The 70553-nt window shown below is 39.8% G+C and overlaps 6 protein-coding genes across 7 annotated transcripts in view; 3 read left to right on the plus strand and 3 right to left on the minus strand.

Moving 5' to 3' along the window:
* Positions 1–5216: 5216 nt before the first annotated feature.
* LOC140924109 (WD repeat-containing protein 43-like) lies at positions 5217–17121 on the plus strand. 2 transcript variants are annotated; one of them, XM_073374125.1, is made up of 19 exons: positions 5217–5411; positions 7131–7265; positions 7595–7716; positions 8141–8261; positions 8687–8838; positions 9026–9128; positions 9542–9606; positions 9864–9924; positions 10800–10910; positions 11565–11813; positions 12219–12271; positions 12995–13082; positions 13610–13702; positions 13837–13868; positions 14235–14298; positions 14447–14560; positions 15461–15530; positions 16268–16320; positions 16895–17121. In XM_073374125.1, the coding sequence occupies exons 1-19, from the start codon at positions 5232–5234 to the stop codon at positions 17036–17038; spliced, it is 2010 nt and encodes a 669-aa protein (XP_073230226.1). In that variant the 5' UTR covers positions 5217–5231; the 3' UTR covers positions 17039–17121. The 2 variants fall into 2 exon arrangements, with proteins under 2 accessions (XP_073230226.1, XP_073230227.1); XM_073374126.1 differs by having other exon boundaries at positions 12998–13082.
* Positions 17122–21323: 4202 nt separating this feature from the next.
* Positions 21324–26190, plus strand: LOC140924204 (uncharacterized). Its single transcript, XM_073374240.1, has 7 exons — positions 21324–21627; positions 22792–23073; positions 23245–23371; positions 23618–24499; positions 24756–24843; positions 25148–25365; positions 25815–26190. Exons 1-7 carry the CDS (start codon positions 21570–21572, stop codon positions 25906–25908), a joined length of 1749 nt encoding a protein of 582 aa, XP_073230341.1. The 5' UTR covers positions 21324–21569; the 3' UTR covers positions 25909–26190.
* Positions 26191–26374: 184 nt separating this feature from the next.
* Positions 26375–28999, minus strand: LOC140924206 (signal recognition particle 14 kDa protein-like). The gene is made up of 5 exons (XM_073374242.1): positions 28841–28999; positions 28571–28643; positions 27927–28060; positions 27044–27076; positions 26375–26662 (listed from the first exon to the last, which is right to left on the minus strand). Exons 1-5 carry the CDS (start codon positions 28982–28984, stop codon positions 26564–26566), a joined length of 483 nt encoding a protein of 160 aa, XP_073230343.1. The 5' UTR covers positions 28985–28999; the 3' UTR covers positions 26375–26563.
* LOC140924205 (COMM domain-containing protein 7-like) lies at positions 28959–30571 on the plus strand. Its single transcript, XM_073374241.1, has 2 exons — positions 28959–29327; positions 29752–30571. Exons 1-2 carry the CDS (start codon positions 29030–29032, stop codon positions 30054–30056), a joined length of 603 nt encoding a protein of 200 aa, XP_073230342.1. The 5' UTR covers positions 28959–29029; the 3' UTR covers positions 30057–30571.
* Positions 30572–60777: 30206 nt separating this feature from the next.
* Positions 60778–66939, minus strand: LOC140925130 (retinal guanylyl cyclase 2-like). Its single transcript, XM_073375085.1, has 12 exons — positions 66909–66939; positions 66610–66681; positions 65941–66106; positions 65283–65435; positions 64939–65110; positions 64124–64264; positions 63349–63472; positions 63182–63250; positions 62588–62762; positions 62319–62417; positions 61397–61488; positions 60778–60903 (listed from the first exon to the last, which is right to left on the minus strand). The coding sequence occupies exons 2-12, from the start codon at positions 66628–66630 to the stop codon at positions 60778–60780; spliced, it is 1338 nt and encodes a 445-aa protein (XP_073231186.1). The 5' UTR covers positions 66631–66681; positions 66909–66939.
* Positions 66940–67915: 976 nt separating this feature from the next.
* LOC140924062 (atrial natriuretic peptide receptor 3-like) overlaps positions 67916–70553 on the minus strand; it is a 5690-nt gene continuing 3052 nt past the window's right edge. The window contains exons 5-8 of the mRNA XM_073374061.1: positions 70275–70373; positions 69399–69480; positions 68768–68927; positions 67916–68104 (exon numbers count right to left, since the gene is read on the minus strand). Of these exons, the coding sequence (XP_073230162.1) occupies positions 67916–68104; positions 68768–68927; positions 69399–69480; positions 70275–70373 (530 nt within the window). The remainder of the gene's footprint in view (positions 68105–68767; positions 68928–69398; positions 69481–70274; positions 70374–70553) is intronic.

A 70553-nucleotide genomic window follows, 5' to 3' on the forward strand; every position in this document is an offset into this window, starting at 1 on the left:
GGTAAATGTTGAGCTCGGCGAAACAAATGTGAAAATGAAATAATCAGCATGTCACGAGCGTGGGACAAAGAAAAAATCTGAGTCCCCGACAGGATTCGAACCTATGACCTTCCAAACACCGGGCGGGCTCTCTATCCACTTGAGCTACTGGATCACACATTCTTCATCTGTAACTGCACAACGCTGGCGTAGCTGCAGAATATTCTACACTTTAGTATTCCGAAGAGTAACACGGAAAAGAGCCAAAGGAAAAATAATATACATGTTTTCGCTGGGAACACTTACAAACCAAGGTGTGATGAGATATCGATGAGCTCCAACGCGGTGATCATAATTTGCACATTTTTTATGGAGCACGAAGGTTTTCATGTCACACATGTAAACGTACTCATGACACTTACAGTTGGGATGTTTAATTGGACGAACTATCAAACTGTTACTAAATATTTCATCGAACGGTCTTACCTGAAAAGCACTGTACACATCATTGTAAGGTCAAGAAGGGCACATGATTCATGGACTTTCTAAAACCAGTATCGCGTTGGGCGACAGTACAAAGCTCTCGCTGCTTCTGAATTCGAACAGGGTAGAACATAATCTTCCTCGTCATTTTCTTATTCTTGTGTCGACAACGAAGAAAGAAAATATACACTAACCAAACGGAAAGACATGAGAAGCAACTTGCACTAATTTTGAGAAACCACATTTTTCTCATTTGGCGCCCACCGCACGCATGGGATTGTGGTTAAAACAGCTGTCAAAACAGCTGTCTTCGCTGCGTAGCAGGCGCGAACGGGCGCACGAGAGAGACACGCGTATCTCCCTCGCGGGGCCCGTACTTTCTTGCGCCCTCTACTTCCATGCGCCTGCAACGCAGGCTAGCTGTCTACTGCTACAACCCGCTCTGTTTTGGGTTCTTTCGGTGTTGTGTTGATGTCTTGTAAAGCTTTAAAATTTTCCCTTAGTACTATTCTTTCCTGATAGGATGCATTTATAGACCACCTCAAGATTCCTTATTTTTCAATCATTTCAGGAACGTGCTAGAAAACATCTGGCTAAGAAGGAAAAATATTATTCTTTTGGGTGACTTCAATTCTGACATGTTAAAAGGATCAAGTAATACTGAATCTCAATATGGAAAAATGCTGGAAAGGATAATCTCCTCCTTTGGCCTTAAAAACATTATGTCCTGCCCGTCAAGAATCACACTTACTTCAAAGTCTCTCATTGACCTCATCATTACCAGCCAACCAGCCAAAGTGAAAACCTCTGGTGCAATTGATCTTGGTATTTCTGATCATCACTTAGTATTTGCTGTCTTTATGACTACTACAGCTAATCCTAAACCCAAGTATATAACAACCAAAGCTTACAAATCACTTGACATCAAACAATTCAGAAATGATATAGATCATGCGCCGTGGCAATTGGCTGGTATTTTTGACGACGTCGACGATAGCTTGTACCTGTGGGACTATTTATATAAGGATATAGTCAACCACCACCTCCCAACAAGGAAAGTTAAAATAAGATCCAAATCTTTACCCTGGATTTCTACTTACATAAGGAAGCAAATAAATCTTCGCTATAAGTTACTTAAGGAAGCCAAGTCATCTCAAGATCAAGTCAAATGGGATTTATATAAATCCAAGAGAAATGAAGTAAAAAAGTTGTTAAAACAATCGGAAGCTGCCTATGGAAACAGGAATTTATGAATTCTCAAGATCCTAAGCAATTTTGGAAACTAACCAACAAGGTTCTAAGGAAAAGTAAGGATAGTACTATTGGTCCCATAATAACTGACAGTAAAGATGTATTAACCAGTGATCTAGAAAAAGCTTCTTACTTTAATGAGTTCTTTGTTAATATCAGTGAAGAACTTACAAAGAATTTGGAACCTCTTGATCCAAACACCTTAACTTCTTATGTAACAAGAGTCACTCCTACAAGATGCGACATAGAGTTAAATTGGGAGCTAGTGAAGAAGAAAAGTGAAAAATCATCAAACCCGAATAAAGCTACTGGACCGGACCTAGTCTCACCCAAGGACCTTAAACTCCTTGGGGAATCTTCTATCCATAGCCTGCTGCCAGTTTTCAAGAAAAGTATAGATGATGCAGTTTTTCCAACAAACTGGAAACTCTCACGTGTTAAGCCAGTATTCAAAAAGGGAGCACCCACTGATATGAGCAACTTCAGGCCCATATCTCTCTTAAGTATCCCAGGAAAGATTCTTGAAGATATTATAAGCAACAGCATAGACAATCACATTGAAGCTCAGAACCTGCTTAGTGACAATCAATGGGGCTTTCGCAAGAATCATTCTACAGAGGGTCTCCTTCTTCATCTTACTGACACTTGGAAGTGGGCCCTAGATAATAATCTTAAAGTTGGTGTTCTGTTTATTGACTTCAGGAAGGCCTTTGACTCGGTGAACCATACCATCCTATTACAAAAGTTGAAAGCTGTTGGTATATCAGGAAATTTACTATCTTGGATGGGAAGCTACCTGTTAAATCGTAACCAATTTGTTCAAGTTAATGAAGTGAAATCAGACACTAGCTCTATCAAGTTTGGAGTACCACAAGGGTCAATCTTAGGACCCAGACTGTTCTCCCTTTATGTCAATGACTTTCCTGAATCTGTAACCTCGGGAGAACTTTATATGTTTGCTGATGATACTACCATATTTACCATAAGTGATAATATTGATACTATAATTAAGGCCATGCAAGTTATACTAGATCAAGTTCTTAGTTGGTGTGGTGCTAACAGATTGATTGCTCATGAAACTAAGTCAGAAGCCTTATTATTATCTAAACAAAGATTCATTGGTCCACTATTGCCTTTGAAGTATGGTGAAAAATTTATTGAATTAAAATCATCATGTAAATGTCTAGGAGTAACTATAGACAGTAATCTTTCTTGGCAAGAACACACTAAAAGTCTGTTAAAATCTTTTAATAAGAAAATAGCAGTCCTCAGAAGAATTAAATCCTTGCCATCATCCATTCTACAGATCATCCATTAGTGCAGGTGAGCAGGAACCCCATACTAGTATTCCGTATAAGACACTTGGAAGTACAGTCCTAAAATAAAATTTTAGGACTGTACTTCCAAGTGTCTTATACGGAATACTAGTATGGGGTTCCTGCTCACCTGCACTAATGGATGATCTTGAGCGTGCTCATATACGAGCTTCTAAACTTATTTTTAAACTTTCAAGGAATTCGAATGCTGATCAATTAAATAAATTGAAAGGCTGGAACAATTTATCATTTTACTATACTAAGAGACTGTTAGTAGAAGCGTATAAATCCTACTATAGACGCAATACCAATGTTTTAAATGATCTAGTAATGTTAAAACAATCATCTCACTGCCTGAGGAAATCAATGAATATTGAATTTCCAAGTCCTAAATCAGAAATTGGCAGGCTGACTTTTAAGCATAGAGCTGCCATTGCTTGGAACTCACTTCCTGACTCGATCAAAAAGTCTTCTAGCTTAGAATGTTTTAAAAAAAGACTTAGATCTAGCAAGGACTTAATTAATTCTATCAGCTATAATAAGGAATGTTCCATGATAAGAAATAGGAATGAGGAATTTCTTTATTAATCTTATTTATATTTGTATTGTTATTATTATTTATTATTTAAATTCTGTTGATTTTCTATTTATTCACATGTATATACTTTAGTTTTTAACAAGTAGATAGGCAGGTCCACATCAGGACTTCAGTCTTGCGTATTCTATAACCTGCGTTACCAAGTAAACTATGTATGTATGTATGTATGCATGTATCAGCTTTGCAGAATTCAATGCGTACTTTGTGGTCAAAGCCTTGGCACTCAATATTTGCAAAAATAAGAAGTAAAGAAGTTAAGGAAGACCACCGATGATTGAATGGAAAAAATCGTAGAAACCAAGCAAAACTCCGCGTGAAAATAAGCTCGACTGCAAGTGCATTGTACTGCCAAAATAAGATTAATTAAGTAGTTTGGTCAACTGAACAAGCCTTTCAAATGAAGAGTTTTATCAACTGTAAACGATAAGCGAACTGAAAACTAGTTCACGCGAGATACAAATTCAAGTTTGCTGTTTGCCGTAAACGTGACTATAAATCTCTCTAATAAGACAGACAACTTCCCTGAGACTAAGTTTGTACCTGGATTAAAATTTCGGAGAGCTCAGCTGATTCCTCTTGATTCATTGCACTTTTTGATTTCTTGTTTTCGGCAAATGGGCTCCTGTTTTCGGCTATTTTGAAAGTGCCGTTGGTCACTGCTATTTCCCGCCGAAAACGCGGGTCGCCTACATGATTTCCCGCCAAAATGCGGCAGTAAAGTGCAAGTGTACAGGGTCGTGTACCCTGGTCGTGTAACTTCGAGGGCTTCGAGGGTGTTTAATATTTCACATTGGACATGGATAGGGTCGACAGTGACACGCACGCTGTACCAAAATTTCTACGCGACAGGTTATCATGGTTTTTTATGGTACTCACGCGCTCCTCCAGAGCTCCGCTTTTTAATAGAAATTCTTCCCCAAGAGAGAGGTACTCCCCGGGTATATAAGATGCAAAAATATAAGATGTGAAGCGCCAGAGGCTATGCATAGCTTTTCACCCCTTTTCGCGATTTTGTGGCCTCCGAAAACCGGGTCTGGAATTAAGTACCTTTTAATGACTTTCTCTCTTGATGATATCAGCAGTCGGACATTGGTTGTAACGGAGTCTTGGCAACACTTAATTAATGACTATCAAAATATTACTAGGTGCGATATCCAATCACTTTTGAAATTTTTCTCGTTGAGAACTCCTTCAGGACTCCTGTCTCGAGAAAAAAAATGTAAAACTAAAAATGTCTGACAAACTATGGACAACCTCGACCACTTTGCGGCACGCTAAAGTGTCTAAATGACCCAAAATGCTTTGTCAGTTTCTTTTGGTATTCCAGTTTTTTTTTTTAACTGATCCAGGCAGGAGCCCATGATCCAGGTGATAAATTGGTATAATGTCAGTGTAATGTATTTGACCAGGAGCTATGACCCATGGGCATGGGCTCCTGATTCGACCGAACTGGCATTTCGCCTTTAATATTTCTGAAAATGATCCCCATGAACGATCCCCATGCCCAGTATCTCTTATCATTCCCATTCCTTTTCTCTGCCATTGTTTGCCAAGGGGAATGGGTTCTAGATTTGCTGATCCCACGTGCAAATGGAGTATGAAATATGGAAGGTAGTTGTTGTTCCTTTGATAAAAATGGTCGATTTTTAGCACTTTTAACCCCAGATGGACGCCTTAAGTTATGGGATTGTACTTTCGGATCATTAAAGCATGAATACACATCGCCATCACATCTTTCAACGACCTGTACATGCCTCCGTTGGAGCCGAACTTCAAGGTCGTCGGTGAGTATTTTAGTCTCTGGAGAAATAGATCATGTTTTCTCGAAATAGTCATTTCCTCTGCACAATTCACGCGTAGACAAAGCGTAAAATATAGTGCTCAACCTTTGTTAGAGTCAGGCATAACATTTCTTTCACCAATGTTTGGTTTAAATCCGTTAGTTTTGAAGAAATTCCCTAACCCGCCAACATCCAGTGAGATTGTTAAGCTGCATTTTGTAATTTCTGGTTTTGAAAGACTCCGTCTTTGTTTACGGCGTGACTTGATATTTTAGCGTTTGCTTCGACGCTCGCATGCATGGCAATGTGCTGTACAATTGAAGAATAAAGGTTCCATGCAACGTAATTTCTTATTTAAAAGATTTCTACGTTGTCTTCAGGTGTCCTGTATGCGTATGCATGCAAATTTCAGCAAATTTACAATCAAGTCACGCAGTGTTTATTACACGCTAAAAAAGCGCAATCCCTTTCTCTGTTTTTATCTGTACTGTTAATGCTAAAAAAAGGTTGCCGATGATAAGCATTTTATAAATCATCAGGAGTTTGTCATTTTATTAGTTAAGTTTAATGACCATCATTTTTACATCTAATCGTGAAAAGATGCGATATTAAGTTTATTGGAAATGCGTTAATGTAAATGTAACGTAACATTAAGAATATCTGCGAAAGAGAGAATTATCGTTTACAGAATTCTGCTGTAAGAGCTCTGTAAAGCCCTTGACCCTCTAGTTTTGATTGGTGACTTTTCATTGAAAGGATATTTCCTTGATACCAGCTCTTGGTGGCCCATGTCACAAAGAAACATGTAGGTGATGAAAATTATGTGAGATTTGTCTGAGAGAACAAAAATGGTGTTCAAACATTAGTCAGACTGTATGTATAGACAGCGGAATCTCAATAATGAACTTTTTCAAATAATGGTCAATAAAAAGATGCACTGTAAAGTTCCATAATAAAGACCCCCATGTGATGTGGCAATGTCATGGGACAATAATGACTTGGAACAAAGTGACCGTGGAATGAAATGACCAGATACTTGGTAGAATGTATGCAAGTGGTGGATCCAGGGAAAGAGCAACCCCCCCCCCCCCCCCCCCGCTCTTATTTTTAGACCAAACTGAGGCCTGATGGTCCTAGAATAAATCTTTTTGAGACCAGGCCCCCCTTATCTAAAGGTCTGGATCTGCCTCTGTATGCTTGTTATACAGTCAAATCCTGCTTTACAAAAACCCACATAATTCAAGCACCTCATTATTACGTACCGTTTGCTTTGTCCCTGGCGGAAGAAAGCCCTGCATTTTCTGTAAATTCAACCTGCTTAATACAGACACCCTGTTGATGTGGACACTGAGGAGGCCATAGGAAGTGTCCGTATTAACATGGTGTCCATATTAAGCAGGTTGAATGTAGAGAAAATGTAAGGGCTTTCTTTCCTCAGGGACATTGCAAACTGTCTATTATAATGAGGTGTCCATGTTATGCTGGTGTCTGTAAAGCGGGGTTTAACTGCATCAAAAAAACAATCCCAGTCACGAAGAACTTCACTGCGTGTGTACCTGCTAACACCCATGCCTTATTCATGAGACTAACACTTGTACCTGCAGATCCAAAAATTGGATCTCATAGGCCAATTTCTCACACCTGAAAAGAAGTGCGAATGTGTTACGAGGAGAGGTCTACTGCAGAAAGTTGCTAAAATAAAGCATTTTTGTTATTTGTTAGGTTGTTCAAAGAAGGAAGAAACAAAAGACTGCAAAAAATATGACAGATTCAGTTGTTGATTCCATAGCTCTTGGAACATCATCAGGGGATATTTTTGTATATAACATTGCTGCTGGAGAAGTGAACCAGAGACTAGTAAGAATCTCTTTTTTTTCTCGTGTCTAATCCATTTCTGCCCCAAAATTTGCAAAATCTTGTGGAGGCCAGACAGAATGTGACCAACAGATTGCACCCCTCTTAATTCCAGTGGCTGTGATATGTCATTTGTACCACTATGCTGGTTGATGATGAGGGTCGCACTAAAAGGGATGAAGAAAGGGGGCAATTAATAATAATAATAATAACTTTATTTCTATAGCACTCTTATCCTATGTTCAAGGAGGCGCTTTACAGTCTTGTAAAGCATGACATGTATGTAGATCTGTGTATACATTGTAAGTCAACATTTTTTTATTATCTTTCAGGAAGGTGGTCATGACAACAGAGTAAATGGTGTGTGTTGGAGTGAAGATGACAGCACATTATATTCTTGTTCAAATGATAAACATATAATAGAATGGAACACAGAAAATGGCCGGAGAAAATGGTAAGATTCCTATTATCATAATATTTTATTTTAAGGGTCTGAGCTCACTGTATTAATAATAATAAGTCCCTCTCTTGAGTTCATGTGTACCTTTGATGCCTTCCTTATTTATTTATGCTTCATTTTTTAGGTTGCTTTTCGTTTCAATATTACTAGCCACTGTTCAGGAATTGGGCCAGTTCTCATCCCCGAAATGATTTCTTGGGAAAAAAAACTGGACCTCTGTGAGCAGTGGCTGGTCATCAAATGTACCCCGGCTACAGTGTTAGTAAAGTCAAGTCTTGGAAAGAGTGTAGGAATTTTGCTCAGGGGAGCTGGCAGGGCCTCATTTTGTGTCTGCAAAATAAGAGGGCCTGGCTGGTGACGCCCCTTCTCTAAAGTTAATAACAAACTTGTTTATGAACTTGCGCTTTGTCTTCTGTAGTAAGTGGAAAGCTGACAAACATGGAGTGAGGTGCATTGAACTTGGTCCCAAGGGAGATACACTGCTCTCTGCTGGCAGAAGCATTAAATTATGGGATTTAGAGACAAAAGAAAATCTAAGGGTAAGAAATATAAAATGAATGGCAAGGATAAAGTGCAATATATATGAGATGATGGCAATGACTCTTGGGCAAAGAACGTGGTATTCACCAATAATTATTTTACCTACGTTGTCCACACCTGTAAAGGGGATTTTATGGCTGATACAATCAAATTGCATAATAGTGGATTACTTCATTTGAAGTCACAATGTTTTTTGCCAGATCTTAGGGGAGAATAAGTGGCACTCACTAGGGAAGAGAATTTAATAATGAGGTAAAGGCTGAACACTGTTAGAGGCCAGAAACTAATTTATCTGACTGTGGTCATAGTAACAAGAAACAAATCAGTCAACTGTATCCTTTAAATTTTGTGCCTAAAAGTTTTATTTTAACAAACTAAAATTAGGTGAGACTGTAAGTGTCTTTTATTTCTTTCCGGTCTGAAGAAATTTACAGGTCACGCAACGCCAGTGACATATCTCTCATTTATACCAAGTTCCTTGTCACATGACACAAACGCCAACCACATTCCTAGTAATGGAATCAGTGGTAATTATTTCATTTCCGGAGCAGAACAGGACAGACTTGTGAATGTCTGGTAAGTTTTTTCAAAGCAATTCATACTATTTGTACTCCATTTTGAACAGCTGAAGGTCAAATTAGTGGGAATGATCATGATAATAATTCAGTATTTTTTATTTGAATCTTGATAGTCTGGTATAAAATTCAGTAAAGTGTTATTATTTAAAGAATAATCATCAAGTAAAATTTGTATTTTCTTGCAGGTATGTTAACTTGGAAGCTCATAACAAAAATGCGTTAGTTTCGCTTTCTCTCACAGATGAACCCATTGTAGTTGATGTCATACGTCACAGCAATCAAGACAAGGTAAAAAAAAGTATCTACTAATGTTGGTGCGATTGATCTCCATAAGGGGCAAGGGGAACTGCAATATATGGGCTATAAAGGTACATGTATGTGCCGTTGTGAAGGGGAGTGAATTTTAAGCAGGCTAGTTTGGGAAAGGGTGAAGAAATCAGAGAGTTTTGATATAGCATGAGATATCATTTATGTCACATTGATCAGCATTATAAAAAGTTGACTGAGAAAAACTGTACAGTGTATGGCGCCTCAAGCTCTAAATCCATAATTTCTTGGTGCCTACCATATAAGTTCCGTGCAAAAGATAAGATTCCCTCGTTGCCTAATGCCAACAGTAAGACACCATTGGCCTCTGGGTAATACCAGGACATGTCTGTGGATAACAAACATAAAATACAGTGTTGATTTTTTTCTTTCAGCCTGTTCACATTGCTGTACTCTCAAAAGATGGACAAATACATGTTTTCGAATATTCACTAAATGGGTGAGTTGCTTATATATCCTTCCTATGAATCAGTTTTTCATGACCATGGCTGGTAGAGCCACACTCCTGACAAAATGCTTCATTGCATTTTGGTGTGAAAAGAACTAAACCTTTGCTCAGTAATTCACTGGTACTTAGAGAAGTCTGATCTGTGAACTGTTTTTTAATTTCTTTTTTCTTCATAAATTCAGCTCCTCCTTAACCTGTCTTATCATTTAGTAGACCTTTTAATATATGTCTTTCTCTTTTAATTTCAGGGGTGTTAAAAAGCCCCTAAGACCAACGAGAACTATTCAGCTAACCAGTTCTGAGAAAGAGGTATTTAAAAAAAGTAATTCATTTCTTGATTTTATTTATTTTCGTTGAACCCATGCTCTGCATCTTCAGTTCTTACACATGGTTGATGAGACAGGGTTCCATAAAGGTTTGTTTATAGTGGAAAGTGCACTTAGCTTATCCAGCTTAGATAACACTGAGGCACTCCATTTAAATACTTCGAAACAAAAAATACAAATACAAGGTAACAGGATTAAAAACCCCAACTGGCAGGAGTCAACCAGTTGGCAGTTTACAAGCAAGGCAGAGGATTTGAACTTGGGACAACCAAGAACAAATCCAGCGAGTGGCCAGAGCGGGACTCAAACCCAGGAGTACCTGATTGCGAGTCCAGCTCACTGACCACTCCACCACTCTGCAAATACACATTCTCCAGACTGAGCTCCATACATTTCCTTAAAGAACTGGTTAAGAGAATTTGTTTGTAGATCAAAGCCTTTCCCATCAGGTGATCATTTCATTAATTCTCATAGCATTTTCTCTTGATTATGTATTTACACTGTTGGGAGAAAATTTACTTTAGTCACTCTTGGGACTAAGGAGACCAGGGATTTTCTCCCACTACTATGAGCATGACCCCCAACTACTTTCATAGGAAATGAAGGGGTAATAGAACCAAATGAAGTTCCTAGCTGTTCACTTGCCCCCTCCCCCCCTTTCCCCCCCTACCACTTATTGTAATGGCATTTACCCAGCAACTTGAAATCATAACTGACTGCGCTGATACTCAAATTACCTGAGCCTTTTTAATACCTGTTAACAGTTGCAACCAAAAGGTTCGAACTGAAAAGGATTTTCAGTCACATTAGATTTTTATATTATATTATGCTTATCGTTATGTTGTTTTTGTTTGGTAGGATGGAACACCATCACCTATACCCGTGATGTGTATCCGATTGTTAGTGGAAGCAGAGCCTTCAGTGCAAGTTGCATTTGGTTCGACTGTAAAACCCCAGTTTGAAACTTTGGTAAGAAGTGAACATACTAATCCAACTAAACCAAACAGGGCTCAAAAGAAGTCCTTTCTGGTAAAATGGGAGTAGTAAATTTTCCTCTCTGGGCAAGGAACTTTTAAAGCTCAATTCCCCAATGGGCGTCCAGGCAAGTCATTCTTGAACAAAATCATTAACTAAGATAAGCAAGAAGTTGCCTGGCCAAAGGAATAGCTGGGGTTGTCAAAAAGAGCTGGCAGCCTTCAAAAATCAACACCTACTGCATGTCTTTGCTTGGCTTCTCTCTGATTCTTTCATAAAAGATGGCTAAATTAGCCACCTGCTTTAAGAAAGGGGCATACTTCAGCACTTGCTGACAACCTTGCCAACAAGAGTTAACTGAGAAATGACTCCAGCAAGAATTATATGAACATTAATGATAGTCCTCTAACCATCAACTTGTGTCATTGCTTATTGATAATTGACCATTAGAAGCAATAGCTATTAGCATTGTCATGAAATGTGTTCTGATGGTCTCCAGAAGTATTTAGCACTTTGATTTTAAAATTTTCAGACTCAAAAAGTAGCAGCTTTATGTGTAAAAATATAAAGAGCAATTATTGCATAATAGCTTTAACTGGTATACTAATCAGATAATAGTTTAGTATTAATAACATTTTTTCCTTGTAGGCCTATTCAACAATGGAAGAGCACACATGTCTCATGCGTGAAAACTCGTCAAACCTACTTCTCAATAATGGAACTCAGGAATCACTTCAAGTGACCAAAGGTCAGAATTCACGGCAAGCAACGACAACTCTTGGTGCAGGTAATATGGCATTAGCGACACCTTCTGTTGCTGCTGAAGAGGGACAAACAAAAGGAACAAAAGGAAAGGGTAAAAAAAGAAGTGAAGAAAGAGTGAGACCAGAAGAACAGGCAAGTTTAGTGGATTAAAATTACCACTTATAACTTTTAACTCAGGCTTTATTTATCCTTTGTGGTTATTATTGTCAGTAGCAATATTGGTAGCAATAGTTGTTTTCATCCTTATCTGTTTTCTTTTGTAGTGAGAAACTAGTTTATCTCCCATGCACGCCACTTCATCATTTTTCAGACCAGACCAGTTTCCATACATTTCCTTTTATTCAATTCTTATAACCTTTTCTCTAAACGATTTGTGGATATTGTTAGGAGAAATTTGATTTTGGTCACTATTCGAGGGCCACTAGTTCATCAGTTTTTACTGTCATGTGCTATCCTCATTAAATAAAGTTGTTACTTACTTACTTATTGGGAAGTAAAGGATTTAAGTAACAAAATCATTGTTGTTATTATCTACAGAGCATAGAGGAGAGGTTAAAAGCAATAAACACAGCATCTGCTGACACACAAAGGTACTGCATGGAGACTACAATGTCATAATGATGTTATAGGCATTATTATTTTATTCTTCACCAGTTGGACTACATGGATTGTATTTCTATGGGATTTTTTGTTTGTAATGTTTACACCAGAACTTAGTTATAGCAGTTTCTTAGACAACTGAAGAGAAACTGAGTAAAATTAAAAAATTGCCCTAGTCTTAAAATATTAAACCAGTTCATAATACAACCTATGCCAGATTAGCTCAGTTGGATAAGTGCTGGTCTGCCAAGCGAGAGGCCACCAGTTGAAACCCCCGGCTTAGGGTCTAAGTTGTGGGTCTTCAAATAACTGAGGAGAAAGTGCTGCCTTTGTAATGACATTTGCTGATAAAGCATAGGCCCTGTGTCACAACCCTTGCACCTATAAATTCTGTGGGACGTTAAGGAACCCATGTACACTGTTTGTAAAGAGTAGGGGATTTAGTCCCTGGTGTGGTAGTCTATCTCTCATGGGGGGAGGGACTATTACAGGCCCACAGTAATATTGGTGCCATGTACTGTTGCAGTGACCCTGCCAAGAATTGTCGAACCTAAGTGGATATCATGGTTCAAAAACAAATTTTACCAGCTTGAAAGTACATGGACAGGGTCTGTAAGCTTTTAAACTCTGTTCATCCAACCTAGTAATGGTCCCAATAGTCTTTAAAAACTCCTTCAGTTGAGTATCCAAACAATGTATCCTATTCTTTTTAGAAGAAAAGCAAGTGGTCCCCCGACAGCTGATTCATTAGTGCAGATGTTAATACAGGCTCTTCATAGTCAAGATAACAATCTACTGGAGGTAAGTATGATAATACACTGCAAGAATACTAATCTCCTTCAGTAAGGGCCACCCATACTGTAATAAGTGCGCTTCCCAAACAAAACACCCTTCCTGCTTGGCCAAACTAGCACATAAGCACCCCTCTCCCTCCTTGCTTTCTTAAACAGTAAATTAAGATACCACAAGAAAATTTCTCTTTTTTCTCACTGCTATAATTGTTTGAAAGTGAAAATTGGCCAGCAATATTACTGGAGCAGTTTTTTTTCCATCAAGTCAGCTCCAGTTCAATCATCTGCATGTGCTGGCAGAGTTCTATTATAAAGATCTAGCCAAAAGAAAGTTTCACGTTATTAAAGAGAGAACGTGGAGATTGCTCCTCTCCTGATCAAGAGCCCTTTATTAAATAAGTGCCCTCTCCCCTCCCCCCCCCCCCCCCCACCCCTTTTGACCAGACACTGGATGCTTATTCGAGGTAAATGAATCATTGACTATTCTAGAAGGCCTCTTATAATGTATGCCTGGTCAACTGTTCTTTGTTATTACAGGATGTTTTATGGCAAGGGGGAAAAAAGGAAACCGTTATGAAAAATACAATTAAAGGACTTCCAGTCACACTCACTGTTCCATTCTTGACAGAGGTTTGTTGGACATTTTTTATTATTCACTGTTTTGTCAGATCCCCTATGTTCTGTTGTAGGGAAATGTGACAAGATTGTAGCAGTGCAGAGTTGATGGACTCATTTATTTGTTTGTTTTTTATTTATTTTTGCAGCTTGTTCACAAGATTGAAGCCATGCCTTGGAGGTAAGTATTGCTAGAGTCTCCATTTTAAATAGCCTCATGCTTGCTTGTGAGGTGAAGGGAGAATTTAACACAAAATCTTAAATAACTTAGTCCCTCTAAACCCATCTGTGCATTCCTTCATTATTTTAAATTTAGTTGCCTGAGAAAACGGCCAACACTTTGCATTGCCACTATAGCTACTGGTTCCACTTTGGCATTTGGCAGTGAAACCAATACTGCTGCCATGAAAATTTGGCTGTTTCCAGGCTATTAACCTAATCATCCGTTCACTATTTAGTGTACCGGTATCTTCAGAACTTACCATAGAAGTCTTGTCTTATGGTGGTCAAGTATACTTATCCAGCTTTTTTCATTATTTTTTTCTAGAGGAGCACAATTGGTGCTATGGATCAAACAAATTTTAAGTACTCATATGGCTTATTTAATGACGGTAAGATGTTATCTCTTTGATGTCAAAGAGTGCATTATATTGATTATGTGGGGACATAAAATTGCAACCAAGGATGAAAATGAACCACATCACATACACTTAGACTGTTAATAATAATGTAATATTTTTTCTGCTTTTTTGTATTAAGGTCCCAGACCTGGTGAAGACCCTTGGTGGACTATACGCCATGATGGAGTCACGTGTGAGCACTTACGGTAAACTGTGCAAACTGCAAGGTCGTTTGGATTTGATGCTATCACAGGTATGGCTTTAACCCTTTAAGCCTTAGTAACCACATGCAAATTCTCCAAACTGATCTCCATACATTTCCATAAAGAATTAGTTGAGAGAATTTGATAAAAGATCAAGGCATTTTTACTTGGGTGATCATTTTCTTAATTCTCAGAACTTATCTGTTGACAATGTATGGATATTGTTAGGCGAAAATTGATCTTGGTCACTATTGGCACTTAAAGGGTTAACCCTCCAGTTCATCCTCCTGTGCCAAGGCTCATACTCTAAGAATTTTTTTAATCAATTTAGGTTACTGGAAACTGCCCACCTACCCCTCCCCTAAGCTAACATTAACAGTTACCTCTTACTTAGGGCAAAATGTTGGCTTAGGGGAGGGGTAGGTGGGCAGTTTCTCAGAACCCTATATTGATCCAATTTTTTTTGTACTGAATGTGTCACAGTCTTAAATAGGAGGTTTCAACACAGTTCTCTTTTCATTGCTGTATATATAAAAATAGCTTAACCTTGCCTGGTGGGGAGACACCACTTTAATTTTGTGCCAATAACTGTTGGTCCATGTTGCGTTATTTTTCATACCACCAATATTAAAGGTTGACCGCATCACTGGTTTCTGTTCTTTGCTCCATGGTACTGTTGGTGGGGTTTCTTACATCCCTTAAAATTGATAAATGCCCAGTATAAGGAGTTATCCTCTTAATATTTCTGCACCACGTTCCTCTGTGTGCATGTTTCCAAAGATTGTGTGATGAGTCATTATAATATTTGATAGGAATTGCCGTCAGATCAGTTATTAACTGAAGACACCTTCAACTCTGACAGTCTCTTGGAAACGAGCTTTGCACCTATTTATATTAAGATTTTCTGTTTCCCTTGGTCCAATATTTTTTTAATATTTTTTTGTTTGTAGGTGGATTCCCAGAGCTATAACACTGCAGATGATACAATTCCTGGGCCATCAGTTGTCTATCAGGAGGAAGGTCTGAAATAGTGATAAATACCAAAATGTTTTCAGCCCAAAGGCCTCATTTATCTTCATTAGTTCTTGTCTATATGATATTCTAGGTAATTTTCTGTTAACGCTAGGTATAGGTCATTCAACATCCCGGAAGGGGGAGGGGAGGGGGGTACGTCCTAACGATACGCTTATGGGGATGTGCCGCTGGATGGGGTCACATTTTCATGACTGGATTGACTATAATGGTGTTGCATAGTCAATAGAGTTACTAGAATGAGGTCGCACATTTTCGGGATTTTGGGGTTAGAAAATTCAGGCTACATTTGCCCAAAAGTGACTAAGGTGGGGTCTATAATTGTGGGGTAGAGGCTTTGATAGGCCAGCGGCACATACCCAGCAAAAATTAACCCAAGAAGGCCCTCACAATGCAAACATCTACAGTGATTAACACAAAAGAGTGTGCCCAGTATAAAATTCAAGGAAGCCACCCACCTACCCCTCCCCTAATCTAACATTTTGCTCTGTGTGAGAAATAAATATTAATGTCGGGTTAGGGAAGGTCGGTGAGCAGCTTTCCAGAGTCTTACACTGATGCATTACAGAAAACTCAGCAAAACACTTTTTTCCTCCTAAAACAGATAATATTATAACTGTGTAGCAAACCAGGTGTATTTTTCATTATGATATTAACTGTTTCTGCTATGTTAAATCATTGTAACACATATCTTTTTTGCCATTTTTCTTTCTCTATCCTTATAGACTCCGATGAGGAACCACTTGTACCTATTGAGGCCGAAGACTCAGAATCCGATGTATGTTCTTACTTATTTTCTGTAACTATGACACTGGCAAGACCGTATAAAAATAATAGTTTTATAGTAGCTGTCCCGTGCAGTTACTAGGGAGCTTTAGCAACGACAACGGCGACAGCAGCGAGAACGTCACTATTTAAAAGACTTTGCTTTTTTAAAACTCTCTCACAATTATTACAACTCGCGTAAAATCTCAAATGTAGGTGACTTCCCCTGGATTTGAATTCTTAGGGACTGCTGTCTGCACCCAAGTTTAGAGGGAGATAGAGGAATCTGTCGTGGTGTGTTAACGTCCTCCTTAACACGTCGCATGAGGGAATGTCACGTCGTAGTCGTGCGAATGTCACGTCGGAGTCGTGCGAATGTCACGTCGTAGTAGTGCATCGACGACAAAGAAAGTACGAAAAGTGTGCTGCACGTGCAAAGTTGTTGTTTTACTGATCAAACCTATTGCTTTCTTGACGTTCTCGTTGGCTTCGCCGTCGTCGCATCTGAACGTCCCTTTTCTAGGCAAAGAAGACGGTAAGAACATCAGGGTCGTTTTAATAACATTAAAACTGTTTCTCTTTTGTAGGAAAATTGGGAAGAGGATCTTGATGACGGAGACGCCTCAGAATCAGAATCCAAAGAAGAAAGTGAGGACGAGACTGAAGCAGGAAATGATAATGATGTTGATGATTACGATGAGGATGATGTGGAATCTGAGGAGGAAAGTTAAATGTATAAATTCATGCGAATGCAGACACACCACTCACTGTAATTACGTTTTACAGAATAAAATAGTTGTTATATTGGTTTTAATTTTGGCTCTTTTTTGCTTGTTGCGCAGCTTTTTCACCTTAAGAGAAAAGGAGATCCGCTACCAGTCAGCATTCCCCAGATATTTCACAGCAAATGAATTGTGTTCTATTTTCTTATCTATTACTTGAATAGTCGTGATATAAAAGTGATGAGGGGAGACGGATCAAATGGGCAGGAGACATCAAAAGGCACGAAAGAGAAGCTGGGTGCTAAGCACCAATTATGGACATAGTTGTGAGGGGGGGCTATGAGTGAAAAACCAAACCAGAGACCTTTTTTGCAGTGAAACTGAAAAAGAAGTAGGAAGTAGGACAAAGGTGGAACTATGAAAGTAAAAATGGAAATTAACACTTTATAGAGTCCTGGAACCCCCTACCAATGCACCCCACCCCTCCCCGCTTCTTACTGCCTCCGAATACCCCTTCCTTCTGATCTTCAGAATTACAAACTAACCCAAACAGCTTGTGACCATTTACTTTTGCATTACTGACCGGCCTTTACAGATACCAGCATTTCTTTTATTTACGTCTTCCGAGAGTCTTACGCTTACACGGTATGTAATCACTTTCTTGACCTTGAGTTCAGTTTTTTGAATGAAATTCAAGCTAATCCTCAGACCACTGTTTTGTTATTTTTCAGTCAGAATCGGATAAGGATGGCAAGCAAGGCAAAACTTGGTCTTATGTAGTCTCCTTCGCAGCCGTTATTAGGGTCGTCACTCGTCACGCAACGCTCCTCCCCACTAACGGCCGTTAGTGGGGATGAGCGTTGCGTGACGAGTGACGACCCTAACAACGGCTGCCAAGGAGACCATTTAGTGGGAAGGAGCGTTGCGTGACGAGTGACGACCCTAATAACGGCTGCGAAGGAGACTAGGTCTTATGGTAAGAGTACAATTTATTTAAACACCAAATTTTCGTGTGACTTTTGTGCATTTACCAGTAGTTCTCAGAGGCTGAAATGATGAGTCATTATAATATTTGATAGGAATTGCCGTCAGATCAGTTATTGACTGAAGACATCCTCAACTCTGACAGCCTGTAATAAAACCTTCGTTTAAAATAAGCTGTGCAATAGGGTACATGCACGTGATTTCACGGCTGTCAACTTGGAGATTGGGTTGTTTGCCTCTACAAATATTTCGCACTGTTTTGGGTCGTTTCTTTAAACGTTTTAGTGGATATGTCTACACCTCTGTCCAGTTTCTAATCTTAGCTACTCCTTTTTATTCTTCAAAACTGCAGATTCCACTTGGTGCATTACCTCACTCTTGTTAAGGCTACGTTGTAGTGATGACGTCAAATATGTCTACTTCTGTCTGAGGTAAGAAAATGTTCGCTGAGGGCAGTGATTTTGTTTTAGTTGTTTGTTGGTTTGTTAATTTTTTTTTTTTGGTTATTTTCGTTATTTTTTCAGACACTTAGGGTAACATGACTGAGAAGACGTCGTTGTTGTAATTTAAGTAGTTAGAATCCTCTCAGAGGTTCCCGCTAGGTATCCCGGTATATATATCCCAATAAAAATAGCAAGCGCGCGGGGCATGCCTGCCTTGCTTCCTCTCTTCCCCCTTCCCATCCTCCTCAGCGCGCTTTTTTCCTTTCCCCAGCCTCTTTCGACACAAAGAGGCCTAGAATGTCAGGGGCTGAAATGATGAGTCATTTGTAATATTTGATAGGAATTGCCGTCAGATCAGTTATTAACTGAAGACATCTTCAACTCTGACAGCCTCTGAACATTGAAATACTGTGCTGCAAAAAAGCAAAAACAAATGGAAAAGATAGACAGAGCGTTTCATGTTACAATTACCTGACTTTTTTGCGTAATTTGTTTCAGACTGAGACGGCAGTCAAGATTTGGCTACATTATTTACTGTCGAGCCAGATATCACTCACTTATGTGATGATGAAAGATAGTTATCTCATGTCCGCCATGCAGAAGCGCACGGTGTTGGGAGACAGTGGTGCCAAGCATTGCGATGAACGCTAAAGGATGACGAAGAGGTTGTTGTTGATGATGATGATGATGATAATTGGAATGATTGTGATAATAATGGTGGTGACGATAATGACGATGATGATGCTCTGTGACGCTGATGATGACGACTACGATGATGATAAGGATGAGGAGGAGGAGTACGAGGATATGTTCCTAGGTTCTGCCGTCAAAGCTGTGCACGTTCGTTCCCTGTAGCTGGCTATCGACCTGTTTCTAGCCATATCTCGTGCAAAGCATAGGAAATAAAACGCGTGTGCTTAGACCTCGGTGGTCTGAGCAAAGCGCAAAAAATAAGAGGGAAAGGGGTGACCCGGCTCGCTCTAGCCTGCGAGCAAGCTCTCCATCTTGGGAATATCGTGAAAAGTAGACGCACGAAAGGCACGCGAGAGAAGACGCGAAAGCAAGCGGGGGCGGCTTCGCTGCTCGCTCGCGTGGCTCGCTTCTCTCGCCCAAATATGAGAGCTTGCTCACAGGCTAGGCTCGCTCGTGCTTATCCTCATCTGGTGGGTCATTTTCTCAACCACTCTCTCACTCTAGCAAATATATATTGCTCTCAAGGAAGCCCGTAAGCTGAGTCCTGAAATGACACGAGTCCTGCGTCAAATGTTTCCTTTGTCATTACTCTGCAACTTTTAATTACTTATTCACTACTTTCACAGTGAGCTTGGGTTGCCTGTGTCCTTCATCCCTCGCGTGACCAAACCGGAAGAAGCCACATTTTGTTATTTCTGTCGTAAACGGTGAAACAGAAACAGTGTAAAACGGAGCTTTTGTTTGACATTTGTAGACCTCAAAGTTTAAATATAATACAGCTAACTCTTATCACGAAGCTTTAACTGTGAAAGTGTAAAGTCCATTTGCTAGTGCATTACAGTATAGTAAATAAGAATAAAAAATGAACAACTGGGAACGATTTCTAAGTAATTAATAAACTGCTGAATTATATATTTCTAAGTACGTTGCCGTTGTGAGCTCGTGGTCCTGAAAGAGTTTGCGACAGATTAAATCAATAGTTACGTCATACAATGTTCAGCAAGTGGCCAAAGGAAACCCAATCTTGAATATTAAACTTGATGATAGCTTTCCCGTCTCTGTTCAACAAAATCAAAGTTCTGAGATCTCGATCATGTGTACTTTGAACATAATTCTTTCCAAACGAATATAATGTTCTTGACATTCCTCCCTCGACCCTCCTCATCCGTCAAATCATAATATGGTGTTAACTTTGAACACATTTCAAAACTTGTACTATGAAAACACTTCTTGAAATAAAAACAGATCAGCGAGCCTTAACCTTGAGTAAACTTAAACTCCCCAAAAGACCTGGAGTGTGATAGCGAGTCCGAAATACAACCTGAAGCCATCTCGTTTCTATATATTTAAGAGAGCAAATGAATACCAAATTAGCCTGAATTACAGACGATTACTTCGATTCGATAGTACTCCCTCAGTAACGAAACTTACGTCTCACGTTATTGAGGGAGTAAAAACGACTCGAAGTAAGCGACTACGTAAGAGAGAACGCATGGAATTGGGCCTGATCTCCGGTTACACCCCCTCCCCTCCCCCCCCCCCCCCAAACAAAAAACTACTTCTATAGTGCACGAGGATCATTTGTAGCAGAAATGAGATTTTCCATAAATTTCTGATGGAAAATTAAAAAGCGTTACAATATCGAGAGGTATGATGTAGGCCCACTTTGTACAAAAACTCTGTAGGATCGTTCAAAAATAGGTGAGAAAATTGACAGTTTTGAAAAACGCACACCTGATCGGAAAACGATAAGCCACTCGAAGTTGAAAAACTAAGGAACGGTTGACCATTGTTCAGCATTGCATTGACATCTGCATATTTATTAGTTTCTTTCAAAAGTGGTTTTTAAAAAATGATTGTTGTGTCATTTTATGTTGGAAAATTCCGGGGAAAATTATTTTCATTTGCTTGAGTTGCATAAGTTTTTCAGAGTGACGTAGACGTGCTTTGAAAAAGGTTCCTTTTACACAAGCAACGGAAACTTTAGAGATTTATAGATCTTTACCACGAACGGAAATCTGTCAAGCTTCCAAAAAGTAATTAATATTTGATTAATTTTTTTTTTTTGTCTTTTCTTCAATCTTCGAGTGATACCCGAAACCGAGGAATGACTGTCTCGCGTCGAAGAATACTATTGGCTGGCAAAGATCAGGAGACCTTACGAACCACCCCTGGGGTACGCAAATAGTGAATACTCTACCAAACAAATATGGCATAGCGATATCATGCGACCATCACGTATAAAACTATTAATTCTGTGTTGCTGGAAACAAACATTTCGATAATGCTTGTTCTGACTTTGAACTCTATGGACGAGGACAAACGTTTAAAGTGCTTATAGCATAAAGCAAGGCGTTATTCTAAACCACGGACTTCTCTGAGGTGTGTGTATAGGAGAGTTATCGCACGTCTGGTCGGGCATGATTGTATTGGCTTTTATTTTCGTCTTTCTACTATCAGAGGTAGATTATACTGCAGGTGAGAAGAACACGTATTGTTTTGACTTAGCTATTGATTTTTGAGCACATTTTAAGCACACGCCGCCTATAGTCTGGTGAAAATGATTTAATAATCACGGACGAAAATTGGGGTATTTTAGACTCTGGACATTTCAGCGGGTATCTTCCCAACATCGTTTTCTAGACTTCAAAGCTTTTACCAGTTCAAAGTGATATCATAGCTAAGTGAATTTTCCGATTCGGTTTAAGGTAAATTACATGTAACCTTTCCTCTTACAGTTTTCTACTTCTTTAAACCCACACAAAATATTAACGTCACGCGCTGTTAAACAGCTTTGCCCCCGGAAGAGATTCCGAGATTCCTCTATCAAACAATGGACCGAGTGAGACAATAAAAAGGAGGAATCGAATTCTCTGATAAAAGATTGATCTCAACAGATTAAACTTGCTCCTCAAGAAAATATGGGTTTTAACTTAACCAAAAATTTCATCAGATAATCTTGAAAATGTTGTTCGTTTCAACCGATCTTTGCCCTGAGTTGGCACGGTTTTTTGTCTGTGTCAGTGTTGTTGCGTTACTTTCCATTTCTTGACCCAAAAATAGTCACATTGAAGGAGGGCTAAAGTCGTTTTAGCACAGGTTTACCAACCTGTCTTGCATAAACGACTATGTGTGGGTTATGTAATATTTATGTAAAAAAAAGTCAACCTCGTCCCCAGTGTATCTCTGCTGTCTATCCTCTCTCGCACACCAGAGGATGGGAGAGGAATGAAATGGGAATAAGGCTGGTGAAAGATTGTGATATGTTCCTGGGCCCAGTTGTTCAAAGGCCGATTAGCGCTTAACCAAGGGTTAGATTTAACCTGAGTTTCTTTTCTTTTGGTCAAAAGCATTTTCTCAGATAATTTTCTCTGTTATTTTTTAGAGCATCCAATTATCAACTTGTTGACAAAAAGAATTAAACTGAATTTATTTTTTAAGCTGTCATATCTGAATTCAAATTTCGTACTAACCCTGGGTTATCTTAACCCAGCTTTGAACAGCTCGGCCGTGCTGTTTAGTGTATGTTTTGTTGTTTCATCACTCTCTATCTATACCTGCAACTAGTGCCAAACTAACTGAATACTTAAGAAATCCTTTATTTCAAGACATTGTCTTATACTGTGATCTGTGCAACTGTAGGGGTCAAGTCTCCAGAAAGACCAGTTGTACCAAATGTCACAGCTATCAGTTCAACGGAGATACGGATCACATGGTGCCGAGTGCACTCCAACAAAGTAGAGATTGATCACTATGAACTGTTCATAGACACTGAGCTGGAGTATTCGGGAGTGGATGTCATGTACATTGCCAAGCGTCTGAAACCTTGGTCAGGGTACGAAGTCAAATTGAGGGCATGTGGGGTATCCCCTGGAGCTTGTTCTCCTTTCTCAAGACCTGCTCTTGTCATGACTTTGAGAGACGGTAAGTTAAAAGTCCACCACTTTCTTATTTTCAAGTCTCTCCAATCCCCTTTAAGAGGTTGTAAAAGTTCAATAACATATGTGCTGCGTTCATTCTCAAAGCCTGCTTTAGACAAGATCTGTGATATTGGTATTAATGAATAAAAATAATATTATTAATTTATAATTTCAGGAGACAACACCACTACAGTGATTCAGTCTGGTGTGACAATATTCAAGGTCATTGTTGTACCTACATACACGTTCATACTTGGAATGATAGCAGGAGTGTTGGCCATTTCATTTGTTCTTATATGGAGGTAATTCTTTGTTAAATACTTTATTTAACAATGCAGTGTACCCACTAAATTATTAGCAAAGGACTGTAAAGAAAAAGAAACCAAACAAGCAAGCAACAAATTATATAACAGACCTTATTTCATCAAAAACACAACAGATTGAAGGATTCTAGTAGTTATAGTAAAAAAAAACCTCATTAAGCAAATGCTACGATTAGAGTTACCACAGTTATAGCAAGTTTGATGTTTTATTTTCATTTACATAAGGTATCTGCAATCGGTAGACCTGTCTGGGGAATCAGCCTTTGAACTGCCGCAGTTTCAGACAGAAGCAACCAAAGATGAATATGATGCAATTCTAAAACATCAGCCACCTGGCAATCATCTTTGGTGCAGTTTGGAGAGCACTTCTCATTTGCCAAAAGCTTCTAATGTGGACAGTGTGGAGTCACATTACCTGGAAATACCACCTAATGAAGAAAATGCCAGGCAACAAAACTGTCTGGTGATCAAAGACTTGATTTTACCAAGGTTCTATTCAATTAATTCAACCTGTGAAAGTGACAGGCTCCCTCCTAAAGAACAACAATCATTCCATGTGTCGAGAGAACAACTGGATGCAACATGTGAAGAATACACCCAGACTGGAAAACTGGAAGGAGGAGCATCCCCTTTGAATGACTTCAACAGAAGCGAGAACAAACAAGAATTACAGAATGGCGTAGACAAGGATCATGTCCAATTCCGTGATAAAACAACAAGTTTAACATACTGTACATTATCAGATAACACTCTGACAACACCTGCACTTCACACATACAAAAACCAAACTTTAGAATGTTTAGATGCCTCTAACGAAGGTGCTCCACCCTCTACATCAACATCTGAGTCTCAATATTCTGATAAGGAAGTTCCAAAAGACTCTAAAACACACTCCTTATTTGGAATGGTGGTTGCCATTGACAACAGCAATATTTATATTGGGGCTCAAGAATGTGCCAGTATGATCAACACAGGAGACCGCAAGCGACATGTGCGCGTTAAGTTGCAAAATTTGGTTAGGATTCTTGAAAAGGAGAGAACAAAGACCAGAGGGTTTGCAGGTGGCTCTAGCCCTCCAGCAACAGAACATGTGTGGGAAGTTTACAGGTAGATCAAGGCAGATTTCAGTTATTGATTAAATAGGGCTAATATTACTGTAAACAAATAGCAATGATACTGTTAAACTTCAAAAAGTAGCTTCAGATGACATGACTGTGACTGCCTATGTCACATAAATTATGAAGAAAGATTCTCCAGCTCATTTACACAGTCCAATACTCCCACACCACAGTGGTTCCCGCCATCTATTGTTTCATGTTTCTTAGCATAATATAATTATTATTTGTTTGCATTTTATGATCAGACGCTTGGGATACATTGTTGATCTGGAAGAGAGAAGAGGGAAGGATGAGCAAAGAGTAGATGAAAGCCTTCACCTTTGGATTTATAAGGTGACAAAAATCTTACTATAAATCTTCCTTATGGAAACTAATGTGCATTTCAAATCAATATGCCCCATACATGGCAAAGTCTCAAAGATGTTCTAGATTAGTAGTTCCAAAATCCTGACCCCAACTGGATGGCAAACACCATTATAAACATTCACTGCCAGTAGAGTAGCCCCAACCCCTTGAGACTGAATGGTGATCACTTGAAGCACGGCCAGATTTTTTGACAAGCTTTATCAACATGCATACAAGGTTACTGACTAGTTATGAACAAAGATGTAACTTGATGTTTTTTTGTGAACCACAGGCCTTGTGTGAGCTCCCTCCTGGTGTATTGGTACTGGCTACAGGAGATGGAATGAAGGGCAAATCAGAATGTGACACTAGTTTCCCTGGATGTGCCATGAAAGCGCTGGAAAAAGGATGGACTGTTGAGGTCTATTCCTGGAGGCACAGCTTAAGCAGCGAGTGGATCAAACTCACTAAAAAGCATCCCGATGCACTGACAATCAACTACCTTGACAAGTAAGGATAGAACAATATGTACTTAAAATGAATTCTTCCAACATTAAAATGAGCAATGGTATAACTATTCAAATGAGACCTCTTAAACATAGCTTACCATGGTACTAACTTTTGAGTCTGTGGATGAAATCCTATGGTGTTGCCTTTCAAATAAAACCTCTTTGGCATTATTTTTACTTAGTACAGCTATTTATTTCTTAGGATTTTACAAAATTGAAGTTTAGAATTTTCAGCAAATTTTCACTTTGGCCGCCATAGAGCATACAGACTGAGGGCTTTCAACCTTAAGGTCAACCATTTAGGAGATCCCTCTCAATAACAGTTACACACTACTCAACATTTTGGATCAAAGAAAAAAAATTATGCTAGCATAATCAACAATAATTAGCTACCTTGCTTGAAAAAAATGGCTCATACACATGTACCTTTTTCTCTGTTTTCTTTGTCAGATACATTAACTACATCACATTTGTGGAAGGGCGGAATGGAAGGAAGTGCTCTCCACTTCCATCTGAAGTAAAGTCAGTTGAAAGTGGACCATAAGCAGTAGCCTTGACAACTGTGTACACATTCGTAGAAATTTATCAGTTACGCTGAGTGTAAAGTGGAATAAAATGATCATAGAAATGTCACAGTCACTCTCACTTGAGAGTTTCTTCAAATAAGCTGAAGACTGTTTTACAAGTATTCCTTCAACTTCATTGTTTGGTGTTGTAAAGTGTGCTTAGCTAAATGCTGCAAAAATTGCTACAATATGTACATGTATGCTTAACGCCAGTTCAGTAAATTAGAAAGAATAAAATGGTATCCTAGGAGCAAGACAAAGTACCTTGAGAAGTTTTTTAAGGCCTGCAATCTAGCAATTAAGAATTTATGATTACTCTCTGTGTGACTTCACCTAAAGTATTTCACTTCATAAGATGTGTATTTTATTCAAATGACTTAGAGCTTTGTTTAAAGATGTATTTTAAATAAATTAAAGTTATTGCAAGTAAAAAGTTCCAGATACTTTTTAACTCATTTTCCTAGATTTTATTCATACACTTAAATTATGATTTGATGTACAATTTTTGGAATACGAAGTTAATATCTCCGCTCTCCGCTCTCCACTATGCCTCATGTAATGTTCACCTGCTTTGGAAAACAGGCACTACCCAAACACAGTTCTGATATAAAATAATTAAGAAAATAAAACTATTTACTGGGTTGCCTTAGACTTTTTAGCTTTACTCTTTTCTGTTTTCCTGTCCCTTTTCTTCAGATTATCCATATTTGCCTTAAGTACACTTGCATATGCCTGCAAAGGAATAAGATAAAATAGCATTTACAAAGGATCCCAAGAGCAAAACATTGTTCCAAGCAATAGAGGACACAAACAAAGAAAATGAATAAACCATGATTATTCATGTTTATTCATGTCCTCCAAGACTCGTTATCATGCTGAATTTTATAAATCGAAAGTGGCCTATTCAATAGACTTAAACCCTTTGACTCCTAGACCATGTTAAGGCAAAAGATTACATGTGTCACACTCTAACTATTAAATCTGTGTGTGAAATCCCATATGGTGTTACCATTCAAAAGAAACCTCTCTGAAACAATTTTTGGATCATTGTAGCCTTTTGGGGGGAGTTTTTGGTCACTATAAGAAGTAAAGATCTAAACAGGTAGGACTTACCAGTTGAAACCTATTTACATCTTTAGCATTGACCTGTGAATGGTAAAACAAGGAGTTATCAAGAGTGAAAAGAGTAGTGTCACAAGGAACAATATTAAAGTATAGGGTTACGATGTGCAAATGTGCACGCACCCACACACCCATGCAGTACAGTAACTTTAAAGCTCTCGCCAATTCATAGCAGGGTAATGACCACAACAGGGTGGAGCTTACCGCAACCCTGTAACAGTCCCCTCTCCCTATAAAAGATAGACCACTCCAGCCAGTCTGTTACACCTTTTCTCAAACAGCATAGGTCCTTTTACATCCCCTTTGAATTGATAATGAAGGAAACTAGGCCAACAATAAATTGAACATCACCATCCAATGAGATAATCATCAGACCTGTGGCCATACTGGGCTCAATTTCTGCCGTATTTCAGGTCCGGTCTTTGATCCTTCCCAAATAGCTCTTTCAGGGGAGGGGGTGGGGGGGGAGCACTGAGTGAGGGCTCATTTCCCTGAACGGCAGCCAGTAATCAAGCCTAAGAACAGACTAAAATAATAAAAACAGCATGATTTTTCAAGGTCATTAAAGTCCCTGATTGGTTGTCCCGTCGGACATTGATCTTACATTGGCTCTTTGATACTCCAGTGGAACCAGGCCTTTCATGTATGTCCACCTCAATAATAACACTACCGTATTATTTTGACCAACTATTCTGTCCAAATCTAAATCTCAGTCTTTTCCTTGATATTCTACAACCACAGTTTCATGGCTTAAAAGGTGGTCACAGTGACAGGGTTTCACACACAATCATCTAATCTGTTCATCTAATCTCATCATCTGTTTCTTCCAAGAGATCACAAATTCCGCAGTAAATCAACGATTTTTTTCTCTTACCACTGTACTTAGTTTCTTTTTGCCATTAGTTGCTCTGAAAAGACATTTACTTTCTCCTTCATGTTCAACAGCTGTCAATTTTTGTAGTTTTTTTGTACCTCGTGGTTTGGGTTTCGGCTTGGTTTGACCATGATCTGTTTCAAACAAAATCAATGATTTTAGGACAACAAATGGATATACAAAAAATATCATGACTACAAAAAGATGATATCTCCAGCCTCAACTGATAGACCATCATTAGCAGTGTGATTATAAACAGTAAGAACATTCTCAACAACAGTCAAATCTCCTTCACTCAGACACGAAAGGGACAGACTTACCGAGTCTAGAATGCAAGTAGCTACAGACATCATACAGATTACATTATACAGTGTACACTAACGTATCAGGATTTCATTCTCTGCCTCATGTGGTATTCATATTTTTCGAATTTTCCGTACTATCCAGTTGGTCCGACCTCAGTAGATTTCAACTTAATCATTGTACCGAATCCAGAAATTGGAACAATTTGTAAACAGCTTGTTTCTGTAAACTGTGCCTTGAACAAATATTCCTTTTGACTGCAGCTGATCACGTATAGGATTTCAGCTAGACTCGAAAACAGCTGAGAAGTGAAATTTAAATTACATAAGTTACAAACTTACATCTTTTCATAGTGATATTTACTGATCCTGAGGTCCTTGTTCTTTGAAGAAGATGTGTAAGTTGGTTGAGAAACTAAACACAAAGAAAGAAGTCACTGATGCGCGTGAATCGAAGGAAAGGTATCAGAGTAACGACTACTTCCTCAAATACGTTTACATTCCAGGAATACAAAATAGAGAAATTAAAAAAGTTAAATGCAAAATGAGATTAACCAGAGATCTGTTACATGAAATCATTAGGACAAAGGCTGAAAATGAGAAAATTCTCACCCCATCGTTGTCTAAAAGAACCATGATATTTTCTTCTTTTCTCACATGTGAATCATGGCTTAGTGACCAGGTCTCCAGCAAAGTAACCAAGCCAAAGCTGCTTTGGATGCAGTAACGCTGTCCAATCGCAGGCGATATCTCCATGAGAAAAACAGCAAGTCGAAATATAAGTTACGTTTTCTACTCAAAATGAGCACTTTTTATTTCACAAAAGTTCCACCAGAGGAGCAAATGTATGCAGATATCAAGTCACTCAACAAGTTCGAAGAAAAGGCATTTTGTCAACTCCTGGACATTGTATTTTCGTTTCTCGTTTCGCCAAAGGAAGGGACTAGATTCATGTCTCAGGTTGCGGAGTTTGCGTCCGAACATGGAATAAGCTCTAACCCACTCAAAAATGTTGTCAAAAGTTTACTCAGCTTCTTCAAGAGTGCGCTGAAATGTAACTTAACCCCCGCACAAGTGAAAGAGGACGTGGAACATCTTGGTAAGGACTAAACAATCTTCCTTCCCCCTCCCCCCTTATCTCATATCTTGTGCCCCTGGTAGAGCCACTGAAAGGTGGCTGAGACGCTAAGTGCCAAACATTTCTTGTGAAAATGAGTTTTATTTGGGTGTGAATGAAAGTCATTTTCAAATCAATAGTTTCACAGTTGGCCTCACTTTAAAACAGAGGCTTGAGGCAATTTGGAAATAGCCTATGCCAACTATTTGCCATCAACTTTTGGCATTATAGGAAATCTTTTCCAGGAAAATAAAGTAGATATAAAGCCAGGTAGGACCTACGTCGCTGATTAAATTTTTTCAGTCCATGGTCTGGCTCCAGAAGTTGAACGTGTGAGCAGAACCTTGCTGCAGTAGAAGAGCAGTCTAACCCACCCCAACCTTTTTTCCTTTTTTGTGTTTAAAAGGTCTTTCTGCTGAAAACTCCCCCCATGTCTCTGAAAGATGGAAATCAAACCTTATCGCCCTCTCAAGATCAATTGTTGGTCAGACATTCATGGTCAATCAACTTGTTGACATGGAATGGAAATTTGGTGTAACAGCAGGAAGTAGCGACTTGAAAGTCGTGGGACAGACATTTTTGCAGCTAAAAATGGTTGTTGATCGAGGTGGTGTCCAGGAAGATGTGTTCATGGAATTAACCCTGCCACAGTTTTACTCATTTCTTCATGAGATGGAAAGAGCAAAGTCCACACTTGAATTTTTCAGTTGAGATAGGTAGGTAGGTATTTGTTTGGTCGATTCTCATAAAGACCTGTAGACACTCTTGAAATCTTAGATACCAGTATATGGCACCCTGTGTCCATTTTAGATAGGGAGTCTATCGTATTAGTGATTAATAATTAGAGTTTATGTGTGTGTGTATTCTGCCCACAGGCATGTCCTTCCTTATAGTTCTCTATCTAAGGCGTGCCTCTTGACTGCTACATAAGGGCAGCCATTCTTTATGTATAAAAGGAAAAAAGCCTAAGAATGAAAGGGATGAACTCTGCACAGCTCCTCTAATGGGGCCTCTACAGGCTGTGCCAGGATCAACTAACCACAAAAAATCAACAATCTTAAAATAATGTGACCCAACACTGCATGGAATTTATTACTCACTACTTTTAATGTGCTTTTTATATACATTCAAGCAGTTCATGTTTTATCAAGTCTAAAATGCCAAGAGATTTAAGGCTTGATTAAAAAGAACCATTAGAAATAAATCAGAAAGGTGTTCTATATGCACACATCGTTCATGCTTTCATAAAATAAATTATTTTAAAACATTAATGGGCACACTAATAAATGTATGATAAATGCAGGTGTTAAAAGTCTTGTTGACAAATCAAAGAGCCTGAATTTGTTCAATCGCCACACCTATGAGAAAAATTAATCAAAAAATAACAAAGCATTGGTAAGCCATATATTTCAACAGAATTGTATGCTTAAATCCCTCATTTCAATGAGCAGCTCCTGCTTTTCACTTGAAATATGATGTTAAATCTCCTAAGTATATACATCATGGGAAGTGACCCAAGTGTACCAATTGTATAATTTTTGGGTATTATACATTCCCAAGGAAACATCCATACAACGGCAGTATTTTTACTATATTTTCAAACTCCCACAGTGAGAAAAATATCCTCATACACTGCCAATTTGATGTCAGTTATTAGTTTCAATAATTCCCATTTCTTTCTTTCAATGCTCTTCAACTGGTATCATCTAAATACAGTTTATTATCCTTGCATTCCCAAGTTTTCTGTTCTTCCTTATGCAAATTAGCTCGTTTTCTCCTCTCCTGAGGTGGTAATGATTTTATCTCCTTCATCATTGTATCCAGCACTACTTTCCGCTCTTGTCCATGTCTTGCACTCAGTTTTATGTACTGTCTGTTCATATTACTGTAGAATTCTGCGAGTAAAACTCTCATCTCTTGGATCAGCTCCCCCTTTCTGGTTAGCATTGAACTAATTTCTTTATCCTCTACTTCTCAATTGCAAAAAGAAATATCAGTTAGCAGTTTATTCAAGTAATCTGTACATATTAACACAAACATTTGACACTCATTTTAACAGTTTGCAACTGCATTTTTCCTGAATTTACACCTGCCAAGCTAGATGGCAGATAAACTTTTTTTCCTAGAGTGAATGATTTTGTCTGCCAAGGGAGGATTAACTTTTGAGTCTGTAGATGAAATCCTGTGGTGTTACCATTCAAAAGAAACCTCCTTAGCAGTACTTTCACATGCCCCTTTTTTTTCTCAGCACTTTAAAAAATGAAATTAGGCAGTTTTATTGAATTTTGACTTTAACCACTTCTGACCTTAATTACACACTACTTGCCCCCATCGGGGTTCGTAACTTAGTCGGTAAAGCAACGTTAGATATAATCCACCGAAGTCATGGTTTGTTCGAATCTGCCAAGGTCAAAATATTTTCTTCACCTCATGTTAGCCTGTGCAGTAGGCGCTTGGAAGTAGTTGGTTTTATGGGCTATTTGTAGCACTTCCATTTTCACTCTGGAGGTAACTCTTTGTTTACTCAGTTGTCAAGTATCATGACTACCCAAATACTAATCAAATTATTAGTGTGTATTAAAACAAAATGAGGTCATTTTTATGACAGACACATCATGCTGATGAATGTTTTCACTGACAATTTAAAAGCACAAACATTAACTGTTGATAAGTTACCTCTGTTCATTCTTCTCCTACAGAGCTCGTAAACCACTCCACATAAAAGAGCAGCAGTCAATATGACTGATAAAACAATCACATTCACCTTGTAGATATCATCTGAACTATCAAAGAGCCCTGTTGCTTCTTGCTCGGCTCTAGAGGCTGTTGAAGGCTAAAGTAGATCACATAGAGCCATTAAAGTCGTCTGTCAAATTTCCATGTACAGTGTAATATACCAAAATCAAGTATTGAGTAAAATTTCAGGTTTCTAGGCTCTATTTCCACTGCTCCTTTGGGCCCGCTCTCCTTTCCCCGAGGGAAGGGAGAAGTGTGGGCTCATTTCCCAAACCACAGCTAGTAAACAAACCTATAGGTTATTCCCGAGTTGACCCAAGCCTCAGTTTGAAAGTGTGAAGCCACTGGTATGAAAATTATTCTTTATTCTCATGCAAACCCATTATAACAAGGAAGTTTTTTCACTTAGTTTTGAAAGTGTGGGGTTTTGGAACTCACAAATGGCCCAATTAGGTTTTCCAGACACAAGAACACTGATGAACTAACTACCAGACAACAGGTTACGTACTTTTTATGCCAGTTTGCTTATGTTAGTTATCGCATTCTATTGCTTTCCAAGTTTGAACTTCTTCCTACCTGTAATGTTTCTGTATAATTTTCAATGAGACTTGTTAAAAAAGATCTTTCCTGCTTAAGATAATCCAGAAAACAGTGTTGCAGCCTTACAGAATTACCTCCCAGGACAATGCCAAAAGAAGATCGATAGTCTATAAGCTGAAAAAAAAATGAGAATGGTTATGACTTAAGCATCTGGAGTGCCTTGTAAAGAGTGCATCTGACAGGAAAAAGTGATGGGGTGAACTACATAATGAGGCACAAAATAGATAAAGTCTTGGACCTCTGTAAGTGACCAATTTGTAGCCTGCAAGCAGGCTCACTTGTGCAAGTTTGTGGAAAATTTTGGCAGCAGAGCTGGGCCGTCTACTTTTCCTTACTGAAGTGCGGCTACCCCGTCAAAATAATTTTCGCTGAATTCAGACAAGTGAGCCTGGTCGCAGGTTAACCAATACGCCAAGATTCAGTGGCTGCTTTTGGGAGGTGAGGTGATCACTAATTGGTTTAGTTGAACCACAGGGGTTTCTGTCGTAAAAAGGTCTGACACATTGACTTGTTAGAGGAAGATTTCTGGTATGCAAGTTCTAAGTTACAATCAAAGCAGTACCATGGTATCAGGTATTTGCTTGCAAGAGGTTCAGAACAATGGCTAAGTTAAAACCGTTAGCCCAGAAAATGGTCTTGGACGCTTACAAGAGGTAATCGTTAAAGAGAGTTTCCAAACACAAGACTTTCATTTTGCGTCAAAATTTTCTTATATCTGATTTAAAAATTTTTACTTTACAACTCCGTTGACATTCCATTTTGGCCGTAACAAGAGCTCTTCAGTATGACTAGTACTTGAGGACCATGTGGAGTCAAGAAATGGGCTAAGTTGAAGTTTATGTGAAATTAAATTTAGGCTAGGATAAAGATGGCATGGTATAAAAGTTTGGTGCATTCATTGTTTACCTTATGAACTGCTAATGATTCATGGTCAAAAATATCTTTTCTTGCTGCTGCTACATATGTGTCAACTAAGGCGCCTTTCACCACCCCTGACAGTAAATCGTCCCTTATATCTTCAAGTTGCGTGTAGTTGCGGTCTGACAATGAGAAAAATACATTAAGATATATAACTCTTGTGTACGAGGTGTAACAGTCGTTGTGTACTGTTTAAAAACGAGCAGGAGTGTATTAGCAGGTTAACTCGAGGGGAAGCCCGATGAATTCATTCTTGCACCAATATTTAGATTTGGGGTTATTTTGGTGTAAAAAATTGGACGTAAAGTTTAGCAGTGTCTTTATTTAGTAAAAACACTAATTCAACATTAACTTCTTCAATCTGTTTTTTATCTTTCTTTATGAATTATTAATGAGTTTTGAACCATGTTCAAGAAATTCTCTCTCGATTATGTTAACTCTTAAGTTTTATAGTAGTGGTATTGACGTCTTCAAGCGTTTTACCTTTGTTTACTCGTGCGTTTCTCCTTACAGCCAGGTAGTACTCGGGAGAATCGTCGAGAGCAGCCACCTGAAAAAAAAGCATTGCCTGTTATTGACAATAACTGACATTTTGACAACCTGTGCGGTTATGCCATTTTATGCATTGAAGCTCGCTTTGCTCACTTTTAAGAACTTGTGAGAGGTCGACTTTGTAGCAAGTCTATGCCGTAGTTATCAAAGTGAGTTGTGCTTCGTCAGTATCTTACAAAACCAGTCTTTCTGGACTTGTTATCCGAACAAACATAATTTCAGTCATTATGCCCATTTCTAGGCGTAATAATGGAAACTTTATTTGTGTTTTTGAATTTACAATTGTAAATCTCGCTACGTATAAGCAATTTACAAATGCTGCTTGAGATTGGATTATTAAAAAGAAAAAAAAACAAAAACAAAAACAAAACAAAAGCCAAAAAAAGAAAAAAAAAGAAATCAAAATTGCATTAAGTCTGGGCTATCCCAGTTCCTATTTTTACAACAAAAGATGTAATATGTTGCTCTAATGGCTATATTTATCATTTTCTTGATTATATAAAGTTGCTGCTTTTTGTCAATGCCAATGTCATTCATCATGTCTAAGAACGTGGAGCATTCATCGGAGAAAACGCCAAGGGAACTCATGGACAGATTTACAAATCTCACACATCTGTAATTTCTACTCATTTCGTTGATCAAGTTCAGTTTTTTCCCTCTTACGCACTGCACTGTTGTTAAGGTTAGACTCGAATAATAATAATAATAATAATAATAATAATAATAACAATAATAATCGAATATTTATCTAGGATAACCCTTCAGTACCAAGTACTGTTATGAACCAGGGGCACCCAACGAGAATATAGTTCAAAACCACTTAAACATAGCATTGTTGAATGTATTTTAGTATTTAAACGGTAGATATAGGCATATTTTTATCCCCTAAAAATTTTTCATTTGTTCGGATTTCCTAGCTGAAAGTCTAGTGATCCGAAAATTATAGGGATCAAAACTTACCTTTTCGAAAATTTTAGCCAGAAAATAGGCTCCCGAAAATTCTAGATGATCCTTTTACGGTAAAAATTAGTTCAAAATGGGCAAGTATACCATTTTTTATTTGTTCGAAAATCCTAGGAGAGGCATGCAAGCAAGAAATTTTACAACAAATGTTCCGAAAATTCTACATCTCAAATCGTCTTCCGAACCGTTTTTTTTTCCGAAAATTGTCGTTGGGTGCCCCTGATGAACTGGGTCCTGCTGACTAAGAAATTAAAAATCTAATCAATAAGAATTTAAAAAAATGTCAAAAGAAAACATGCACTAGGTTAATTACAACTAATAAGAAGTACTTAAGGATAAAAAAACGTGAAAAGTTACTAGAAGTTCCGATCAGTATTCCCTACCTCCATACCATACAACTTGAAGTTATCTTGAACAGTAAGTATTGTAAGTCCAGTGCTAAGATAACTAGTCAGCAGATTAAACAGCACAGCCCCAGTCAGCATCCACATCATGGCTAGCCCCTTGGCTAAGAACGAACGAGGAGTACGGTCTCCATATCTACATAATACACAAATACAGAATACAACCGGAACTTTAACGTTTCATGATATGTATACTATCAGCTTAACCCTAGAGACACGATAGCTTGTAGACTTGATACATCTCTATGCAAATGATAGACAAATGAATGAAGTGGTTAGTGTAACTAGGCATTGTAGTACTGCGTCTGCAAAGGGCAGAAATACAGACATGTGGTTTTAATGACTCGAAGTTCCTTCGCGCGCGTTATTTTCTTTACTCTCGGGAGTCTAAAAGTGCGGTATTCAGTGGTATCAGTGTCATGATACAGAGTCTTGAGATTAACTAGCATGCCATTCGGGCAGGGAGCTTGAACACTGCATCAAGCGGTCCATTTGATTATCATCATCATCATCATTTTTTGTTTAGTTATTTTTTTTTTTTTTTCGTTTTCCTTAATTTTGCAAGGGAACTTGTTGCAGTACGCTTCCAAAGTTTCAAATGTTATTAACTGCTTTCTCGAACGACACTTTGAATAATGGTTCAAGAAGACACCAAACCTTGTAGTAATGTGGTCCATTTTCATTTGGATTTATTCAGCAAGTTAAGAACCTTGTCTTACCCTACTGTTGCGGCAGTGATGAACCCCCACCACATTGCTTCCCAGAATCCTTTTAAAAACGCAGGCGGGATCTCTTCGGGGTTTTCTGCACAGTCCTTAATTAACAAATGAATAAACATTTTGTAATTAATTTCTCAATAATAACAATAATTCCGTTATTTACCCACGGCAGTATTTATAGCACTAATGCTAGTGGGGCCGAGCAAACGCCTGAAATAAATAATTCAAATCGAATTTAACAGGGCTATTTACGAGCGTGGATTTGAGCTCGGGACTACCGTGAAGTACTAGCGGTCAGGGCGGGACCTGAGCGTTGCGTGACGACACTAAAAACGGCTTTGTAGCAGACTAGGCGGGACTTGAACTCGGGGTCTCTGAATTGCAAATCTAGCGTGCTTTAACCACTCGGTCACGCTGCCTCCCTGTTACTTAATAAAAGAGTGAAAGAGATAAAATACTTCCCTGTCATTGGTCGCCCAAGGCTTTCTTTCTTTCGCAGCTGCTTTTCGCAATATTGTGAGTGTTTGGTTAGGCCTGTCCTATTACATTTTTGTTTCAATACTTTTTCTACTTTTATACACACAAGTTTGTTCGTTAGCAGCAAAGGGCACTTAAATACTACTGTTTTCTATTCTGTTTGAATTGTTTATGTGGTAGAAAACATTTCTTACATTCAAATGAGAGGCCATAAATTCATTTTCAACCCAGAGTAGCAAGTCTACGTGAAGTTTTGTATGAATCGATTGAGCGGACACTGGAATTGCATAAAGTCTTTTTAGTACTTCAACAAGAAATTGTCTCAACTAAGTTCTTTACGGAAATGTATGGAGATCACTCTGGAGAATTTGTATTTGGAGATTGGGACTTAAAGGATTGAATCGTAAAAAAAACCTAAAGCTTACCATCATCCAATACAAGAATCCGAACAACAAAAGAAATACTAAAATGACTATGGCAAGAGGCCAGCTTGTAAACAGTGCGTTGGTGATAGGGGCCTTCAAACGATCATGTTTGACAATAAAAGCTGCACCAGGGGTCTCCACCACGGGGACATACTTGTAACTTCCTAAATACGTCCGCTGGTCAGTGTAACCGTGGACAGGAAAAGTTAGATCATTACGGTGATCTATGGCCTCATTTAAATCTTGCTTTGTGTCCTTTTTCGCTGAATTATTTCGCCCGTCCAGGTTGTAATCTATCACGGATTTTCCGTGACCATTGTAACAGTCACCACAGCACTGAGGTACCATCTTGTCTAGAACATCCAGGAAAATCCCGCTGATGTTCTGATTGGTTGATGAGCTGATGACGTAAGGCGGATTTAACCAGTAATTTGTGCTTAGTCGTTTTTCACAGTGGCACGTCTCTGAAACAAAATTGTGTAATTTGGAGAAGGATCAGCGCTTAATTGCATAGTACAATTAGGCCATTTAATTTGAGGCCTTAGTTCTCTGTAAATCAATCTCTACGGGGTGAACTTTCAAACTCCTTTTCAGCAGTTCTTTCCATACCACTCATAGTTTATCAATGGTCTTTTATGTTTATTTTTATTTTTTATTTTTTATTTTTTTTTTGGGGGGGGGGGGGGGGGGCGGGGGTGGGACCGCGCTGACTTTGACCAAAAGACGTCACCATGATTTTAACGAAATTTTCCGACTTGCAGTTAACCCTGCAGAATTCCAGCCCTTATTTTGTGTTTATTTTGATTTCTAGACGTCTGTTTACCTTGCACCATCTGCTTACTATACACTCCTTCCCCTCGTTTTGTAACTCCTGCTATCCTGATGTCATAAGCTGTAAAACTCTGTACATCATCAAGTGTAACTGAATATGTGTCAGCGTCAACAATTTTCTCCCTTACGGCCTCATCTTCAACACTCTTTCCGCCAACCATGACTGCTTGATATTTGACCAGGTAGCCTACGTGGACGTTATTGTAAATACCTTATTTTAGTTTTATTGCATGATAACTGTTGATCTCTGTGTTATATCATCTTATCGCTAGGATGTATTTAACTCCTTCCTCTTTCGAAAGGCAGCGGCAGTTCCTAAAGGCTAGCTAATTCTCCGTCATCAACGCAATTATCCATTTGCCCCTGGAACGATTATTGAGAGGATTTGAACCTCTTGTCTTTTCGAGTTTGTGAAATCCTTTGGAGTTATACGATTTGTTGTTGAATTTTCCTTCCAGCGCTCCTATCTATCTAGTATCAAAAGAAGTAATAAAACTTTTCACACGCTTAAAAGGTGACTGAAAGAGGGTAAATTTACTGCATTGATTTAAACCTTTATAGAAATGGTTTTGAGTTTGCGGTGGCGGTTGCGCGCTAAGTCATATGTATACCTACACGAAATACGTACCCGTTATAATACCATTGGCTTCAGTTTCTGGGATTTTCTTCCACTGGACTGGGAGTTGGTTCGTGCCGGTTGAAGCCATAATGATTATGTTTGATGGCGGTGCACTGGGAACTAATTTCACACGGTGAGAATCAATGCGATGGTTAATAAAGTTAAGTTTTTCCTTATATCTTTTGAAGTAATTGTTACAGCAAGGAGCATTAAAGTGCGACGTCCTTTAATTAACTCACATTCTTTCATGCAGGTATTAACCAATCAGCAGTCTAGGACAGTTTCCAGCTGGATTCTGATTGGATTAAATCTGCACGAAAGAATGTGAATAAATCAAAATCGGTCACACTTTTAGGGTCCTTGCTGTGAAAGCTTCTCTACATTCCATGACAAATTTTGAGTTTCCTTTACAGCTTTATTTAGTTAAACTTCTTTAAACAAACGTAGGGTTTAATTTTGTTGTTTGGAAACGATAGCCTTCATGGCGATGATAACGCCGATGGGAAAAACACAAATACCTCTACCAATACCTCTACCAATAATAAGCTAGTCCTACCACTGTCGAGAGTTGTCACGTTAATGGAAGGTGACACAGGCCCATCTTCATGTGCGCCAGAAGCCTTAACACGCAGTTGATACGTGGTTTTCGGTCTCAGTCCGGACAAAAAACACGATCTCTTTCCATATCCCTCTATTGTTACGTGTCGCTCGGCCCCACCGTTTACAGGACGGTACATAACAGTGTAGTCATTTTGATGGACCTCGGCATCGTCATTCTCTGGAAGCGACCATCTCAGCGATATTGCATCCGATAATATTAAGACGGCATGAAGGTTATTGGGAGTTAAGTCTGAAGCTGCGGAAGTAAGATAATGCCGTGCGCAAAATTAGCAAAAGACAATCGTGAAACCCTTCTATTTCAAAGGTAAAGTTAAAAAACACTCTAATAATATGGGTTTGAGAAAGTGAAAAGATGTTTTTCTCCGACATGAAAAAGGTTCAAAATTGTGCGACCTACCACTATCGTGTTCGGTTGTAAACTCCACCCAGTCAGAAGGCGGGCTGTTTTTACCATCAGAAGTTAAGGCTAATACTTCAACCCGATAGGTTGTTTCTGGAGTCAGCTGGTCTAGCTGTGTCTCAGTGGTTTGCACATCCGGGATGTCCAACTCAGTGGGAATTCCATGACTTGTGTAGGTTAATCTGTAGCCCGTGACCAAACCAGCTGCTGCGCATGCTCCGTCGTAAACCCAATCTAAGATTGCACTGGTAGCTGTGATGTCACGGGTAGTAAGCTGGTTCGGCGAATCACAAGGAGCTAACGATTGATAATTGTAATTATTGATCTTAGTGGTACTAGAGTTTATTACTAGACACTTTAATTTGTCTTATAGTCATACTGATAGTCCGTGACTACCGGCGTACATTTTAGTTGCCATCTGTTTCCAACAAGAGACAAATTTACGCTCCTTTTGTTCTATCAGGAACCTATCAATAGGGCTCCTGTCCTATGTAATGATAACCGAGTTTCTGGTACATCATTATAATTTGATTGTATTTTTAATCAAGCGTGACATTGACATTATTTTCAGCCATTTTAGCCGAAAGTATTGCCAAAATATGTCACCGCTAAAAAGTTTCCTACAGGGAGCTTAGATTTTTCAAATATTTTGAATGAATGTACAGGTATTCCTTGTTAGTACCGGCTTTCATTTTCTAATTATTTGCTTTACAACTCAGAAACGAAGACCACTCATACATACCTGGCTCGGCGTCTGTGGAGATATTTGCCTCTCCTCTAATAATCTGTCCAGTCAACAGTGCTGTCACTTGCACCACATAAACTGTAGAGGGCCTTAATCTATCAATCAACAGACTGTGGGTCGTCTTTGAAACGTTTCTAACAGCAACAGAGACCCAGTCTCCCTCCAGGGCCCAGTGCCTAACGCTGTATCCATGAATGAGGTCCAGTGAGAGTGGGTTCCAGAACACTTGTATTTTACTGTCAGATACATTATGGCCGGTGACACTAAGATGATATTCTAACGAACAAAATCCAAATTAAATACCCTTTAATGAGCTGTGAGCTACATTCTTAGTGTGGAAAAGTGATTTTGATTACGTGATTATTTGATTATTTGATCTTCAACTGACAAAAATCGTAAATTTTCACATACCGCTTTTATCTGTGGAAATGTTTGCTTCACCCCTAATGACTTGTCCAGTTAAGAGAGCTGTCACCTGCACCGTGTAAACTGTGGAAGGTTTTAATCTGTCAATCAACAAACTGTGCGTCGTGTTTGAAACGTTTCTGATACCTGCAGCGTCCTCGCCGTCTGTCAAGGCCCGGTACTTCACTCTATAACCTTGAATGTCAAGCGGGACTGGATTCCAGTAAACTTGTATTTCACTGCCAGATATATTGTGGCCAGTAACGTTAAGCTTGTATTCCAACGAAACTGAAAAACTGGAATCCCTTTCCTCCGTAGAAATATTTACTTGGCCTCTAACAACCTGTCCACTCCAGAAGGCTGTGACCTGTACTACATAGCTTGTAGAGGGTTTTAAGCTGTCAATCAGCAAACTATGTGCTGTGTTGCACACAATCCGCGCACTCGCAGACTCTTTATTCTCTTTCTCGCCCCAGTACTTCACCATGTAACCATGAATGCCAAGCGGGACTGGGCTCCAAAACACTTGAAAACTACAGGCACTTACATTGTGTACCGTCACGTTTAGATGGTGCTCTTTTAAAAGAAGGAATAAAGCGGCAATAATGTGAATTTAAATGAAACATTTTCTCGTTTAGCCTGGAGGAATTTTGTTCCTTTAACTGTAGTAATAAAAGGTTATCGAATTGTAAGTAATTTCTTACAATGAACATTTTCTAATTTTAAACAAAGCCATTGGCTTATCTTGGGAAGGGCCTGGGAAGCATACGGTGGTGATGATGATGATGACGAGCACGATAATGACGGTGTAGATGATGATGATGATGTTGATAATGACGATGACGACGATGATGATGATGATGATGATCACGATAATGTGATGGTATGGGTGGGTTTCACAGTCTCTATACAGAAGTAATGTTGGAAGTATACAGTTCCTAACGAGTTACCTCTCAGAGTCTGCACAAAAACCTGATCACTGCATTCTGTGGTAACTCCTTGATACTCTGTAGCCACGCAGACTGTGTAATTAGTTAGCGCATTCAGTCCCTCGATAGTGTGTGGACTGTCTCTCACAGTGACGTTCTTTTTCACTCCATTTGCAATCTGTTCCCACTGGACAACGTACTGTAGGCTCATATTCAAGGACGCTGTTAAGGCTGGGCTCCAACTTACTAACACAGAGGTGGGACTGATTGGCTGGGCTGTTACGTTTTGTGGGTGAGGGAGATCTAGAGGAAATCAGTAACACTGCATCAGGGGGGTGCATTTTAGAACTAATTAGCAAACCAACTGCAATAAACGTATAAATTTACCAGTAAATTAAGGTACATGCTAATTAACTGAGAAACAGAGCACCTCTGTATTTTTTTTGTCCTGTGCTTGTAACCTGCCGAAGATTAGTACGCCTCTCCTATTCACTACCGTGCTTAAAATTTGCCATCTTTTATTATCTCTATAAAGTGCACTTGCCACATTGCGGATCCGAAATCATGAACCGTGTATATGGCGTGCTCTTCACAAGTCATATCATAGCTCAGTATTTGGGAGGTTATACGTTCGAATCTAGTCGGGCAATGAATGCATTTTGTTTGTTGCATTTTCCTGCCAATGTGTGTGTGTCTGTGTTTTTTTCTAATTTATGTGACCATTCATGCGTGGTTTTTTCTAAGAACAAAACGTTATTTCGCAAATTAAACCTACGTCCCAGTTGTGTCTTCGCCATCACGGTTTCACTCCAAACGCCATCTTTAATGGTAAACGCAGACACTTGCACTCCATAAATCGTGCCAGGTTTTAAATTAACTAGCTCAGTTCTTAGTGTATCGTGGGTAATAGTTTTCACAGTCCAGTTGGTAAAGGCTGCTTGCGAATGCTCCCTGTAGCGAACTTTGTAGCCTCGCAAAATCCCATGAAGAAACTTTTTGTCAACTGGTTTCCATTCTACGTTAATCAAACCTGTGCCGTTTGACTGGACAGTTACGTTGTTTGGAGGGCGGCTTGGAGCTAGGAACGAAAATAATTATAGGTTTATCGCTACCGTAATTATATCTTTGATTTTGCTTTAATGTAGGATTTATCCAGTTAAGACCATTGTGTGCTAGTCACTGTGATCTGTATTTTTTAAGAGTCAAATATTTGCAAGAACAATAGATCCCATGATCTAACCTTGCGACGGTTAGGTATAGCTACATCGTGGATGACATCAGCACTGGTGACTGGCTTATCAGTGTTGCAAAAACACAGTGTAGATAGAAGTTTTGTCTAAGGTACCAAATGTTGATAAAGAGAGAGTATCTTTTTACTCATAATCGCACACATTCCGGTTGTATACATACACCTTCCCATTTAACAATACATGCATACGCCTTCTCGCTGCAGTGACGGATGCATGGAAGGGGCTCGGGGGGCCGCCCCCCCCCCCCCCCCCCCCCGCTTATTTTTCGACCAAAATAAGGCCCGAAGGGCCGAAAAAATTTTTTTTGGAGACCGCCCCCGCCCCCCCTCCCCCATTACCTGAAGGTCTGGATCCGCCATTGCGCTCAGACAATACAGTCGAAACTCCCGTAATCGACCACCCAAAATGTAAATGATTCATTTGAGAGGAGAACCACCACAGGGTCTCCTACTTGTAGGTCGGATAATTTATTGCCATAAGCTTACTTTAAGTCCCTCTTGTGCTCTGAGTTGCGTAGTACCGTACCATAAACATTGAGATCAGACTATACAAGCGTTAATCAAAACAATGGAATCCTGAAACTGTCTCCCTAAACGTCGTCGCGGACACTTGACCCTTTAGCTTCAGTATCCACATACAAATTCTCCAAACTGATCTCTATATATTTCCTTAAAAATTAGTTGACAGAATTTGATAAAAGATCAAAGCATTTTCTCTTTGCTGATCATTTTGTTAATTCTCATAACTTATATCTTGACAATGTATGGATATCGTTAGGAGAAAATTGTTGTTGGTCACTATTGGGACTTAAAAGGGTTAACGAAGGGTGGTCATTTTTTAGTGGTTTCAACGATCGTCTTAGTCTTGAAATGTCTTTGGTGTTTGGATAGATGGGAGGGGAGGTTCAGTGTTGTTTGTCACACATTAAGGTTTTGACTGTAGAAACCAAGGTGACATTGAGTTTACCATCTTCTCCTGTGCTGAGATGGGTTAACTTAAACCCTCCTGCGCCTTTCCTTGTGTATCCAGACACCCCAACAAGGTATAGCGTGAACTTTTCTAGTCCCTGTAGTTCAACAGAAGTCGTAGAAGCGGTGGTCCATTTGAAATTTTGAGAAGAACCTAGAAGAAATGCCTGATATAGGACTTTGTATCCTAAAAGGATTCCATTTGCAAGGTCATCAGGTATCGGCCTCCATTGTATTGATATAGACGTGGAGCTTGTGTTAAATACTGATGTTATCGTAGGAGGCGCCCATGGAACTACAAATGAAAAATGAATGTAGCAAATGTTTACGTTATCATCGATATTCTCCGCGCAGTTTAGTCTCTCCGAATGATTTTTGTCAAAACAGCTATATGTTTATGTATATTATTTATTTGTTGATTTAATATCTGCATCCAAATTTGAGTCCAAAATTAGTTACTGGGGTTACTATGAAATTTTAACACAAGTTCAGACAAAAATTGGAGGAGGGGCAGTCCCCTGGGAATGCCAACCGGTTAGCTGGGATCTTGGCATCATGATACAAGGATCCCGGCTAACTAGGCTGGCTCGGTTGTCATGTAGTCAAGAAGGTGACAAATCGAGTCAGCCCGGTTCATGTAATTCTCTCCCCTAATAAACCGCGTTTTAACTGTATCACGTGTTCTTACCATGCTCATCTGTAGAAACTCGTGTTTGACCTTTAATGTTGTCTTGGCCAATCATCACGGCTTTCACTTCCACAATATAAACCGTAAAGGGCTCTAACGAATCAATCAATAGACTGTGAGCAGTCTTTGATGTGTTCCTGACAGTTGCAGACTCTTCGTCGTTCTTCTGGGCCCAGTACCTCACATTGTAGCCTTGAATGTCCAATGGGACTGGGTTCCAGTACACTTGTAATTTACTCCAAGTTAAATTGTGGCCAGTAACATTCAGGTGGTTTACTATTGAACAAAGTGCAGGATTCCACAGTTAAAGTCGTCAATTATAAAAGCAGGGGAGAAAAACTAAGACTGGTTAAAACAGGGGGTTGAATTGTTGTGTTGTGCCTTGAGTACCGTGTTTAGTTTTAAGAGTGAAAAAGAGCTGAAAATGTAATGTGTAATGCTACAGAAACTTATTTCCTTTAACTGTTTCAATTTCAAATGACGTAACGACGGCCATATTGGTGTTCCAAAACAATGTAACAGCGGCCATGTTTCCAAGCTAATCCCACGGGAGTTGAACTCTTTTCGTTTTTAAACTTTTTCTTTTTTTTTTTCGTGCAATTATGTGTAGATGTCGGCCAAGTGAGCGAAAACGTTCTATTTAACCGCCCAAGTTCTTTTTTTTTTCTTCAGTCTACACTCATCAGATCTATTGTGTCGTATATAGCCTCCCTTCCCGGTTTCTGAGCTCACACCATTTACCTGCTGTTGTGACGTTTACTGGTTCACTCGGTACACCATCGCCATGAACGTTAAAAGCCAGGACTCGTATGGTGTACCATGTTCCTGGCAGTAGGTTCTGGATCACGGTAGTGTAGCTGGGACCATGTTCTGTTAGAACATCATAGTTTACAGCGCTGTCTGTTTTCTTGTATAAGACCTTGTATCCCTGAGAAGCGCCTTGGAAGTCTTCCTCCCTAAGTCCAGTCCATGTTACATTTATTGACGAGTTATCGCGAGCATGCGCACTGATTACTTGAGGAGATTTGTTCGGCACTGTAACACATAACACCATGTTAATAGATTTTTCTATTAGAGTTTAAAGCTGCACCCCAACAAACTATTAACTTAAAGTAGGAGGGGGAGGCTAAAGGAAGCCCCTATCTCCTCTTTACCCTTCCCGTCTGCACACTCTTTCAAGTTTTTTTTTCTGTACTTTACCCCATAAGGGATGCAAACTCAATCAACATTTCGAATATGTTTAAGTCCATATACATTCAATGCAAGTACGTCTTTGGTGGTACCCTCCCTCCAGACTAATAGGGCTTTGTTTTTGCAACCAGTGTAAAACAGGTGAGCTAAAAGAGGACTCGTTCCCAAGTCGTTACTTACAGGAATGTGGAAAGAAAAATTTACACACGCAAAGGCTCTCCGCTAAACCCTTCCCGTTAATCATAGCGTGAACACAGAGAAGCGGCTGGGTACGAGTCTGCGGTAAAACTCTTCCTAAATTTGAATCTTAACCTACAGAGAGTGATGATTAATTTGGTTCGCTTGGTCTAAGAATGGAACCTTACAAGACCGATACCCTTCACATTCACACAACTCCGTGATCATGACCTGCTGCGTTTACAAGCTAAAATATAGGAAAATACATGGTGAAAGAAACAAAGGCGCTTGTGTTGATATTGAAAAAAAAAAAAACAGATGGCTTTGAAAACGGATTAGGGTGGATGAGATCTTAGGTACGGGCCTCCTCTCGAGCCACTTTGTCGAGCCTGCGTAGTAAGCGTTTCTGTGCGGTTTAGGAGCGAAGAACGAGGAACAAGAATCAAAGACCGCGCGAAAAATGGCTCTCGTTTCATTTCCCGCGCGGTCAAATCGAAAATCCCGTACCTCGGTCTTTTTTTGCTCCGAAACTAAACGGAAACGCTTGCCACGCAGGATACACTTTGTCAAGAGATGTGCTAGCATATTTTCATTCATCGTGTAACAATGTAAGACGTCTTTCACACAATACCGTTAACAAAGCTTGTTTCTAACGATTCCATGGCCACATTTCCGAGCGATTTGTTGATTTTCAGTGCCTCCTCCAACCGTAGAATGTCCTCATAGGATAGCTGGCTAAATGTCAGTTCTAGATTGACTACAACACTTCCGGCACTAAGAGAGGAACACAGCTCGTCTTATTTATTTACCAGTATTCATTCATGTACATTGAATTATGAATAATGGTCAAGGGGTATCTTTCAGGCATTTCATAAACAGTGAAAAAGCCGATTGTCTTAATGGAGTGAAAAAGAAATTGACGGTTGTTTTCTTTTTTTGCGGCGGAGCCTATAGAAAATGGAAACCTATCGATGTACGTCAGCGTACGAGCAGACTCTTAGGAAGGGGGAGGGGAGTTCTGGAGTAAGCCTGACCCAGACTGGGGAAGTATTTTCTTAGCGGAAATCTGGGCAACCTGGTGTCTAACTCAAGCGTTTATTGGCAGGAAAAATTGCATGAACGCTGTCGCGTTAGAAGAGCTTTCTTTCTTCATGAAGTGAAGCTTATTAACAGCTTATTTCAAAGTTAAATGAAAACCTTAAACTCTTCCATAAGAATGAGTCATGCAAGAATGCAGATATGGTACTAAACCTGAAGTTGTTGATGTTGACACCGGTGAAGTAATGATTTCTTTCAAAGAAGGTTGAAAACTGGAAGAAAGGAAACCAGGACTCAAATAAGATTCAAAACAACAAAAAAACAGTTTTGAGGTTCTTAGAACCCACTTGTTCAACGTTTTCAGTATCTAAAAAGTATCCGTTTTCAGTCACACATTGTAGGATTTTGATCGTTTTAGTGCCTGGTTGAAGAATTCACAATTGAGACTCACATATGGACTGATTCCTGTGCACAAAAGGGATTGCAAAAGAGGATGATCTATTAGCTTTTTTACCTGTTTACTCATATGGTCGACAAATCTGTGGTATATCTCACTCTCCAGATCTCGAAGTCTCTCCTGCCACGTTTCATTGGTTAACCTCACTTTTAATTTCACTTTCTTAGGTGTTGCTGGATAGAATATTTAATAACAAGTGTCAATCATTAGTCTTCCTCAATCTTTACTGTCTGGCAAGCAAACAAACCTCCCGTTAAATCAGAAACATATAATTTTACAAAACGAAATCTTTTGAATCAACTTTCTGAGGCAATTACCACAACACCCTTTTATGCGTCAGAGAGACTTCCCTTCAATTATTGAGCCTGGCGCGGGGCTGGGCCTTAACGTTATAGTATTTCTCCAACCTAGTCCCTAGGCGTTCTCTCTTGATCCGTTGTCTGCGCGAACTCTGAGAGAGAGCGGGCGAGCATCTCTCGGTGACGTCACAGCTAATGGTAGAGCCCAGGAATGACCGAGCCGAAAATGCCTTGGGACTAGGCTGGTATTTCTCAAAGTGGGCCGTTGTTTTAGCTTTTTATTACTGTTTGATGATTGGCTCTGATTATGATAGCATTTTCGTAACCAGTCAGAGCAGAAGACAAAATTCAAATCCATTTCAGGATTTAAAAACAAATCGTCGTCCACAGGTACGCTTTTCAATTATTTTCGTTCGCAAGTACTCCTTTCTGGTTAAAAAAGGATATTTTTATCTGTATTGCCTCGAATTAGAATACACATGGCCGACAGTGTTGTACCTAAACGGCCGATTCGGACCCAGAACCCTCGAGGTGTTGGTACTTTACCTCCGCGCTCAGTCTTATAACGCTTTGATTTTCAGAAACTAATACTTGTGGCTGGAGCCTTAGACATGGTAGTTGCTTCTCGTACTCAGGCGTTATCAAAGGGTGGGTTTCAGTGGCAGGCAGCGCCAAGATGCAAGGTACGTTAGACGAAAGATTATGTACCTCTAGCAATCTTCCAGAAAATTCCTTCCGCTTCATCATTAGATAAAGCCCTGTGCCATATCGCCAGCTCATCTATACCAATTCTTCCCCTGTTAGTTCCTATAAATACTGCTTTTCTATCGACCAAAAGCTGCCTATTCGGTTTAGTGCAGTTGTTGTGAGGTTGCAATCTGTATCCGTTAACAAACACTTTTATGTTTCCTGGATGGCTCCATACTATTACTGCGTGATACCACGCTTGGGTTGGAATAGCAAAGCTGCAAATAAGAAAGAAGGTATTCTGACGTTCGAATTGCACCATGGGACTGTTGGGAGAAAAATTTTGGCCTCGTTTCCTGCACAACGGTGTAATAGAGCAAAGCAACCTCATCCCCAGGGTCTTCTCGATATCCTACCGCCGCCATATTGGAAAACGAGAAGACCCTGGGACGAGGTTGGAAATAAAGCGTTTCTTTCACATGGCCATCAGCGATGCAAAAGAAAGTGAAACTTCTACTACCACAGTAATGGTTTAGAACATCAACATGGCCGCCGGTTCATTCAATTGTTTTGGAACACCAACATGGCGTACGTGATGTCATGTGAAAACGCTCTATTCACTATTGTGTCATGGACCATAATGCACCTTGTTTACCCCCCAATTTTTGCATAACCATTGTTTCTAATTTCTCCTGGGTATCATAGTCGTACCAAGAGAAATCGAAGAGAATGCTTATGCAACATTTTGGGGTAAACAAGGTGCATTATGGTCTATGTGGAAATGTTGAATAGCAGTGCCGGATCCAGACCTTGAGATAAGAGGGGGCGCCGGTCATCCAGACCCTTAGAAAGGGGTGGGGGCAGTCTCCAAAAAAATTTTTTTCGCCCCCTCGGTCCTCAGTTTGGTCTAAAAATAAGGAGGGCCGGGCCCCCAGAGCCACTGAATAGGCAAGAAAATAGGACCCACCAAAGAGAGTATGAATGGGGTGAACAGATAACTCACGACAAATGGTCACTAAATAACATGAAAACTGAGAAAGAGCTGAAAATCTGACTAACAACTGACCGTTTTATGACAAGGCATTTTAGCTAATAAACCTGTGACAGTTTCCGGGCGTGGGCGGCCAGCACGCGCCCATGTTCGCATGGTTTTGTAGCATTTGTATTAGATACCCCCTTGATTTTTATTACAAGTTTGGAAAAAGAAACCGATCAGTTGTTGCCATGATGTCAGCAAAATTCGGGACAAGATGAAAACCAACAACAATCTGTTTAAAGCCTGAAGTTCATGCCTAATTAAACCTTGGTAGTGATAACTTTCACACCAACAAAAAACAAAGTAATTTAGCCTCGCCCCCCAGCGCAATAACGAATTCTCTTGACAAGCTTAAGTTACATTCGAACTCGCCGAGGAGGACTGTGAACGAGGTTGGCAGTAATAGACGTACCTGTAGGAACACTTGTGCGTTTTTGACGTCACAAATGCCTCAACCACACCTTGACGCCTATCTTGTATAAAAGCTCGTACGCCGAATCCCTCGTGGTTATTATAGTGACTTCTGGCTATAATTTTATTCAAGGCTGGTCGTAGAAAAAACGTAGAAGATATCGTGTGACCTGGATATTTAACCCATAAAGCCATTGACAGCCCTTCGGTACAAACGGATGGTCGGTCAAAACAAAAAGGTGCTACGAGTTTGAAGCGATATCTTGCATACAGCTGGATGGCTTTATTTACGGGGCCATCGACAAAAGTTAATGAATTTTTATTATCACTGTCATATGGGATAAAATAGCCATCACTTTTCAAATCTTCCTCTGTGTCCGCAAAGTACTGAACGCTTTCCTTGTAAATCGTGTCCACAAAGGCTAAAAAATGAACAATAGGACCGTCATTGTTATACACCTGGGATTTGTTTATCAGCAGTGCGCACTCTCATTGGTTTCTTCTTGGTCACATGACATATTACATCTCACCATTTTCACATAGACCAAATGCACCTTGTTGACCATTGTTTCAAGTTTCTATTGGGCGTTACAGTCGTCCCATGAGAAATCAAAGTCATTGGTTATGTAAACTTTTGGAGGGTGAACAAGGTGTATTAAGTTCTATGTTAAGATGATAAATAAAACTCTTTCCCGCTGAAAGGTTTGAGCGGACCTGTGATGTCAAGTGGGTAAAAGAACACCTCACTCTGACTGGTCCCTCAAAAAACTGATTAATGTTTCAGTGTTTCCCTCGGGACCAGTCTTGAACAGTTTAATATCATTATTTACCAAACACCATTATCACGATATTATCCTCTGTCTTCGCTGATCGGGTTACTGGTCTTTCTGGGATTCAAATGGGCGGATTTTGCCCCTTCTGTAGAAAAACGCATGCTCAACTCAAATCTTATCAACCGGATAAGAACCTCTCTTTCGTCTCGTCTAAGCAACAACGAAAAAAGAGGTGAACAATTTTCAGGCTATAATTAAGGTACCATTGGAACGTCAAATGACGTCATCACTCCGAACATTCTCCATTTTGGATCTACCATCTTAAGTGCGCCATTTTGTTTTTCAATCGACAATGTAAAATTGTACCAATATAACGGAGGTGGGGTGTGGCAATAAAGAGAGAAGGGGGCGCACGAGAAAATTAACTACAAGAGGATTCTTTGAGAAAGATATCGTTTTAAAAGGCTGCCTTACCGTTTGTGCACCACTCAGTTACCAGTTTTAGGTCTCCACAGAAACATTTACCGGTGTCACGATCACAGAAGCCTGGTGCTTGGCACTGGGGCTGGCAAACTGGCCCTGCACATGAAACAAAACGAGAATGGAGATATTTTGTTTGAATTGCAATGGATGAAAGCCGGTCCACTACTCCCACACCCACCAAACAAACTTCTCGAACGATAGTCTAGTGAAAAGTTGCAAAGACTACGGCATACAGAAAGGAAACAAGACAAAGTTTTCTGATGCTGAAAGTCCACTTTGACCAGCACCTTATAAGAAGGCTCGAAAGAGCATTCAGCCATATGCGCGCGCAACTTGCAATGGTCATTCAATCCCATGGACACTTGTTAGCTTACTTTTTGTGCTTTGCCAAGATATTCACCTCTTATTTCTGCAATCTCTGCATCAGTAAGGACCCTCTCAAACAGCTTAACATCTCGAATGTAACCTTGGAATCTCGAGTTTCCCACGATCTTTCCAATGTAGAAATGTTGCGCAAATAACAAAAGATCATGAACCGTTTGTTGTATCTCTTTAGTATCATTCATGATTAAACTGGCGATCCGATCCTTCTCATTCCACGTTACGGCCACGTGCGTCCACGTGTTTGGTTCTAGAGCAGAACTATAAAAATAGCAGTTGGTGTTTAGTTACAGGATGTTACTACCCTTATAATTCTTAAAATTACCTGATTGCAATTTGTGTCTGAGAATCAAGATCTAAGCTTTTCAGACCATTAATAATTTATAAAGAAAATACAAGGGAAATTAATGTTTAATGAGTGTTTGGAAATCATATGAAGAACTGTTCATTTTTGGATCCTTAATTTCTCCTTTTAAAATCATTTTGTTTGAGAAGTAATATCGGGCATTCGACTCAGTGTTTCATCACCAGATGAAACGCCTCGAAGTTAGTAAAACATACTCCGTTGCACGTCATATTTTCAACTCCCTTCTCGGTGTTTCATCTGGTGATTAAACACTGCGTCCCATGCTTGATATATTTCATCTATGTTGTTAGGTTGTCATGGTTGCAATAGCTACCTCCTCCGCAGAGGCTTCGTTTTTCGTACAGAGGCGAGTGACTGGTGACGAAGCACAAGGGAAAATGGGAAAGAAGAGAGGCAAATCACCCGTTTTCTCCTTCCCGCGCTCCTTTGCGCGAGAAAGAGAGACTTCTGGATACGAGGCAGTTGCAATAGCCTGTTTTGTTGGTTTTACTTTTTTACCGGCCAAAACTTGTGTTCTTTTGAGATTGTCATCGCCAGTTCTTCCTGAAAAAAGCGGGTAGATCATTTAAATTCAGCCAAAATCTGATTTGCTAAAGTCTCGAAAAGTACGATATTTGGCGTAACTTAGACTTAGCAAAGAACTAAAAACGAAAAAGGTCATTTCAGCGGTTTAAAGTATTTAAGATACTTAACTTACTTGGAGATTTACAAGAAATATTGTTCTTAAGTGTTTAAAAACGGGAACTGTGGAATCGTCGGGGCCACTTGTCAAAATGATTCGAGTTCGATCTATCTTTTAACGAAAACATTCGAGACTTTTGAGGTACATGATAGTAACACATTTACATTTAATGATGATTTTATACGATTTAGAATATTTGACAATGGTTTTTTTAAGTGAAGTGTCTGTATACTGGCTACCAGGAGAAGCTGAGTGCACTAGCAATAACATTTGCATCTTCAAGTTGAAGGCCCCGGGGGGGGGGGGTACTCGCTACAACGGCCTATACGGGGAGGCTTCGCCTAAAAGGGCTACCTTTTACAGGCTTCAAGTATATGAAAGGTTTTAATTGTCGAAGTATATGAAAGGGTAGGGAAATCTGTTATTTTGGTCTGTGAAAGGGCCCAAAGGGCTAACAAATGCATTTTATGGCTGTGAAAAAGTCGAGAAAACGTTCCGGTTTTGTAATTTATTCATATTTTAAAGGGAGTACTTTTGCAGCCGTTTAAAGGGGCGCAAAGTTCTAAACTAGGTATGTGAAAGGGTACCATTTGCCAATAGAAGGTATGCGGGTACCTTTTAGCAAAAATGGTGTATAAAAGGGTAAGGACCTCAGACGAAGCCTTCCCAGATATAGCTTTGTTACGTATCCCCCCCCTCGGAGTTCAAAGGAAGAGACCTACCTTGACGTTAGGTTAGCTACCAATAGGCCTTCTCTATTTCTCATCTGCACTACAATTCTTTCACTTGCTAAGTTGATCTCAAGCTGGTCATGTGACGTTAAGATACTCCCTTCATGGTCAGGTGAACGTGTCAATACCCACAATGCCACTGAAAAGCTGACGTTGCTAAGGTCTGGGATTGGAAGAACAAGTGGTGACGTAAAACCATCCAGATAAGCAGCGTGCCAGCCTTCGTGTACCTCAAATGTTGTATTTCCTTCAAGACTGAATTTTAAAAGTCACATCTAATTAACAAATAATAAACTAGCAACAGAAAAAAAAGAGTTTAAGTTTACTACGAATTCTCTGAACCTTGACAAAATACGTACGTTGTATTTGCATCCGTGCCATCCAGTCGCCAGTAAGCAATCTGTTTGAGAGGGAAACCTGGAGCCAAACCAAGATTACAGTTTTGTGATATAATATACCATAAATCACTAACAAAAATCTCTGTTTGGTCGAAAGTTGATGGTAATAAACTTAGACCAGAAGAAGGATCAAAATGCACCACTCGTCTTCTTCAGAGCTGATAGCATCACAGCTATAACCAATAGCATTTAAATACGCAACCAGCTTCGATTTCCGGGAGAAGCGGTTCTCCCTATTATGGCATATACGGAGAGTTTACGCCCGAAAGGAGTACCTTTTTCATGCCTCAGATGCAATTTGTGGCTGTGAAAAGTTACGAAAACGTCCTGAAGACTATCCATTTACAGCAGTTAAAAGGGATGCAAGGTTCGAAACTTGGTATGTGAAAGGGGTGCCATTTGTCAACATAAGGTAAACGAAATGGGTACCTTTCCTGTCGAAGGTCCTATATAAAAAGGTAAGGGCTTGGACCTAAGGGCGGAGCCTTCTCGTTCAAAACTTTGTTTAGGGTTTTCAGTTCCCGTCGACAAGTCCTATTCAGGATCACACCCACACTTAGAAGATAACATGTCAACTCATCGTCATGGGCCAATCGTGAGTTCAAACCATTTTTATCCTATAAAAATTACTTAAATTTTGAGAATTAAAAGCTGTTATTACCTTCACCTTCGTTTCTGCAAGATCCTTTAGACAGCATTACATCATCGATTGCGATATCTCCTCGGTAACCATTTCCAATGCCCCCTTCTATGAATATCTGCAAAGTGAATACATTTTAGATATGCATTCAGATAAAAACAGGCAAATAAGGCAGAAAACTCGGCCAGGCGGAGCGGGAAATTATCCCATACCCAAACGGGTGGCACAGGACTATCTAGCCCATATATAGGAGTAATCCCCGCGGTCCAGTGGTATAGATGTGTACAAGGTACTAGCCAGGCCGCCGGTTGGTGCTCAAGCAGAGAGTCACTTTCTAGACACGTTTCTCTTTCACAACAGTGTTTTCCATATACTTACTTAAGCGGGGTCTGTTGCTCAAAAGAGGTTTAACTTATTATAAATGAACGTGTTTGTCAAATGCGCACCTGAGAAGGCAAACCGTTATCACTGTCTAGTAGGTCTATTAGCACCAGTTTCCATACGTCTCCTTGATCACCCGTCACACCCCAAAGCAATGTTTCCAGGCCTCCATCAGTCACGTGATATACTTTCAACCAACCAATGTCTTCGCCGGACATGTGGTAGATGAATTCCATGCATCCAAAATTAGAGCCTGTGTTATAGTATCTGAGGCGAGCAACGTCACCGGGCAAACGGGGATAAGACGCTTCAAGGTAGAGATAATTACCAGGCGCTACTAAGGGAATAAAGTATAAGACATTGCCAGTTAGAGTGATTTTCGTATGACCTTGAAAAATAAATAAAGAATAAATAAATAAAAATAATAAATAAATAATGGTTTGGAGGTAGCACATCCACAAAGTGGTTCTTCGTTCACCTGATTCCTGGTCGAATTGGAATCTGGAAATGTTGGTTTTTGAGGAGAGGGAAAAACCAGAGTACCAGGAGAAAAACCTCTCGGAGTAAAGGAGAGAACCAACAACAAACTCAACCCACATATGGCGTCGTCGCCGGTTTCGGGTTTGGTTTGGTGAGTGTTCATTATTTGTTTTATCAACGAATGGCTGAAAAGATCAACACATGGACTCTTCGTTTTCCAGCTCAAGAAAACTGTAATATGCAGAAGGCATTGTTCGGTTGGCCAATCGTGTTGTAGTATGACGTCAAGCGAAGTATCGATTGATTTCTAGAAAGTTCACGGGCATGAAGTCTTTTCACCCGAGCGTTCGCTTAACCAACCAAAAGCCACGCGCGTTTGTGTCCTTTTCGATAAACCAATCAAATCGTTCTTATTTCCATTCGTTTGTTGTTTCTGTTTTGTTCGCGCGTTTTTATTTCAAGGTCATACGAAAATCGCTCTAAACACATGCGCTCCTAGCGCCAGTTACTGGATTTATCGCGGTCAACACTTATCCACTAACTATATCACGGTACCGTACACGGGCGAACGGAGGAGATGAAAAAAGGGAGAGGGCCAAGAATAAACATAATAAACCTCGATAGAGACCGTTTTGGCTTTTGTGAAGTTGCTGGGAGACTGGGTCGGTTTTGTGTCGAATTTCACCTGAGACCATTTTGGGGAGAAATTTAGGCCGCTCTTCCATTCAACAAAAGTTCCAGTTTTAAATTTCGGAAATTCAACGTGCCCGATGGAAAAGTTCTTTTTTTTTTTTCGCACAGACCTGCAACCCCCCCGCCCCCCCCCCCCCCCCCCCCCCCCCAAGCCACTGCGCGTTTGGTTATTGTTCTTGTAAGCAGGATGCAAAAGAGCGGTACTGGGGACAACAGTTTTGTCAAATGGAAAGGGACAATTAGTTATTACCGACCGAAATGAGCGGACCGGTCAAAGTTGACCATCTTCAAAGTTGGTCCCAAATATTCCAAACCGAAATTTATGGAGTTTTGGGCTGAATGAAAAGCGCCAGGGGCCCATTTTCCACGTAATCTAGTGATAGCCAATAAAAGAAGCCATAAACAGTCCCATAGTGCACTTCGGCATAACATCGATCCAGCCTTTCGAGTAACTTCAAAGTAAGTTTGTTCTTATTACCCCGATGACAGTTGGGGCCTGTGTAGTTACTTGGTGTACATCCGCTATGAAGAGTCCAGTTGAAAGTATCTACGTCATCAACATTTCGCCAGTTACAGAGCCCGGAGTTAAAGGGGCAGTGATCCAAGAGAGGCTGACTTTCTAAACGCAAAACAAGTAAAACAGAGAAGAACGTTGGGGAAAATACAGGATTCATAATCTTATTGGTATCTGTTTATCCATATCGCAGAGGATTTATAATTAGTCAATTCGTCTTGGAATTTTGCGTTCGAATGAGAAAACAGGAGTTCAATTTTGTGTGCTACCGGAAAAGCCGGATTTGAATTTTGGCTTCGATTGGGAAATCCGGATTCAAATTTTGCGGCTTACAGTTCATGACTGGCGTAGCTAGGGATTAGAATTATTAGCAGTAAATAAATAGAACACATGATTCCTTTAGGAAATTTCCATTTGTTTTTTTTTTTGCTTTTTCACTTAGTTTATAAATTTCTGGTTGGGGAAACTTAAAAAAGTCCTAATGGCCGTATTCGTATTCAAGTGCCGTCTCAAGTGTGAAAACGGCCAGTGATGCAGCATAAAACAACTTTGAGTTGTCTGTTTGTACGTTTGTAGAAAGCTCCAGTGTCATAAAACCTTTAAAATATATTTCCATTTTTTTCTTATTGTATGAATTATCTAATTCTTTAATTTCATTTTTCGAGGGCTTAATATAATGTTGTATATACTTGCATTATATTTATTGAACTTACTCTGAACTCTCCCTGTCACGCTTGTCCAAGTCAGAACGAAACTAAGTACATAAACACGTAATAAGAACATTTCTGCAAGAAAAAATCGACCACAATCAGCACTGTAGTGACGTCAAACAACTTGATAAAATTCTTGTCAGGAATACTAATTGTGTTGAAGATTCTGTACACAAGATATCTTGAATTAGGTACGAGTGGTGGACGTGAATTAATGACATCTAATCCCCCTGCAGGGCGCGCTTTCAGTCGTGTTGAATTCTTAGGCCATGTTGGAATGGATTCCTTGAATGTTATAAATTGTTAGACACCTTTCGCTGCAATGGGACTTTTTAGTTGCCGTTGAATTAACAGCAGCGCAAAATAATACAGCGCGTCTCATATTGTGATCGTAAAAGAACTTGTTTTAACTGCTAAACGACAGACTCCTTATAAAAATGAATAAATGGTTTTGTAAGGTAACGTTCAAAGCTTACCTGTGTTAGGAGCAGTTATTTATCGTCCGAAACCCTCTCTTTAGAATTAACAGACAGCATCTGTTAAAACGCCTTTTTCTAGGAGGTTAAACATCAATTATTTAAACAAGTAACATTGGTGCCGTCAATACTAAATTATTCATCACAATTTCTAACAAAACACCTATGAATGCTCCATTTAAAAACATTTTAAACTTTGTCTCACGCTGTGAGAACTCTAACTGCACTTGTCCTCAGGAGATTCTTTCCCACAGACGAATATTTTTTTTTCTATGTTGACAAGTTGGCATGCACAGCCGACGTAAGTCGTCAATTTTCAGGCTTATTAGTCCCAGCCATATACCTGCTTTGCAGATTAACACCTTTAATAATTTTATATGGTAAAAGTAAAAATGCACACTTGAAACACTGTCCGCACAATTCCCCAGACGATTGTCTTCAAAGTTTAACAACGAGCCGAAATTCAAATAACTCGACAATTGAAATGCTAGGATTCGCAGCTACAACCGCGGAAAAAACAGCTGAGACAGTTCCATCTATTTTCTAACTTTTGTGCCCAACTCCCGTCTCCTGTAAACAGAAAAAGTACGCCCCCTCCCCACCCCCTATTCAAAGTTGTCTTGGTCTAAAACCCAAAGTGTATAATTGCCATGCTATCCTAAACAACTTTGGATAAGGGGAGGGGGGAAATCGGAAAGTCATTTTGCCAGCATGACAGGAAAAAATAGGCATTTTCGTGATTTCTCTCGACAGGTTTTGTCCTGGGCCCAATTGTTCAAAGGCCCTAGCGGGGAGCTCGGTGATAACTTTTAGAAGAATAACGAGAATTTATTTAGAAACTTTCCATGTAGGCTCAGCCTTGGGTTTCTCGATCCGCTTGCAGTACCCCCCGCCCCCCCAACCCAAGCCGCTGGGAAAGGTCAACTTCCCGAGCGACCTAAGCATTAAGCAAAAAAAAACACTCCAAGGTTCGTGTGATATTAACGCCTTATTGGAAAAATTGGAAATGACTGATACACATTTAGTTTAACCGAGAGAGGATATATAACCAACGTTATTCACCGGAAAATGAGCTTTATATTCGGTTTGAGTTTATTGCCACATGAGTCCTTTTGACCTTGTGAACATATGTTGTGGTTTAGCTTTATCCTTTGTTAAAAGTTTCATTTTCTTTTGTCCTTGGGTATGACAATGAATGACAATGAAAAGTAAAAAGGAAAGTTTAAGCCAGGGAAAAATTGAACCACAACACGTGAGAACTTATGATGTCTTTAATTTTCCGCTCCATTGTACTCTAACTATCAATGTGAATGGATATGTAAACTGCCCTGAGAGTAGATAAATTCGTAAACCTGGGTAAATATTGATCGGTGCCGATTGGACATAGCCAGTATTTAATGTGAAAAAACTGATGCATCTAAAGGAACTATACAAATATAATTTCGTGATTGTTTGTGTACCACATTTGTCCATGCTAAAATTCCTGGAAAACAAATATAATTTATTGTTGAATGTCAACGCATTTGAATTAGTTCGCACAATTCAATGTGATTAAGTCCGTGGTCTGCAGGCACAGCAACATGTTACCTCACCTAGCTGGGATCTCGTCACATTTTTCAATTGATATTATAACTTGAAAAAAGCTCGTAATTGCAAAATATAAAAACTTAATGCTCATAAATATTTGACGAAGGAAAAGCTGCAATCATTACTCGTTGGACTATTGCACAATTAGTAACAGCTTTATAAACAGTGTTGTTACTTATTATTAATGTTCTTCTTTTCATGTTTGTGCGTATGGAGAGAGGTGGTTTAACCTGTTCGACCACGGTTATTATTTTACATAACAGTTTCTAACGGAGGATATTAGCATAACATTTAAGGGATTATACTTTATTTTGAAGGTTTAAAACTACGCAGCCTGTGTGAGCAGGTTCTAAAGTAGTACGGACGTCGCTAAACAAATTCCTCGCTAAGTCCCGCTTGTGTTTCCCATCAGTTTTCACTATTTCTGCACATTACTGTCTTGGGGTCTGGTACAGGCCATCACCCAATAGCATGCAAGGCGCAACATATTTACAGAATTATGCAGTGGCATATTGCCAGATGTTAAAATGAAATTTATTGCTGAAAGAAATAAATGGTTGCAGCCATCGTCATCGTAATGTGAAAGCTTTCAGGGAGTTTAAGCAGTGACGTTTTTGAGCGACGCGTCAATCGGAAGTGAGCTTTTTTTCTCCTTTGATTTTCCTACGCGCCGGTTGACGTGCGTAGCTCAAAAATAGAGAGATTAAGATTGTACCACGTGACCAAGTTTTCCCCTTATTTTCCGTTTACTCTTTATTGCTTCTACACAAAAATAAGTAGTATTATGCCAGTTTTAACCATAGAAATCGTTCGGGACTGTTTTTATCTGCCTATTTTCTATTCTGAGAAATTCTCAACTTGAGTCTGATGTTTGCCGTTTGCGGTAAACGTGAATCTTAATCTCCGTAATGTCTTTGCTTAAACTCCCAGTATAATGTGCGGGAAAAGGCAGCGACGCTGAGTCGAGAACTCGAACTCTGGAGTTTGTGGAGTTGACTCAAGCTTCGATCACACCCGAATTCATCTCCCTTACCATTTCCTTAAAGAGCCAACTCCTTCTCCTCCGCTCAGGCAAGTTATTGAATAGAGTGGCAGTTAAAACTAGTAAGGGCGCATGCCGGGCTGAGACTACTTCAACTCTGAAACTACCCACCTACCCCTCCCCAAAGCTAACATTAACTCTTACTTCTCACTTAAGGCAAAATCATGGCCCAGGGGAGGGGTAGGTGGGCAATTTCCCAGAAACCTAAATTGATCCGAAGGAGGAAAGAAGGCTCTGCCTGAATCGCGTCAATCCTTTGAAGTCGCCGCAGCCACAACCTCTGTACTAGTCAATCTTGTTTTCTCTCGTCAAACTGGTTTTTTCGAGTGCGAGCATCCGTTTATTGATAGACCGATGGTCACAACTGAGCCTGCTGTACCAGGCGCACCTACATTAGGCCTGGGCTCGAAACTATATCCTATTAACATGCCGGGCGTGTTCAACAAAGATCTTACTCGTTCAAGCAGAGTCTTTCTTGAGTCAACAAAATCGAGCGAGCGACAGAAAGTCAAAGAAAGGCCCAGCCTTGGTGGCTGAGTGAAGAAAGCTTAACTAGCATAATAGACATCTAGTGTCTCAAACAACGGTTCGGATGTTTCCAGAGGGGGGTCAGGTAGGGGTTTGTCGAAACCTTCTTTTCCAACAAGCCAATAAGTAGTTACAAGACCAAGTCTCTGTGGAATAAAAACGAGTTGCATCATTACTAATAGTGTTCTACAACAAAATACATTGTTCTACGTTAATATTCTACTGCAAGAGTTTTAAGTGTAGCCTCAAAAACAACTCCATAGAGGTGAACTGGGTTTAGGAAAATTTCGACATGAAAAACGATACAACAAACACAAGTATACTATACTCTCTTCAGATACATATCTAGAAATGGAGAAGTAAGTTTAAAAGAGAGCCGGTAGACCGATTTATAGTTTTCAGATGAAACGGCGTGTGAGCTTCTCAAATGAACAGAAGCCGAATTAAAGCTTAAGTTCGAAAAACATGTCCATCAAAATTCGATATCCAATAATTCCCTCAAGATTTTCTTTGTATTCAGTCGAATACTGTAATAAGAAGAACTATTTGCGTTCTGAGCTTTCTGAGGAGTGAGGGGTGGGGGAGCCTCCCTAATATCCCCTCCCCTCCCCTATGCTCTGCTACATGATTATTTCTCACCTTGATCTGTACTTGTCCTCTCTCACTGAGATAATATCCACCTAACTCCACCAATCTTGAGTGACAGTCACGGCTTACGTGAATGCGAAGAGCTGCAGCCGTGAAATGGAATAAAAATACAGTCAAACTTTTTTAATATGGACACTGAGAAGGCCATAGGAAGTGTCCGTATTAACGGTTTGTCCATATTAAGCGGGTTGAATTTAGAGAAAATGTATGGGCTTTCTTTCCCCAGGGACAAAGAAAACTGTCCGTAAAAGTGAGTGTCCGTAAAGCGTGGTTTCACTGTATTTCATAAGAGTTCTCGCGAACTATAGAATCAGTTAGTGACACCATTTGTGATGACATGCAGTTCTAATTTATGATTCTTTGGATGGAATCCTATGGTGTGACCATCCAAACCGACCCTCCGCAGCAGTACTTTCACAATACATTATTTTTTTCTCGGTATTTTACGGAATAAAACTTTTCTAATGAATTACGTCTTTGGCCACCACTACTAGTGGAAGGTAATAAGGAACCTCGCCACATAATGAAATCGTTTCGCTACATAATGAAGTCGATTCGCTGCTTACAGTAGTTATAAAATCGTTTCTCTGAGTCACGAAGTTGATTCACTTTGTGATAAAATTTAAGCTCCTACATACCTTGAGTCCCTGTTGGTGATATTTTAGTAGTTCACCCTAAATTGTTTCAAAACGGTTCAATGAAAAAAGTTGGTTACAGCGAATCGACTTTATGATGCACCGAAACGACCGTAAATCTTTGACAATAGGCAAGGAATTAAATAACGGTTTTAAAGGGCCAATTGTGAATCATCCAATGCACTTATGCGTCGGAAGAGAGACACTATTTATTTTCATTTAGGACCCTAAAAAAGTGGATAAAAAGATTTTTTTTCGCACAATGCCAGAATACTTACGCAGTCCAAAGTTCTCCATTTTAGATGCGATGTGAACTGTGTGTCCGAACAAACAGAAACGAGGCATAGTTATACCAACCACACCAGCGACCACTGGACCTGAACAAAAGAGAACCAACAAAATGATTGACATAACTTCCCGCCAAAAGTTCGGCGTTTAAGGCTTAAATAAACTGCGCAATGCAAGAAAGGGGCAACAGCAACATTTTCCACGTTTGTTTTGGTGGTGTTCCAAAAATTTTGTAAAATAAATGTTTTGTCTAATGTACCTGTGTGTATTCCAATCCTGAGCTGCAGTTGATGCTCCGGAAGGTGCCGCAAACGAAAGAAAAACATATGACTTAGTAATTCCAGCGCCATACTTGCAATCTCCCCTGCATGCTTGATGCCATTCAACTTCGGACAACCGCTGACAACAACATACGCATCACCAACTGTCTCTACCTAGATGAATGAACATTTCAAGAAAAAGTAATGTACTTCAATTCATCTTACCACGCAAAAAAAGATGACCTACCGCGACTAGAGGAAACAAATCATCCGGTGTAAGGATAGAATTCTTATGAGGTTGCCCTTCAGTTTAAGATAACGTATTGTGGATCCCAAATTAAATGGTTTGTTGATGAATTATGAGTTATTGTTTCCACTGTTTGTTTGTGTAGAAAACTAATGTAGTATTTGCATGCGTCTGTTTGTAAATCAACCACGTAAAAAAAGGAAAAAAGCGGTTTTTCACAAGAAAAGAAGGTCAACAAATGATCGAGAACCAAAGAAAATGATACATGCGTCATCATTATTTTTCGAAAGCTGCTTTCAGGGTGAAAACGGCTCAAGATAAAGGCTCTAAAATGGCCTACACCGACCTTGTAAACGTCAAATCGTGTGATGATTTCATCAAACGCAACGTTAAGATCGTTTAAGAAGTCCACAATCTGTCAAGGAAAGAAAGCCAAAAATCATGGTTGATAAAGAGAAAGGAAACAAAGATAAGAACCAAAGAGCTCTGGGTGCGGCAGCCACGGAAACTTACCTCAATAGGTTTGCTGCAAGAGGCCAGCTTGGTGAATCCAACAATGTCACTGAAAAACATGGTGACTTCTTCAAATTCCTCAGCTTCGACAGAGTCATGAATCTTAAGTTGCTCGGCGACCATCCTAACCAAGCAAGAATCAGATTCAGAATGGGAAGGTTTGTGCGAGACAAAGCATAGAGGCAAAGAAAAGCTTTTTATTGATCTAAAAATAACTTTGATGAAATTCACATATCCCAAGAGTTACACTGGGTGTTTTCTCTTGCTACGAGGAAATCCTCTGCACACACTGCAACTGAAACATTTCATGTTTGCGTCCATCGAGCTGTAACTAAACGGAAGCTATGAGACCTTAAAATAGTAGCTAACCGACAAGTTAAAGGAGCTGTGTCACGAAATTCAGCCAAATTAGGAAATTACAAAATGCCCGTTAAATTAAGAGAAACATAAAAATAACCGCTTAAAACTTTAAAGGAAGGTTAAATAACAGAAACAACAGATGCCACGGATGGGTAAAACTGAAGAAGACTGAAACGGATTGAAATTAGGGTTTTTGAAAACTGTTCAGCCTAACACTTTTTCAAAGTTGATCCCCGCTGCTTGCAACTTCAAAAATAATGCTCAGGAGACATATTTGTTTGTCTCGGATCTCTGATTTTGTCATTTACATGTAATTTCATTGCTTACTTTAAGTTCCATAGCGATTGAAGGCGAGTAATTTGCAAAATAAAACAAAATGAACTGGACTGCCGTGACACAGCCCCTTTAAACTTACGGTGGAAGCAAACGATTCAGCAGTTTATCAGTTCGTTCTTTCTCCTCGTTTAGCTGCCTTGTTCGCTCCTCTACAAGTTGCTCCAAATGATTAGCATGTTTTTCCATCATGGACACCATGTTCTCAATGATGTTTGATCCTCTGTGAAGAAAGCAGAGATAAAAGAACCAACCAACCATGTTAAATTGTTTCCACTATGACAGGGGCTACGCTGTTGAGGGTTGAGTTTCAAGGAAATTCAACGCCAAAATCGGAGCTTCTGTTAAAGAGAATATCCTTCCCTTTTCTCTCCTATGTAGACTGAGGAGCAGGAAGAGTAGGAATGACAATTACAGTTTTAGTCTTATTGTACCCCAAAATACAAAGCCAAACCTAGCAAAGTTGTAAATCTCCCTATATGTATTTGCGCAAGGCTGTAAAGCCGTTGGACAATAAATCTATTTGTGTGTGCGGGTGTGTGCGTGTGTCCATAGGGCTTTTCCCTTAGAAAATGGCTTGGGACAAAGTTGCACCAAATTAATCATATAAAACTCACCCTGTAAAAAAAATTAAGGAAAAAGAAATGATAAATGAAGCGTGCACGTTAGCTAACGTTCAATGAACACCACAACTTGCATCATAAGGTACGAAGTCCACCCCCCCCCCCCCTAAAAAAAAATGGTATACGCGAAGGTGTACGTGTGGGTCAAAATTAGTCTTCCGCTGAAACAGTCCCAAAGTGCAATTCGACACAACACCGACCCAGTCTCCTGCGCAACCTAATAATGGGCAATGTAGCGTCCAGTACCTCTACAATGACTTGCAATACCACTGACCTGCCACTTATCTTCTTGAGCCGCTCAACAATCCGAAAAAAATGGGGTCGTTCCTCGGGATCATCACACCAGCAATCCACGATCAGATCCACAAATTCCGGTCTCACATCCACGCTTGTCAAGTCTGGGCGAAAAGAAGGATCCTCATAGGCCACTACACGTTGAATGATCTCTGAAAAAATAAAGTCACGAGCCTGTGTATTGGTGTCACGCGAGTGTTTATTGGCGTCCAATTGTTTTATGTCAAAAAAAAAAAGCAAAAATAGTCGTCGGCCACAATGGCAAGATACATTTAACAATAAGTGGTTTGCGTTTAGAGGTAGGGGTAATGATAGCCAGATTACCTTTACAGTCCAGATTGCAATCCAAAAATGGTTTGCATCGAGTTGAGATTTCCTGAAGAATGATTCCGTAGCTGTACACGTCACCTTTTTGTGAGAACCCTGACTTTTCGCCCTTGTTGAAGTCAATGTGTTCTGGCGCTGTCCATAACAGATCTGTTAGAAGTCAGTCAAAATTACATTAGAACGCAACATCAAATGATGTATAACTAATGCAGAGCTCTCATTAACAAAACGACGCCTATTAAAGGGAGCAAACTTAATTTACCATTTAGTTAAAGACAAACAAGAAAAGACTTACCGAGTGGAGGAAGTCGAACCTATGACTCTAATTTTCGCTTCAACGAAGGCTCCATGTGCGAAACTTTGCGTAACGGCATCCCCATCCATCCTTATAACGGAAACCGGTCATTTCGATAAAAAGTCGTTTCGATACGAACTCAAGCAGTGAGATTGCAAAAAAAAAATCGTTTACTTCAAGTATAGTTTGCGCGTGAACAACAAAAACATTTTGGGTGAATACTCTTCGTTCTTTAAGCCAATGACGTGAAACTGTTTGCATCTCGACTGAATAAACTTGTATCGAAACGGCCTCCCCTCAGAGGACCGCACCCACTTAACCCCTGACTTGTTCAAAGGTGATAGTCAATCACATACATACCCTCGTTGGTTTTGTTGGTGTCCGTGTAGATCCTTTCTTGTCCTGCTTTAAATTTATTCAGCCCCCAGTCTGTAATGCTTACTACCCAGTGATTGTCAATCATGCAATGACGAGAGGTAAGATTACCGTGAAACTTGACGGGACTGTTGTGCAGATACTTCATGCCCTGCAAAGGAAGTTTCCGTTTTAGGTATCCTCTGTCTCTTTCAAGATATATATCTCAATGGGATAGGAGTATTATGGGAAAATTAAATGGGGATGTGCAACATGCTTTCTGAAACTTTACACTAGCCTGGGACTAGGCTTCTCGGTTGGAAAAAAGGGCGAATAACGCGGCGAGGGAGGCGAGCAGGAAGAATGTGGCAAACCAAGTGCGGAACGTTGCGCCGTTCACCCCGTTGTGATTTACCTTTTCCCAACCAAAATGAAAGCTAAAGTAGTATAAGGGAGACCAAGATAAATTCAGGCCACTTGGCCTTGCTCTCTCATGGTCGTCATACCCAACCAATCACAAAGCCCCTGGGGGCAGGCAAAAATCCTGGCTCTTCGAGCACTGGTAATCCTACAACGTTTTCTCTAACTTTCTTTGTGGGATATTTGGTCAAACACTGTTCACCCGTTTAGTCACCTCAAGTTCTTGTTTGATCACTTGGCCGGGTGTTTACTCACCGCTGCTATGTCAATAGACATTGACAACTTGAAAGCATGATCAATCTTGTTCTCTTCATTTGCCAACACTTCCTGTAAAACATGAACCAATCAACACTGCAATTAGTTTGTGTTGAATATTAGATCGTGGAGTATGACTTGTTCTTGTTAGATGCTAGTCGACCAAGGGAAATGTTTACTTGGAGAGATGGTGCACTGAAGACGCTAAGGCGTTAGTGTTTTACTACAAGAGAATCTTCACTTTCTAATTCCTCATTTTTGATAGTTCTATCCAGACTTTGTCATAAACATGTACAGACCTGCAGGCTTCCTTTCTTGCAGTAGGACCACACTAGAAGGATATTCGGTGATTCGATACAGGCACCAATGAACGGATTTAGGTTCTCGTGGCTCAAGTCTCGCACCTTCACAAAATGAACGGAGAGGAAGTATAATGATCAACAGATAACAAAATAGGAAAAAAGGAAATAGGAACTGGGAGAAAGGAAGGAGCGGGGGGGGGGGAAGACGAAGGGAAGAAACCAACAGGCGTAGTGCCATTTGACTTTCGATATAATTTTACTCTTTGAGCTCAAGACAAACATGGCTTCGAAACTATCTCTTCTCTTTGTTCCTTGTTCCAGCACTGGAGAGCACGTAGCTTTGTCAAGAGCCATAATGGCTCTTGGTTTTGTGGGATAGGTTAGCTTTCTCGAGACTCTGCGCATCAGCATGATTTTCATGCACCTTATTTAGAACGTGGCTTGGGTAGTATAGACAACCTCGTTCCCAGCGTTCTCTCGCACAAGTATTCCCTGAAGATACCCTGGAAACGATGCTGGTGTCAATGACGAAAGGAAATAGTTACCTGTTTTAACTCAATGAGAACATCTCGCGTCAGTTGGACACTGCGTTTTCTGAGGCGTTCAACAGCCACTGGCTGCCCCTGAAATTAAAGGCTAAGAAGGTGAAAAACCGAGGAACAAAACAGAAGGCATACAGGCCATTTTAAAGGCTGTAAGTGGGTTTGTCTCACAAGCTTTCAAGACAGAGGGCACCAACCTCGTACCCAGCCCCTTGCGCACTCCAAAGAATCGGAAGAGGAAAGACCTGGGTACGAGGTTGCGAGGTTACGAGGCTGTTTTATGGCGCGCAAGGAACCAAGAACCTCAAACCAACGGGGACTCATGAAGGCAAAGGCAAATAACAATAACTGCAAATGATGAAGGCAGTCGGGATGAGTTTAGACTCAAATACTATCTTACATGCAGCGAGCTCCTTTCTTACTCTAGCAACATCTCTGTTTATAAGTCCTTTCCAGATTCATCTATCCAAGAATCTCTCCAGTCTTTTCAATGATTCGTGTCTTATGTATGAGCTGCACACCACTAACCTGATAATCTCCAATGACAGTGTAAACTTGCCGTGTGCTGTCATCAGGTTGGGATTGTGTCGAACTGTTGGCTTGACTCGGACGTACTATCTGACCTTGCTGTGTGTTCGATGGACCAACGGTCTATACAAATGCAATTATAAGACCTTAATAACATTTTCCATTAAGGTGACTGTTTGCAAAATCAAAGGTGACTGATTCTTCTTGGAGATTTTTATCTATCTTCCACCTTTTTTCGACAACAGTAAATTTCCGCGGGATATGATATTTCTAATTTTCACAAATGGCTGGAAATATCGTGAAAATCGCGAAAATCAGATCCCACAATACTTTCAGTGATACCACTCAGTAACCCTCCCCTAGGTGGAACTCCTTGGAATTTCCTGTGGAAGGTGCGGCATGCCTTCTGAAAACTTCACCCTATTTCACACCAAACATGTAATTTTCCTTAACCCTATTTCAGACCTGAATTGCTGTTCTCACTAAGAGATAAATAATAAAAAATTACGCCTATTCCAGAACGTGTCTCAAAAGGGCACAAAACCGGACCCTATTTTAGGAAAAAACACACCCAATTTGAAACCAAAAGGGGTCGAAAACCACACCCTTTGGCATTGCACATCCGTTTAAAGCTTAGGTAACGGAAATCCTCCTCCTCGTGATAATCCCTAATTCAACTCTTGCTAAAAAAATCTGCTGTGAATTTGCCAGGCCTTTATATTGGACACATTTTGTTAAAGGCCTACAGTCTGTCAATGTTATGCTGTTCAGTGTGGTTCTCCCTACCATGGCATGGCCGGTAGGTCCTGCTCCAGTGGCTCTGTTAAAAATTGCAAGCATTCCCACGGGCTTTGCTTCCTGCTGTTCTTGTCCTTTGATACTCAGATCTTCATATTTTATCTTCCACGTCATGTTCTCAGCTAAGTCTGTCTCATATCGAAGCTTTCTGGGAAATTTAAAAGAAGTGAAACAAAATTTCAAGCTTACATTTTTCTTTGAAAACTGCTAAAAGGCATTGTGTGTCTAGTTTTCACCTTGTGGGGACAAAGGCATTTCTTTCATATTTGCACTAAGGAAACTAAAAAATCGCGTGGATGAAAAGACCTGAACACACCCCAATAATACTAACATAAACATCGTAGGGGAGACCCCGGGGAGATTGATTTTCCACTTGAATGTGAAGTAACAATCTCTTGCAATGACCACCCCTCCCTCCCACCTACTCCACACACCCACACACACCCACATAAACTCACTTTCTATCTTCCATTGATTGTGGGGTTGTGGGAGGGCTCCTTGTCAAGATAGTGCCCATCCACATTGGGCAGGTCTGTGCCTAGTTCAGCTGGTAAATAAGTAAGCTCCAAAAATCAGACACAAAACGCTTCGGTTTCAGTAAGTAGGGTAGAGAAATTACCTGATGATGATAAAGAACATGAACGCTAGCACTACAACACCAGCCGTGGAAGCTCCTATAACAACATTTACAAATCTGGCCGCTAGAAAAAAATGGAACAACTAATCATTAAACATCATCAAAATGACTTTACTTATGTCAACCACTGGCAGAGGCGACCACTGGATTCTGAAATCGTATTGTAAGTTAATTAAACCAATGAAAAAAACAAGTGCGTTACTTTAGAAACGACTAAAACGAGAAGGGAACTGGAATTGTGTCCCGCCATTGTTTCTTTTATCGCTACTGGGGACACGCCGATCAGCTATAGAGAGGAGAAGTCGTTACGTCACGTTGCCATGGTAGCAGAATTTCTGGATGACAACAAACCCAAACTGTCACTTAAAAAGTGACTCACACTGTTTCAAACTTTACGTTACTTGTCACTAGTCATTTGTCACTTTAATTTGACAGATGTTGGCGAAATTTTCTGGGGTTGAACCCGAAAGGACTGCATCTAAGTTTACTGGTTTGTTCACCCACTCCATAAAGCTTTCACGTGAAATGAGGAAGATTCATGTCGCAGTCGTGCAACGATTTCTAAGAAATGTACAAAAAAGCGTGATGCACGTGCAAAGTTGTTCCGCTTATATAAACCCATTGTTTTTTTTTACCGTTTTCGTTGCCTTCGCCGTCACCCTTGTCGTTGCAAAAGCTCCCTATTGTTGTGATCCAAAAATTTGGTACCATAGTAACGTGACGTCACACTTCTCCTCTCTATTGAACGTTTTTTGCCTGTCCCCAGTAACAGTCCCAGACGTCTTTGCGAAAGCTTACTCGGCCCAGTTCCCTTCTCGGTTCTTAAGTTGCGAATGATCGCTATTACATCAGTCTCACCTTTCTTTTCTTGCTCGACACAGAGTTCATTCTCCCAACCGCACTTTGGTTTATCCAAGGGAGGGGTGGTACGACCTCCTGCCCAAATCACCCTTACATCTGGAGATTTTGAAATTTGTCACAGCAAGTTCAATGATGATTCATGTTATTAATTAAGACTTGACTGAGCTGAGCTAAGAGAAGCAAAAAAGTACAACAGAAGGGACCCTCCCTCTATATTTTCCCCTTCGTCTTTTTTCTTTATCTTTCCCGCCCCATTTTACGTCTACAAACGTCATT

This window comes from Porites lutea, chromosome 14, assembly GCF_958299795.1.
Source record: "Porites lutea chromosome 14, jaPorLute2.1, whole genome shotgun sequence".
NCBI lineage: Eukaryota > Metazoa > Cnidaria > Anthozoa > Scleractinia > Poritidae > Porites > Porites lutea.

Bases quoted from the DNA above. Each gene is read 5' to 3' on its own strand.
- LOC140924109 (XM_073374125.1), top strand. From the start codon at position 5,232: ATGGAAGGTAGTTGTTGTTCCTTTGATAAAAATGGTCGATTTTTAGCA. The intron at 13,869-14,234 runs GTAAGTATTGCT...ATTTTTTTCTAG, and splicing joins ATTGAAGCCATGCCTTGGAG to AGGAGCACAATTGGTGCTAT. The intron at 14,561-15,460 runs GTATGGCTTTAA...TTTTGTTTGTAG, and splicing joins TGGATTTGATGCTATCACAG to GTGGATTCCCAGAGCTATAA.
- LOC140925130 (XM_073375085.1), bottom strand. From the start codon at position 66,630: ATGTCTATTGACATAGCAGCG. The intron at 66,107-66,609 runs GTGAGTAAACAC...CTTCCTTTGCAG, and splicing joins TGTCTATTGACATAGCAGCG to GGCATGAAGTATCTGCACAA. The intron at 65,111-65,282 runs GTAATCTGGCTA...TTATTTTTTCAG, and splicing joins TTGCAATCTGGACTGTAAAG to AGATCATTCAACGTGTAGTG.
- LOC140924204 (XM_073374240.1), top strand. From the start codon at position 21,570: ATGATTGTATTGGCTTTTATTTTCGTCTTTCTACTATCAGAGGTAGAT. The intron at 24,500-24,755 runs GTAGATCAAGGC...TTTTATGATCAG, and splicing joins CATGTGTGGGAAGTTTACAG to ACGCTTGGGATACATTGTTG. The intron at 25,366-25,814 runs GTAAGGATAGAA...TTTCTTTGTCAG, and splicing joins ACAATCAACTACCTTGACAA to ATACATTAACTACATCACAT.
- LOC140924206 (XM_073374242.1), bottom strand. From the start codon at position 28,984: ATGGAGATATCGCCTGCGATTGGACAGCGTTACTGCATCCAAAGCAGC. The intron at 28,644-28,840 runs GTGAGAATTTTC...CTTTGTGTTTAG, and splicing joins TTCTTTTAGACAACGATGGG to TTTCTCAACCAACTTACACA. The intron at 28,061-28,570 runs GTAAGTTTGTAA...TGTTTGAAACAG, and splicing joins AAATATCACTATGAAAAGAT to ATCATGGTCAAACCAAGCCG.
- LOC140924205 (XM_073374241.1), top strand. From the start codon at position 29,030: ATGAGCACTTTTTATTTCACAAAAGTTCCACCAGAGGAGCAAATGTAT. The intron at 29,328-29,751 runs GTAAGGACTAAA...TGTGTTTAAAAG, and splicing joins AGAGGACGTGGAACATCTTG to GTCTTTCTGCTGAAAACTCC.